A 72,089-nucleotide genomic window follows, 5' to 3' on the forward strand; every position below is an offset into this window, starting at 1 on the left:
ACACAGGGAACTAAATATCCTGCTGTGAGGGGGAAATGGTGCTTAAGAGGTAGGGGGAATAAGGGAGAAGCGTGCAAGAGAAAGAACGGGGCAACAGGTGTGCCTTCATTCTCAAAGCTTTTCCTTACACCCCTGGGCCCTTCTACCTGCCCAGTCCACATGACTGCCAGCATTTAATCAAAAGCTCACTACTACCGTCCTGGTCCTTCAGCAACAGGGGCTGAGCATCCAGGAAATATCGATCACTGTAATAGACGCCAAAGATGCAGCGGCACCTCCATCGGCTGGAGCTGCTGTCCTTGTGGAATTTACATACAATAAAGAAGCAAAGTGCTCTTGCAAACAAGATAAGTGGCTATCAAGATAAGTGCTACACAGCATAGGAAGACACTCCTACGTGTGGCACTTACCCCGCCAAGAGTTCTATTCTCCTTGGTGTGATCAGGGACAGACTGCCCAAGGAAGTGACACATGAGCTCATGCCGACAGCATACAAAGAATCTGGCCAACACCACAAGATGAGCAGGAAGAGCAGGCACTAAAGCTCACAAATCTAGAGTTCAAGGGCCCTGAGGCCAGGGCATCCTTTAAGGGCTGAGAATCAAAAGCCTGTGTGGCTAGACTGGAGGGGATGTCCAGCCAGGCTGGGTGGAGGGAAGGAGAGCAGCTGTCAGAAGGCCTCCGGCTCTGGAGCCATCCACAGAATGCATGCCGTCACCCGTGTGGTCTTGGGCAGCTGAGCTCCGCAGTGCTCCCCAACTGAGCTAGTGGCACCTGCTTCAAAGCTCCTGTCTCAAGGGTGATTATGAAGATTTCTGGAGCTGCAACGGTATTTGCAGACTGTGATACACCACACTGGGCACAGAGTCAGCGTTCCAGAAGCATTCACTGCTACTAGACTTTTCAAAAATCATGGCTTGGTTTTGAGTTGCGATGGGAATATTAAATCAACTTCTGCAGGCCTTTCTGAGCCAGCGTACCTGAGTTCCCTATGATGTCCAGCTACCAAATGCATTTATAAGTTCTGAAGAAGTTTTTAAAGTGCAATTATAAAGAAATTGCTCTCCCGGCAATTAATCACCAACATCAGGTTGCCAATACACATCATTGCAACGTTATGACACACGCTATCGTGCGATCCGAGTGCACGGTAGAGAGGGGCCCATGGTAGCTGACCTCACTCAAGTCAAATAAGCCGGATCAATTGGAAAACCATGGAGTTTTCCTGACTAAGGGTGAAGGCCAATTATTGAAAGGCATAATAAGACAAAGGGATGTTTCTAAAGATATTGTATCTTATCGCAATTTTTACAGTTCAAAGATATGTTGAGGGCGTGAGCGCCTCTGTAATTCAGGAGGCACATTGCTCGGAAAGATTTTCGATCTAGCCTGTTATTTGAAGAGAGGCCATCTGCATTTGTGAGAGCCTGAAGAACAAGGTAAATGGCGCATGCGAATGTAAAACTGAACTGTCGCTCACTCGGATTACCTACCACAGCCAAATGGCAGGAAATTACGGGGATGTGTTTTAGACCTCTGACTTCTCCATCTCGCAAAGCCACCCGTGTGCTTTGGAGATTCAACTTGCTTAAGCCTGTATCACACTTGTTTTTTAAAACAAACAAACAAAAAAAAAAAAACTTATTCTGGGGCTGGGGATGCAGCTCAGTGAGCAGAGTGCTTGCCTAGCACTCATGAGGCCTGGGTGCAAGCCCCAGTACCGCATGAACGATGCCTGTAACAACCAGTGCTGAGGAGACAGAGGCAGAAGGACCAGAAAGAAGTTCAAGGTCGGCCTCAGCTACATTCAGACTTTGAGACCAGCCTGGGATTCATGAGGCCCTGTCTCAAACAACAAATGTTACTCTGTGCATTTTAGAGCAAGCCCTGCCTGTAGATTGCTTGCAGGCTTTGTATTACCTGCAAGCCCACTTCCTTTAGCTCCCCTCCAAATGCCAGCAAGCAGCTAGGGGAAGGCGGACTATCTTTCCCCAGCCCCGCCCACATGGTCCTTCTGCCCAGTCTTCAGGCTGGCCATCACCTGCTGGCTCTCCCGACTCCAACAAAATCATTTGACTTTGAGAGCATCTTGACCAGAAGACTTTCATAAAAAGATTTGCTGAATACAACCCTCTCGGTTGTAATGCTGCCTCTATGTATCCTTTCAGGGCTGACCATTTTGGCACCGGCCAACCAACCAGTGTAACTCCCCCCTAGGGAGGACCGCCTCTCCTGCTCCCAGCTTTCCTCGGTTGCCTGTACTTCTCTGTGTATGGCTGAGGCCTCATGGGCTTCTCTCCGTCCAGCTTAGCATGTGCAATGCCCTTGTTCATCTCGTCTCACATTCTGGGCAGTCGTGTTGGTGAGACTTTAAGAGTGTAGCTTCTGACGTCACTAGGGGAACATAATCTCACAGCCAACTCCCTGATCCTCTGGCTCTTGCTGCTTCGTCTTCTGCAGTGTTCCCCAGCCTTAGATGTGGGAGTGCGCTATAGCTATATCCACTGGGACTGGGCTCCACAACTCTGCGTTTTGACTGGCTGCAGGTTTTCTGTAGTGGCCTCTGTCTATTGCAAAGAGAAGTTCTCTTGATGAGCAGTGACGAGCCCACTTGTCTTGTATGTAAGGACAAATGTTTATAGACTGTCGGTTAAGGATTATGCCGGCTCAGTAGATCGTAGATTCTCCTCTAGTATACGTGGCTTCATGAGCACTCAGTGGCCAGCTGGCTGTCCAGGACCCACCACGCTTTCCCTCTCGTTGAGTGGGTCCTTACGCCGTACACATATATGGATGCAGTAGCAATTAATAATAATAATGAGGCCATGGATTTGCAGACTATTGGGGAGGCAGAGATATAATGGAGACTTCGAAGGGAGGAAAAGCAAAGAAAAAAAATGTTGTAATTAAATTATAGTCTCAAATTTTTTAAATTATAAAAATAAATAAAATATTTCACATATTTAGCCTGGTAAGTAGATTTTTCAATTGAATGGGCAAAAATGCATGGTAGACCATTATTAAGTTAAGAATGGAAATCACATCTTTTTCTGCCCCCTGCCTTTCATCATGTCCTGCACTTACAAATTCTCCTGTAAATAAGCACTATGTAAATGTGAGGCTACCGGGAAGTTGAATTGCTCTGTCTAGACAGAGAGGATTGATTTGGTCCTTGTGAGTCAGGCTGACGAAGTTAAAGTCTAGAAGCTATGCTGGGTGGTAGTGGTGGTGGTGCCTGAGCAGAAGCCTGCCTCAAAGCCTGGTCCGTCATCTGCGGCCAGTTTTTAGCAGGCCGGGCGGGGGGGGGGGGGGGGGCTGGGGTATGGAGTTGGGTCTCTGCAATAAGAGGATCTTAGGAGAGTGCAAACTGGGAGCAGGATAGATTGTGTTCGGAGAGTCTCTGGCTTCAGTGGAGTTTATCAACCAGGAAAGACTTCCTAGTTGATAGAAAGGTGAGTAGCCCAGATCTCCAGGAAAAACGGAGCTTGAGGCAAAAGCTACTGTGACCAAACATCTTAGAGTACAGTCCCCAGGTAGCCAGGAAAAGAAAGGAGTGAGCCAGCGAGGAGAAGCTGCGGGAGACGGTGCAGCACTGAACTGGGCCTCACTGGGTCTAAACCCCGTTGTGCAGTCTAGCCTCCGGATGCCCTGCGGTCCGGATGTCGCAAGAACATTTATCCTCCGACTCCCATGCCTCCACAGGCGGGATTCTGTTTCATCAGATAGCTGTCCTTTGTCGTGGTTTATTTTACATGTCAGAATGTATGATTAAATCAGGGTTAGCTATCAGCCTACAGAGAGAAGCTGCACTACCGGCTGTCCTGGGTCCCAGGGAATTTCAAAGTGTCCCAGACCACAGATTTTGGCGTGCCATATTCCACTATATCCATTATATGCATATGAACATAAATGTAGTATGTATGTTTGTCCAAGTCATGTTTGCATATGTGATAGATATGTGTGTATATGGTGTGTATGTACATTAGTTTTACTGCTTTTTTTCTGCTATAATAGAAAATCTGAAGCTGGGTAATTTATAAAGAACAGAGAGTTATTTAGATCACAATCCTAAAAGCTGGGAAAAATTCTAAGAGTTCATTGTTGACCTCTGGCAAGGACCTCTGTGCTTTGTCACCCACGGCCTGGGGCACAACAACAAGAGAGGGTGAGCGTAAGAGACCAATGATTACAAAGCCATTCTTGAAATAACTAAGCAACTCCCATGATAATGACAATAATCCATTATTTCTTATTTGTCTCAACCTCCCAACACTGTTTCACTAAGAGTACGCTTCTAGCACATGAGGTTTGAAACATGTATTCAAGGCATAGCATCTAACTGGCTCTACACTTCCAACAGAACCTTGGTTGACACTCCCCATGCTTTCACACTGCTCATGCAGGCATTCTTTTTTTTTTTAATAAGTATTTATTATCATGTATACAGTGCTCTGCCTACATATACATCCACAGACCAGAAGAGGTCATGAGATCACATTATAGATGGTTTTGAGCCACCATGTGGTTGCTGGGAATTGAACTCAGGACCTCTGGAAGAGCAGTCAGTGCTCTTAACCACTGAGCCATCTCTCCAGCCTCCATGCAGGCATTCTTGTCCCCTCATCCATCGGCATCCACAGGGTGGCCATGGCCAGCCATGGGGCAGGCACTGTGAGGTTGCAAAACCCTAGCAGATAGCCATCCAGGGAAAGCCCGGATGGAGGAAGTAAGCAACCGCAGAATGCAGACACAATGGTCTGAGGTAAGGCCTAATATGGAGACAGACGCCAAGACCAGGTTCTAGGCCCTCCTACAACAGCCTCTGTGGATAACATGAAGGAAGGTGTGTGCTTATCTGCAATTAGCGAGGCGGAACACAGTCCTTGCTGAGTTCATGGCTTCCTGTTCTAACTAGAGGCAAGACGTCAGGAAAACCTGGCCAGCTCTCGGTTCGTTGATGTATGAAATGAGAGCGCTGGGTTAAATGTGCAAGATTTCTCTAAGCTCTGAGACTTCAGGGTATATACAAATCAAATTCACTAAACGTCAAGTTCAGAATTTTAAAATATTTTGTTCAGGTAAACAAGAGGCCAAAACGTATATGGTAAAATTTAGCAAAAGTGAAAAGATCAGCAGCGTATTTATATCCAGGCAGCTCTACAAGTGCAGACTAGGAGAATTTGGCTTGAGAGTCATTTGAGTTGAACACCACCGGCAAACCCTGGGGACTGCTGATGTCCTCAAAGTGATCGGAGAGAATCGATGACTGAGTAAGCAGTGCGTATTGGCGTTCCTTCACAGAAGAGAGATGTGGGAAAGCTGCTCAGGAGGCTTCTGAGGGCCTACGGAAGCCTGCAAGCTTCGGCCCTGTGCTCTCTGTCCATTGGTCTTTACTTTGGCCCAGTAACTACAAGTAGAACATGGCACAGGGCACATTTAATTTGAGGTCACGTGGTTTTATTAGACCTTAACGGGGGTCCCTGGATGGTACAAATGTTTCCTAAGAGCCTCGTGGCTTTGCCTTATTCCCACGCCACAAGAGGCAATTGTCCTGGGACACACACACACACACACACACACACACACACACACACACACACACACACATACACACTCTGCCTGCTGTACAAAGTCACCCAAACACAAAGCTCCAGCCAGAAGGCAGCTTCTGGAATTCTCTTAGCTTTTCAAGAGTTATGGGCATTAATCGGCGATCCCCTGGAGTACGCTGCCACTCTGCTGACTGGAACCAAATTCATCTTAAAGTTGGAAATACGCCCCAGTAGGGGACAGGCTGTGATTTAATGCCATCCGAGCACTACAGGGCACACTTCTTAAAGAAACCATTGTAAATTATTTGTGGCTAATTCTGCTGGTGGACGGAGGGCATAGTATGTTCCAAAGTACAAGAGCCCAGCTTGTATCTAATAATTGTTATATCTCCTCTGAAATTTACTGCCGATGTCTCAATTTTAACAATTTAAATAACAAGCTTAACCAAGTGGAACAAGGCTCCGGCAGGCTGGCGCTCGGGATGAAGGCAGGACAACTTATGTCTCAGCGAATTTTCACTTTGACATGTGCGGGTGACACACGGAGATGAAATCTGGTTAAAGCAGTAGCTTTAGCAACCCCATGACAGCTTCTTAGGCTCAGCAAAACAATTTCAGGAGAGTGCACACATATACTTGTTAACTTTACTTAAGAAGACTGATTAGAGACAACGCTTATGAATATGCTAATAAGAGGTGCGAGCTGGAAGGTACACCATAGAGCTGAGTAATTGGCATTGCTGTTTTCAGCCTCTTGAATGGATTCTTCGTCGTCTTAATCTTTGGCGGCATCTGTTGGTTTACGGACTGGAGGGGGTGCTTATATAGTCCAAGGATTAATGCCCACAGTGCCTTTTTGTTGCACCTGTGACTTGATGTGTACATGCTAAAGAGTTCTGAACTCCTTTAGAGTAACTTCCTTTCGGCTCTCTTTACTCTGTGTCCTGAAAAAGTCCTGCAGTAGGACAGAATGTCCTGTGCCCAAACTTACACAATACACGCAAGGGCAATTTTGGAAGATCTATGCCACTGGCAGCTGTAACTCATGGAAAACTGATACAGGACTAGTGGAATGTCTCTCCAACTGCAAAGCCGCGGAAGCAAAGAGAGAGGTGTGTGAGCTACAAACCTTGGGAAAGGTCACTTCCCAGGATCACTGCCTCCTCTTGAGCAAGGAGCTGAATATATGATGTCAAGGGCATCGAGCCCAGCTGTTTTATAATCTCCTGCTCTGACCTAAGAACACCTTAGACTGACTCGAATTCCCTTGCATTATCTTAATTAAATAATGAAAATCTTAATTGGATACATCCACTCTACCAGTTTGGCAATTTCTTAAACTGTTAAGCACGCATCTGCATATGACCTAAATGTTACCCAGAGAAAATGAATCCCAGAATCTGCTTGAGCTCTTGGGCACAAAGAGTCACATCAGCTTCGTTTCTAATAACCTCAAGCTCGAAATAGCCCAAAGAACCACCGATTTAAGAACAGATGGATGACGTGTGATCTCGGCGTACAAGAGTCGGTGCCCTTCACAGCACAAGAAAATCCCGTAATGCATATGGTGCGTGAAGGAAGCCAGACAAAGAGGATACATTGTACACTTCCTCTTACACAAGGCTTCACAAACAAACCAACCCCTAGCGATAGTCAGCAGGTGAGAGGTATAGCAGGATAGCCCTTGAGGTAGAGTAGGCATCAGGGGCAGGGAGGTTGCGGTGGGCACAAGGGTATTGGGCGTGTTCACTCTCCCACGGTGGCAATAGTCTCACTGAGGCACATCTATGCTAAAGCGTATCAGATGTTTAAAAATGGATACCCTAGCGTCCTCAACCACTGCACTGCTGATCTATGCATAATAACCAGAAATTGGGAACAACATATGTCTATCAATGGGTGAATAGAGAAAATGTGGTTCGTTTACACAATGGACTATATCAATCAGGTGTATAAGAAAATGAAATTATGGGATCTGCAGGTAAGTGGATAGAGCTAGAAAAAAATAATCCTGAGTGAGGTAACCCAGACCCCAAGAGGCAAATATGGTCTATATTCAGTTGTATGTGGATATTAGCTGTTAAATCCTTGATAAGCTACAATCCATATTACCTCAGAGGTTCCGTATAGAGTAAGGGTCTAGGGAAGGGAACTGGATCACCTTAGGAAGGGGAAATAGAATAGATGGTTATGGATGGATTGGGGGGCAGGAATGGGAGGATCAAATGGAGAGAGGGAAAGAAGAGGGAGGGAGGGGCAGCTAAAAAGAAGAGCAATTGGAGGAGTTAAAAACCTAACACAGCAGCAGCTTTCGACAATATATGTACGCATGAATAGAATCCGCAAATAACAGGGGAAACAGGGTCCCAGCTGAGTCTCTCTCATCACCAAATAAAACCTCCAGTACCAGGATGGGTCACATCTAATTGAGTTATTGATCAAAGGGGTCCTGTGGGGGCCCCAAACCATCAAGGCTATGGGTTAGTTTCCAAACTCTGATGGCAAGCCCCTGTTGCTGAAGACAGCACCTAGGCAACTCCCTGAAGATAAGAGAAATTGAGCTAGAGCCTTCCTTCGCCCCTACAGACTAGGTTCATGCTCCTGGAAGTTATTCTGCACAATACCCAACAGGAAACGTAAACGCCAAGCCAGCTCCACATCCTTCAATGTCCAAGGGTGACCTGCCTGCAAGATGAGCTAGCGCAGTGATGGCACAAAGCCTGTGGGAGTGACTAACCCGTATCTGACTGTATTTAAGGCCCACTGCATGATACGGAACCCAGGCCCGACACTGCGCGGGTGGCCATGAATCTGACACTAGATAGGCCAGGGACACACGGCAAAAGCGAATACTACTGTTTTGCTAAAGGAGCATAGCGATAAAATGACCCGTAACAACATTCCACCATACCCGTAGATCAGCAGCTTGCTCAGGCAGCATCAGAGAAGCTTCCTCCTGCAGCAGATGGGAATAAATACAGAGACCCACAGCTGGAAAATGTGCAGAGAGGGATAGAGTTCGGGACGTTCAGTCGTAAATGGGCTCAGGGAACCCTGTGGAAAAGGAGTGAGAGAGAAGCGTAAGAGCCAGAGAGCTTGAGGAACACCACGAAAACAAGGCCTTCTAAACCCAGCAGGATGAACTCACAGAGGTTACAGCAGCATGCGCAGGCCCTGCACAGGTCTGGGCCTGATGGGGTCTCAGCGCTGAAAGGGGTAATGGACAGGAGCCCCCATCCCTGACCAACTCAGCTGACAACTACTTGCAAATGAAAAGTTCGTTTTCTCCAAAGGAGTCTCACACTTAAGGCCAGGCCCCTTGTGTCTCAGTAGACAGCCAATGTAAAACAAACTCAATGGCATTGTGTGGGGGGGGGGTGCTTTGTAGAACAGAGCACACTGCTCAGCCCTCCTTGGAAAAGCATCTTTTTTTCAGCGGGTGGTGCTCAATGCAGAGAGCCAAGCTGGTTAACGTGCAGGCAGTAAGAGACTGTGGGCTGCTTAGCTCTGAATGGGACATCTATATCACATCGTCATCCCCAAAGTCTTAGGGACCATCTCTGAAAATGAGGCGGAAAGATTGTAAGAGCCAGAGGCAGTGGGTGTCCGCAGTGAGACGGTGTTTGCCTGACACAACAGTGCCGTTGAACATATAAATTCATAGCAGCTGTGACTTGCATGCACAAGACCAGCACAAGATCAAGCCAGCCGAAACCCCATCATGGGAGTAAGAGGGGATGGGGGAGGGAGATCTTGTAAGGGTCCAGCCAAAGCTGAGGAGCTCCTGGTGATTGCTGGCTGCTGGGAGGCTGAGGGAGTCAGTTTTCTTCAGGGATAAAGCCCCCTGCAGGCTCCTCGTGCTCCAGTAGATGGTCTTAACAGCTATGCACATACAGGCAGCACTAAACGAACTCAGTGGTTATTTTTATTTTTAAATGAAACATGAAGCTGGGAGGGGAAAGTGGTGGGAAAGCAGGAGAGGAATTGGAGGAGAAGGAGTCAGGGCCTAAGGGTGGATTTGATCAAAATGCATTATATTCATTATGAAAACCTCAAAGCATAAAGGAAATGGTTATTTTTTTCCACATGAGGGAAAGTGATTTTCTTTATGGAAAAACCAAGGTGGAAAACAATATTTACTGTATGATAAGACAATACCTTTTAAAGGTTTATGTTAGAGGCTGATAGTTGTGCCATGCCGTTGTTCCTGGGCGTTCTGAATGGAAGCGTACAATTTCAGCTAAGGTTTTCTCCACTCTGTCCTGAGTTTCCCCTTGCTGACATCACACTGCAGTCAACCCAGGTCTGGGCTGTGCCACTCTGGGGACCTGATCCTGTGTAGTTGTCTCTAGACAACCAGCAGGCTAGGCAGGGCTGTCTGACAAGCTGTAGTGTTAAATCCCTATTCTCACCCAATAGGTATTGTGATTCCCCCCTCCAACTCTTTTGATAACAGAGGAAAGCCCCACACACTTATTTCCTGATGTTGTTGGCTGATTCCCTAGCGCTGTCGGCTGATTGAGATCTGCCCTGGGAGCTGAGATGAAATCTCTAACCTTGAGAGTGGAAGAGGCTTTCTCCATCACATCAACATCCTTTCCAAGTAATTCCTTTCCAAGGAGTAGAAGCAGCACAGCCGTGTGGGTAACGGAATACGATGCCAGGAGGCAGACACACTGTGCACATCTTGCTCAAATCTGAGGAGACTTCTATGTAGTGAGAATTTTGAAATTTTTTTTTAAACACAGCAATATTATAAGAATATTTTAAGCCTATGTGTGGGGATGTGGGGCTGCTTTTCAACAGCTGACTATGATTTGCCTCATGCTCTAGTAGAAGCGTGGTTTTGCCAGCTGCAGATAGTTTCTGCGATTGTGTGACGTTTGGAACTCTGGGGACTTTTCGGAGGGTGTATAAATGCTAGGGCCCTGTATGTGTGTGGTTGTTGGCAGATTGTTGGTTGGTTCTTGGTTGCTGTTGTTTACAGCTTGTTAAATAGATGTGCCCAAAGGAAAAAAGCAAGAAAAAATAGGAGGAGGAAGAAGAGATTAGTATCCTGACAGCAAAGATCAAACTAGCCCCAAGGAGCTCGGCTCCCCCAATCGGCAGGAAGTAGTCTAATGATGACATCGCCTCTTATCCCCCTGTTCTTTTTTTCTCCCCTATCTAGTGTTAGGGGGTTTAAAGGCTGGAAGAAAGAGGAACCCACAAAGTAATAAAAGTCAGGTTACACTTTCATACTCAGGAAGTTATACAAAGAGGACTTAATGTGTAAGACAAGCAGCCGGGCACAGAAAAATGGGGGGAGGCTCAGTATAAGCCAGCCTCTAGCTTTAAAAATAACCTTTTATTTTTGAGATAATAGTACAATGATGTCATTTCCCCTTTCCCTTTTCTCCTTCTAAGCCCTCCCATATAGCCCTCCTTGCTATTTTTCAAATTCATGGCATTATTATTATTATTATTATTATTATTATTATTATTATTATTATTATTATCATCATTGTTTCTAACTTTTGTTGCATTAGTGTGTGTGTGTGTGTGTGTGTGTGTGTGTGTGTGTGTGTGTGTGTGTGTGTTTCTATAAGTAAATCTTCTCAGTCTCTGTAATATAACTTATATGCTTGTTTTCAGGGCTGACCATTTGGTATTGGGTGGCCAGTTGGTGGGATAGTCCTTGGGGAAGACTATTTCTCCTGTTTTTCACATTCCTTAGTTGCCTGCAGTTCTTCAGCACTAGGCTTGAGGTCTCCTGGATTTTTGCTTGCCCACTTGGGCATAGCTATTGTTGTTGTCTTTGTTTGGCTCGTGTTTAGGCTGTCATGTTAGTGAGACTTAATGGGTGTAGCTTCTGACATTCATGGAAGACACAAACTCTGGCCATTACAATCTTTCTGCTCCTTGTTCTACAATGATCTCTGAGCCATAAGTACAGGAGCTGTATTGTAGACTGGGCTCCATAACTCCGCATTTTGATTGGTTGTGGGTTTCTTCTTCCTCCTCCTCCTCCTCCTCCTCCTCCTTCTTCTTCTTCTTCCTCCTCTTCCTCCTCCTCCTTTTCCTTTTCTCTCTTTCTTTTTTCTTTTTGGTTTTTTGAGACAATGTTTCTCCGTGTAGCCCTGGCCATCCTGGAACTTTCTCTGTAGACCAGCTAGGAGGCTTTTTTACTGCAAAGAGAAGTTCCCTGGATACCAGACAGGGACTACATTTATCCGTGGGTCTAAGGACAAATATTTAGAGTGTATATGGGGATTATGCTAACTTAGTGAAATGGTGATGGTAGGTTCTCCTCCAAGATCCATGACCTCACTAGCCCTGGGCAGGTGGCTAGGTTTTCAGTACTAGGCATGATTTTCCTTTTGTTAAGTGGATCTTAGGTCCAATTGTAAAGCTGCTGGATGCAGCCAAGGTGTGCATGCCACTGCTGTCAGCCAAGGTGTGCATGCCACTGCTGTCAGCCAAGGTGTGCATGCCACTGCTGTGCTCTTCGGATCATCATGCAAGTATGGTCACTGTCATAGTCACGGATGTCACAGCTGGGTAGGACTGTCGGTTGCCTCCCTTCTTTGGAAGTGTGGATGGCGTCTTCTGTTTAAGATAGTGTGGGAAGTCTAAACTCAAACGCAAGGCTACCACTAGTGTTTGTTCACAAAGGGCTGAATCAGATTCAAACGTCAGCTGTCATACATTTGCTATCCAACAACGCTCGTGGGAGCAACCAACCAATATCTGATTTGACTTAAGGCTCAACCCTTGGGATGGAATCCATACCTTACAATGCTTGGGTGACCAAAAACCTGAGACTAGATACTCCGGGGACCCAGGAGAAAATCAAATACGACTGCTCTGCGAACATAATGCCCCCTAACCACAAGAAAGTGACTCCTAACTACATTCTGCTGTAGTCATGGGTCAGTGTATTGCTCAGGCGTCATCAGAGAAGCTTCCTCCCGCAGTCGCTGGGAACAAACACAGAGGCTCACAGCTGGAAAACATACAGAAAGTAAAAGACCTCGGAACACTCAGTCCTGAAGGAGATGTCTCCATCAAATCTCCCCACTCCGAGGCTCAGGGAACCCGCAAAAGAGGAGGCAGAAAGAGTGCACAAGCCAGAGAGTATAACTGAAGCCCTCTAAATCAACAGGATCAGCACACATACGAACCCAGAGACTGAGGCAGCACACGCGGGGCCTGCATGAGTCGGCGCCAGGTGGGGTCCTGGAGCTGGGCACAGGCCCCATCCTTAACCTCGAAGCTATCTCAGTTAGATAACCACTTGCAAATGCAAGTTTAGCTTTCTCCAAGGGAGTCTCACTGGGAAAACAAACTACTACTAAGGGCAGGCTGCCCGACAGCAGTGGATGCAAACAGAAAACTACCTCCACTCCACGGCATGTTTGGGGTTCCTTCTCTCAGAATGTCCTGTCAGAGCTTTCCCTTTTAAAAAGGAATCATGTTTTTTAATTTTACTTATATGTTTTTAATTTTTTTTTTCTCCTCTCTTTACCCTACAAGTCCTTTAGGTATATTTATGGCTTCCAGCTTAGCGTTTTTGTGAGATTCCTAAGTGTGCAAACGAGTAAGTCTCTTCATTTTTATCTGATTCTTCTGCCTTTTCTTGGGCTCTTTTCCTGCTGTCTGTTTTGTTCTATTACAATGTGTCAGTTTTGTTTTATCTTATTATAGTTTAGTTTATTATTACCCCTTAGAAGCCTGTTTTTGTTTGTTCATTTGTGTGTTTGTTTTTGTGTAGCTCAGTGGTAGAGCACTTTCCTAGCAAGCCCAAGGCCCTGGGTTCAGTCCTCTGGAAAAATAAAATTAAATAAATAGTAGAAAGGGAATGGCTCTGGATGGTGGGAAGACAGGGAGGAACTGTGAGGAGTAGAAAGAAGGGGAAACTATAATCATGAAATATTATGTGAGAAAAAAAATCTATTTTCAATAAAAGGAAAAACATCTGGCCAGCCTGTCTCTCCATGGCTTCTTACTGACAGTGGCTACTCACTGCCTGACTTCCACAAAAAACGTTTACATGAGAGGATTCACGCTCAGCCCCTTTGGCCAGGAGCTCCTGATGTTCATGTATGCCCCAGGTCAGTAATGTGAGCCTTCTCTCTCAGCTGGCTGCTTTCAAATGTGTGGCTCTTGCTGCGACCTTCAGGGAGGAGGGCAGGGGGTTGTGTGCATGCGTGCCTGCGTGTGGGTGTGCATGCTTGCTTGCATGTACATCTGCATACCACGCGTGTGCTGGTTGAGGCCAGGGAAAGGAGTCAGAGCGCCTAGACTTGAAGTTGAACAGCTTGAGCTACCATGTGTGTGCTGGGAACCCACACTGGGGTCATTGGGAAAGCACACAGTCTGGATCCCTTTGGTCAGGCACTGCGGAACCAAGAGCACTGAAGCTGGAATCAGGGTCCGAAGGGGCCGGAAATGCGTGGGACCTGAACTATGCCAGGAGCTAACAGCATCAGGGTTTCTCCAAGATCCTTTACATGGAAGAAGAATAAAAGATACATTTTGTGTCTTTGTTTGTTTGTTTTTGGTGTTTGAACTTGCTCTGTAGACCAGGCTGGCTTCTAACCCACCGAGATCTACCTGTCTCTGCCTCCCGCAGAGCTGGGATTAAAGGCCCCACCACCTTCTGGCAAGAGCCACATTTTGTACTTTGAGCTATGGCCAACGTGTCGGTTCGGAGATGCTCGTGGAGACTCACTGTAGAACCCCGGTAGATACCAACACCTTCAGGTGGTCATGTTCCCCTTGTAAAATGCTATCTTGTGTTTTCCTAGGGCCTGCACACATCCTTTCCTGGACTCTAAATCATCTCTGGAATACTACATCTGCTATAAGATAAATACTGCATAAACGTGCTGTTATTGTGGATTGTCGGGAAATAGCAATAAGAAAAGGTGTGTGCGTGTTTGGTACAGATGGTGAAGTAGATGGTTGGATCGAGGAGTGCGAACCTCGCCTACAAGCGGATCCAGGCAGAAGCATGTATGCGAACACGCCTAAGGCAGACTGGAGACTCAGTGGTCATTCACAGAAAGAGCAAATTCAAACACGACCCCAGTTACGAGTATCCCTGGTCACCCAGCGTGGTGCTCTCCAATGGTCCCTGTGCTGCACTGTTCCGGTTCATTTCTCTGATAAGTACCAAGTTACGCTCTGGGTGTGGCAGTGGGTGTCTGTAATCCCAGTTACTTGGAAGCTAGGGTCAGAGAGTCCATCTGAGGCCATCCTATACAACACACCGAGAACCTGTCTCCGAACACCAAACTGTAGGCCAGCAAGATGGATCACCGGGTGAAGACAGCTGCCACTAAGCCTGACCAGGAGTTAGATTCCCCTGAACCCACATGGGGGAAAGAACAAACTGACTCCCCAAAGTCATTCTCTGACCTCCACTTAAATGCATGGCGCTCAGGAACTCCTGTTCCTATCCCTACACACAAAATAAATAAATAAATGTGAAAAATAAGCATAAAAAAGTAGCCAGTTGCAAGCCACTAACAAGGCATGACAACATTAACAAATAGGAAACTAAGTTGGGTGTGGTGGCACACGCCTTTAATCCCAGCGCTCGGGAGGCAGAGGCAGGTGGGTCCCTGTGAGTTCAAGGCCAGCCTGGTCCGCAAAGGAGTCCAGACAGCCAAGGCTAACACAGAGAGACTTGTCTCGAAAAACAAAAAACAAACAAACAAACAAATAGGAAACTTCAGCTTGGAAATCTCTCAACCAGGCGCCCCTAATTACTGTGTTCTGAAAGGACTTGTGTGCACAAGCTGGCACAAGTAATTGGAAATTATTGAAACTTGTCAAGTAGGACAGAGACTCGGAGACATTGGGGACAAGCAGGCAAGCACTAGGCTGTAACCAGGCCAGGGAGAGGAGGACCATCGGTCGGTCAAGTGGGGTGATGCTGTCCCAGAGCAGTGCAGACCTCAATGCTGCCTGCAGTGTGTGGGCTCTGCTCCCTGGGTACGGAGCTATGTCCTGGCCTTGGCTCCAGGGCATACCCTATCTCACTATCCCTTTTCATTCTTCAGACCCAGGAAGACTTGGCAGCGGAGTCCAAGTCCACGGGCAATCATTTAGCCCACCCACTTCCCTCTCCGTCGGAAGGGAAGCGGGAGAGACGGGGGTTGTTTAAGTAGCTGTGAAAATCATGGAGTAACTTGGTAAATGAAAAATCCACTCAGATCCTCAAAGAGCACAAAAGTGAGGAATTAAACAACTTTGGTAAATAAAGGGATCATTACTCTCGAGGCATTAACACACACTTAAGACCTATTGAAAACTCCCTCTTCTCGAGATAAACGAGGAACATCAGCGGCTCATTTCCAAAGGCTGCATGCGCACGCAGAGCGCTGGAGGCCTGGGGGCGGCCGGAGCTGGCTCGGGTGGCATGCCTGGGGACTCAAGAAGGGGCCGAGGGCTGTTTCTGCTTTTGTCAAGACTGGAGTCTCTCAGCTCTCAACTATTAGCACAGGGAGGTAGGTGCACAGGGCACACCTGATGATGGTGGGAGGAAAGTTCTACGCCACTGCACTTAACCCGCTCCAAGCTCCCTCATCCTTCACCAAATAAGCGTAATTGCCCCATGGTTAAGAAGTGCTGGGACCAGAGGCACCACTGGTAATTGCCTAATGGGCAGGAGAAATGAGGTGTGCCGCACATCGGCGTGGAAAAGGCACTAGCCACGAGTTTATTAACATTGAAAATTAAAATAAGCTTGGCCCCAGCCAGGCATTCTTGGCTGAAATGAATCCCATTATGCCTCTAATAACTGTGTGGGGCTCAATTTGACGCCGCCCAGGGGGTAGAGAGGCCTCAATACGGGTGACCTCCCTGCCAGCTGTGGGATGAGGAAGATTTCGCCGTACCAGCAACTCTCCTGGAGGAAATAGCCACTCCCAGCCTGCCTTGCGGGCCTTCAACTCGATTCAATCCGAGCAGTAATTGAAGCGTGGCAGAGGGGAGGCCGGAGACAATCACAGGTTGGTCTGACCTGGGTACACTTCGTAAATAATCGCTTACTGGAATTTGCAAATGTGCATCGCCACGACCATAGAAAGGAAGTTGGGATGCTGCCTGAGGCTAACCTACTAGTCCTGCCTCCTTTGGGGACCTTGATCAAGGTGATCATGGCATGTCTTGTGCTTCCATGTGTTAAAGGAGAGCTATGCCTGGCCTCAAACTCATCCACCATCAGCAGGGAACGAGTTCTCCTTGGAAAGTACTCAGAAAACAGCCCGGTGTGCAGTGTCTGCCCTGCCTGGAGCAGCGGTTCTCCACCTTCCAAATGCCGCGACCCTTAGTACAGGTCCTCGCGTTGTGGTGAACTCCAACCATACAGTTATTCCACTGCTACTTCGTCACGGTAAATTTGCTACTGTTTTGAGTCCTTTCATCTACACATTGAGAAACACTGGCCGTGGAGCATCATGGAGAGGCAGAAAGGGGCAGGCTGGGGGTGTCGGGGGAGGAGAGGAAGGCGAGCTGCTTAGGCAAAGGAGTAGCTTCATCTCAGACTGACTTCAGCAGGTGCTGGTTGGCGCCGGAAGCTCAGGCAGGAGGAGGGGCAGGGCGTCTGCAGAGGGACCAGCGGACAGTTGGCTGGGACGTCCAGGGTCAGCAACTCTGGGAACCATGGCTGCAGTTTGAATTCTAGCTTAAGGGAATCCTTGGAGGATTTGAAAAAGAAGGTACACGCCATTAAAAAAAAATTTAAAGATGTATTTATTTATTATTATGTATACAGTGTTCTGCCTGCATGTATATATATCTGCAGGCCAGAAGAGGGCATCAGATCACATTACAGATGGTTGTGAACCACCATGTGGTTGCTGAGACTTGAACTCAGGACCTCTGGAAGAACAGGCAGCGCTCTTAACCACTGAGCCCTCTCTCGAGCCATTAAAAATTTTAATCTCTTTACATTCAGTTCGCTTCGTGTTTGACCACATGTTAGGAGGAGGGTAAAGGGGAACAGCAGGATGAAAGTGATTATGTAGGGCAAATGGGAAAGGGGACCGAGAGATGTTTCTGATTTTATAAAGACTGGGGTCTTCACACTTGGTAAATACTGGAGCCTTCGCGTTTAAACTCACTTCACATTTCATTTGCTTCCTACTCACTGCCATTCACTTGAGTTGGGCTCCCACCCCAGGCCCGTCCACTTGCTCCCTTGGCTTCAGACGGCGCTCACGCCCACGTTTCTCTCTCAGACTTCAGGCTTCTGTCCCACTCTGTTCTCAGCAGCTGTCCTCGCCCCCTGACCTTCTTCCCTTTTCCTGGCCCCGCCCACCTCCACTTCCCACCTTCTGCACATGCGCTCACCGCCCTCCACTGGCTCTCGGACCTCTGACCTGCCTGCCTATTTGCCAAGCCAGTTCTTGCCTCTTACTCCTGAAGCAACATGCTTAAGGTTTTTCCTCTCCCTCACTCAGTTCCACAAGCACAGAAACTTGTAGAACGTTCCCTCCTGTTAAAAAGAAAAGAAAATCCTTTCTTGGGCCCACATTTTTTGGCTCTGTTTGCTTTAGCCCTTGCCCCATTTTCTTGCTGGGAATCACACTAGCCAGACGAGCAACCTGCCCCTGACCTGCATTCCCGGTTCTCCTTGCTCTTCTTTGTACAGAAAAAGCTCTGTCTACACTGCACTGGCTGACTCCACTGCCTCTCATCCCCTCTTACTTGTACTTAGTCGGGCTTTAGCCGCCCACTCCCAACAAAACTGCTGCCAATGCCTGTGGCGCTGAGTGTGATAAAAAAGAAAAAAGAAAAGAAAAAAAGAAAAAGAAAAAAGAAAGAAAGAGAACTCCATTCTCACTGGGCTGCCTCTCTCGAAGCTTCCATCTTGGGACCCAGGGATTCTGTTCCTTCTGAAGCTGTAACTGGTTGCTTCCCCCATTTCAACCTCTTTTAAAGCGTCCCTGGATGAGTCTTGGACTTCTCCCCTCTCTCTAAACTGTATCTCAGCTGATCTCAAATTCCCACGGCTGTAAACTGTATTTGCTTAAAAAAAAAAATAAAATAAAATAAAGTCCCAAAGTTAAACCCCCAGCCTACAACTCCCCTAGAGCCTGGGAGACCTCTGCAGGGTTGCCAAGGCAAATCAAACTTAATAGCCTCGGAGATGCCCACCGTTCTTCCTATCCCCATCTACACACCAAGTATCCAGCTGGTAGCCTTCTCAATCGCTGTCGTCTTCTCCCCGCCTTCCCTCAGAAGTGGCCTTAGTCGTACTGATGCCTGTCATATAGTCACAGCCCAGCCCCGTTAACTCTATTTCCAGCTGTGTCTAGTTGCAGATCCCATCTTCCCGCCTTCCAGGCCGGCTGCAACAGGCTCCTCGCTGGTCTCGTGCCTTCGCCCTTGCTCTAATACAGGCTCCTCTCAACATAGTAGCCAGAGCAACCCTTTCTAAATAAAGCCAGGCGATGCCACCTCTGTTCAAGACCTAAACTTCCCAGCTACTGCAGAACTAAACCCGCTATCTAAGCTAGTGTGGTGGTGTGCGGGAGGCTGACGCAAGAAGATCAAGTTTGAAGGCAGCCTAGATCACATGGCAAGATCCAGCAGCCTTCTTGTGTCCCCCCATAACACGCCATCGTGATGGCCTGGAGCACCCTATGTTCCTCGGCCCTGCCTACCTCTTTGACCCATGTCCTATAGTGTTCTCCCTCCTCTCAGCCACACCAGCCCCTTGTTGTGTCTCAAACACATTATGCACACTGCCTAGTGATCTGTGCCCACTGTTCTTCCTGTGGGGAGCCCCGAGTTACTCCTTCAGCATCCCCAAGCCCAGCTCCATGTCACCTAACTCACCAGGCCTTTCTTATCCATTTTATGTGAACACACACACACACACACACACACACACACACACACACACACGTACACGCCAGCCAACTCACCTCCCCCACCTCGTTACTGCCTGTTAAACCAAGTGTTTAAGCGTTAAGGTTGTCTGCTGTCTCTCCACTGGACCAGAGACCCATTTAAGGAAGGGATTTTTGTCCTGCTCACTCCTATGTCAATACCCAAGTAAAACAAGAGCTCGAGAAATATTTGACAAGTAAACAGTATTTATTTGGATCTACTTTTAAAGTATCTGCCATCTGTGAGGGACCTCAGAGCCTATCTCTGCTCCAGCTGTCCACAGTTAAGCGGCTCATGCCAGGCTTTGACTGCTCCCAAGGATGCTGTGAAACCCACTCTGAACACACAGTGTTGCTGGCATCTACCTTTCCTCCACCTCAAGCCCCTCAGGACCACCAAGATGAGGTTATTTCTGCCCTCTCATCCCTTGCCTAGGAAAGGCATCTTCTGATGCCAGCTGCTGCCTCATTGCCTCCCTCCAAAACAAAACTAATGGACCATAACCCACAGTCACCATCCATCAAGCTGAGAGAGGGCAGTGGCTGGGACATCAGATCTCGGCTCTTCTATGTATTTACTGTGTGATTTTAGCCAAGGTTTTAAACCTCTCTAAAGTGTGTGTGTGTGTGTGTGTGCGCATTCACGCTGAGTGGATTCCTATATGTTTGCACGTGTGCATCTAACAGCGTGTGTACCTGTGTTTTCACGCATGCAGATACTGTAGTCAATGTTGGTCGTCTTCCTCAGTTGTTCCCACTTTGTTTCTTGGAGACAAGGTCTCTCACTGAGCCTGGAGTTCACCAAATGGCTAGACTGGCTGGCCAGCCACTTCCAGAGACTTGCCTGTTTGCATTTCCCTGTACTTCCGAGGTTACAGAGGCACAGTGTTGTGCCCAGATCTTAGGTGGGTGCCGAGGATCTGAACTCTTGCTTGTATGACAAGCACTTTACCAACTGACCCATTTCATCACCGCCTAAGTTTGGTTGTTGCCATTGTTGGCTTGGGAACAGGCTCATCGTGCAGAACGTATAGTGCTTGGCAGAGACCCTGTTTACTAAACATCATCCCTTTCTCCTCCTATCAGAAGATGACCCTAGCATCACTCTGAAATGACCTTTAACTTGACAGTTGGTGATGGTCCCGAAGTCCATGGTCAGGAATGAGCGGGGATAAGGCCCTGTTTTTGTTTGAAGCTGTTTAGGCTCCTCTGTTTTCCTCTCCCTCCTCTTCCCTGACCTAAACCCACAGAGAGACAGGCTGCCCTTGGCGCGTGCACATGCGCACACACACATACACACACACACACACACACACACACACACACACACACACACACACAGCAAAGGTGGCGAACTGAACTCAGAAAAATGACAAGTTGTTACAAATACACTGCATGCTGAAACGCCAAAGGTCGTGACTTGGGAGCGACTTTAAATGGTAGGGGTAGGGCGTCACAGGGCAGAACGCTCGTGTGATGCTTTGATCACAGGTTTTAAACATGCGCGTGCCTCTGTAGCATCTGTATGTGTGGATGCTGGCAGGGATCCTTAAGTGGTTTGCTCTCATATTACTCCCCATTACTCGGTGCTCTATTGATTTGGGTTCATGTCTAACGGACGGCTCAGATGTGGAGAACACTCAGGCCAGGTCTCCACTGAGAAGAGTGGCAGGGAGAGCTGGTAATTATCTAGCAAAATTCCAGGAATTATGCAATGCTTGAGGAATGCGAGTGTTTCCTGGAATGTTCTGTCCAGCAGCATCCTGTGAACTGTCCAGGGCATGGCGGGGTAGGAGGGTAGAGAAAGGGAAGTCCAGTGAGGCTGTTTGTCTGTCTGCCTCTTCTCCACATGCAATTCCCAGTAGTTCTACCACCTTCCCCTTCTAAGATTAAGAAAAAAAAGAAGGGGCTGGAGAGATAGCTCAGAGGTTAAGAGCGCTGACTGCTCTTCCAGAGGTCCTGAGTTCAATTCCCAGCAACCACGTGGTGGTTCACAACCATCTGTAACGTGATATGATGCTCTCTTCTGGCCTGTAGGTGTACATGCAGGCAGAGCACTGCAAGATAAAAATAAATAAATAAATAAATCTTTTTTTTAAAAAAAAAAAAGAAAGAAAAGAAGGAAGAGAGAGAGAGAGAGAGAGAGAGAGAGAGACTACAAAAAAAACCAAACAAACAAAAACAAAAACAAACCCAAATTGGCTACATCTCTAGGTGCTCTGGAAAGCTCGGCTTGAATCTGCTGTGTACTGCTCTCCAAACAGGATGGCTAAGGTCACGGGCCTCCCAATAAACTGGGAGATAAGAGGGTCTTGCTGCAGTTCATCTTGATTCTGTTCCTGGGTGCTTCTCACCCTCAGCACAGGTAGGAAAGGCCAACGCCTGCCCCGCCTTTCCCTAAGCTGGGGTGGCTCTAGCTATGCCCAGGATCCTACAGACCAACTGTGGATGTGCTGATTCTGCAGAGGCAGAAGGATCTCTGTGAGTTCAAGGCCAGCGTGGTCTACAAAGAGAGTCCAGGACAGGCTAGGCTACACAGAGAAACCCTATCTTGAAAAACAATAATAAATAAATAAATAATAAAAATGAAGACTCTATTTACCTAGCTACTTCATAGGACTAAGCAGATGTGTTGGCAGGCCCCAGAAATCATAGAATACAATGGAAAGATAAATGCCTCATTTCATACTCAAAATCATTGAAAGCAAGGCCTTGAACAGGTAAGTGTTCATAGCACCCCTGTCATAGCAATACCAGTCACCAGAGCTGAAACGACAAAGCGGCCTCAGTGTCTCTCAGGAGACAGATAAACAATGTGCAGGGCGCACTCACCACTGACCAGTGTGCAGTTTTCAGAAAGAACAGAGTTCAGCACACTTTGAAGACATCCAGCTGATGAAATACACCAGTGGCAAAGGCATACGGATTCTGTGATGTCACTCAGAGTCCATTCCCACACTCATACAGTCCCAGAGACAGAAGGAAGAACATTAGTTACCGGTAGGATGGTAAAAAGCTATGGTAAGAGGGCTGATGCCTACACAAAGCTCCAGTTCAGACCGTTGAAAATGCCCTGTCTTCAATGGTGGCACACACCTGAAATCACAAAACTCTTGGTCAGCCAGGAGGTAGGTAAAGATTTCCAGAATAAGACTATCTCAAAAATAAATGATGAAAAAGATGGATAATAACGCTGATCACACACAATGTAGATATACATAATGCCACTAAGCTATGCATTAAAGAGAAGTGGAAGAAGCCGTGGCTGCAGCTTTCCCTGGAGGAGCTCTTTTGCCTATGTCAGTCTGGCACGGTCCCACTGTCTGGGTCTTGAGTTCCTTGTCAAGTACCCAGCACAGTGGGAACTGGCCCTGCTCTTCATGGGCCAGGCTGGACTGGGCAGGAACCCGGCATGTGGGGAAAGCCACTCCCTAGATCAGCCTAAGTCAGTGCCATCTCCTGTGAGCTTCCCGTTGGCAAGTGTTCCTGCAAGGTATCAGGCTACCCTGAAGGCTGTCAGGGAATGCTCAGTGAAGGCAGGGGAAACAATTTAAGTGGCACAATAAGAGAAGGCATGCTCTTCCCTGTGGGACTTGAAATCTCGAAATCTGTCCTATGTCTACCGCTTGCATCACTGGAGGACGCTCTGAAGGTGCATCTTCAGAAGGCCCAAAATGGGCCACAGTAGCTGTCACTCTCCTGGTTTGGGCAGGTCCTTCAGTCCATCTTTCCACCGTGGCAAACAGTGTTCCTCCCTTTTGATCGGAACCCTCTGTCTTTAGATTTGCTGTCATGGTGCTCAAGCTAGTGGCATTTGAGTGTGTGGTCTGGGGAACCCCTTCCAGATGATTCTCAGACCTATTTTCCACTGAAGGTTCGGTTCTTGAAGAAGAAGAATGCTGTCCCTCTTCATCAAGCTTTAAGGCGCAGACACTTCCTGAAGTCATCCAAAACTTACAACTGCTGCCCTCCATCATTTCTGGGTTCTTAGCACATGCACAGTTGGGGAAAAGCTACAAGCTCTTTCTCTTTTCCAAGCCCTGAGCTGCCTGTACAAACCAGAGGCCCCCTCCCCCGTGATGGATACAGAGATGATGTGAGCAAAGCCCCCTCTCTCTTCTTTTACCCCCACGTGCTAGTAATTGCCCCAGCATCCATGACAAATCTCAGGTAAATCCCAGGCTGAAAGCTCAAATGGACTTTGGATATTCCTCTTCCTGTCAGGCTCTTGTGGAATGAAGGATTGCTAACAGTGAGGACGTCTCCACAGAAAGCCACCTGGCAGAGGTCAGGCGTGAAGACCCAGGGTGAAGTTTCCCTTAAACAGGTCAGATCGACAGATAAACAGAAGGAGCCGTGCTTTTGAACCTGGTTGGTTTCTTAATCCTTTGCAAACACACACATCACTTACTGCAAATTCTTGGCCTAAGCTGGAATTCACCGGAAGAAATCAATTTATGGAGGCATCGGCTCCTTTTCTTGTGTGCCTTCTATTAAGGAAGCATATTGTACAACTAGCAAGATTGATGGTGGTAATATAAAGTCCATGGTAATCCAAATTAATTCCATCAAGACCTGGAAAGACAGGCTGGAGGAGATTAAGGTAGAGCCGTGGGACTCGGGAGCCTTTCAGTGTGGTTGCTACAAGGAGCCTTCAATGCGAGGCATGTGGACTTGGGAGACAACCCAGGCTGTGATCAAATCCTAGCCCTTTTGTCATGTCATCCTGAGTCTGAGTTAGCCATTTCGTAAGTCATAAAATGGCATAATAAGGTTTGATGGGGATGGGGGGGCAGGATTAAATGAGGGGCCGTGCATCAAAGCTGCGGCAGGGCACTTGGCACATAGGAAGCTAACCAACTACCAAGGCCCCATCTCTTCCTTACATCCACAGACTAAGCATAGATTGCTTTGCAGGATTATATAAAGTAATCTCAACCCTGGGTCCTTAGATGGCTCTTGCAAAGCCACGCCTTTCTAGGCATAACCTAAAATCATACTGCAAGGTGAGTAACTGAAAAGCACACCTTCATTTCCATGGTCTCCATGCATATCACAGGGTCACAGGATGGTCCCACAGCAAATCCCGCATTCACTGCCCCTGAGAACAGAGCTATGTAGAGTCAACCCCTCAAAGTAGTGGCACAGGAAAGATGTTGTGTGTCAGGCATTTCAGGGGAACAGAGGTTACTCTCGTGTGTCCTTGACCTCCAGCAGGATGGCTCGTCCCTTTTAACAGCATAACATGAGGACTTTTGAGAGGTGAGGTGTGGCCCAGCTGCAGCAGAGCAGGTTTCTTAGGGAAGGGACGTATTATGGGGTATCCTTCCCCCTCCCCTGTCATTTCTTCCACATCCTGTGAGACTACAGCCCTCCCGGGTACCGATCGGCTCCCCTTTTGAGTTGCTCTCCCATTTGAAACCGCCCCCCATAAAGACAGCAATAGAGAGGTTCCCAATTACACTTCGCAGGTGCTGAGATGCAGGGAGTCATTCGAGCCCCCTCAGGCCAGCGGGTTCACTCCATCTGCACTTGCAGTTCAGCTGAGACCAGGCTTTTCTAATGCACCGTTGTTTCCCCAAAACGTCTTTCTCCTTTTTTTAATACCAAGGAAGAAGGAGGAGGAGGAGGAGGCGGCGGGGGTTGGGGAGGGACACCCAGGGTTTCTATCACATTATTAGGACCAAAAATAGCTCTTTTAATCCCTAGCCCATATCAGTGCCACATTACAAATACATTTTGCTCATCAACCTTAAAGGTTGTTGTGTTTCCCCTTGCTTTATCTGCTTTCATTATACAAGATTTCCAGTTATTCCGTATTTTGTTCTCATTAGAACACTGCGTGTCACATGCTCTCACCAGAGACATTCATCAGCAAGGTCAAAGGGTGAATATGGTGATCTATTACGCTTAGAGGAATCTAATGAAAAGCCACATAATTATCCAATTTAAAGAGAAGCATGTAAAAAAAAAAAAAGAAGAAGAAGAAGAAGAAGGGGAGCGCTTGCCATAATTTAAATTGTTTTGTTTCCCTGAAGCAAAATTCAGCACCTGATTGACAGGACCTAATGATAATTCTTATTGATATGGTGATGTTAATTGTGGGGAGATATTTAATAAGCCCCGTATTCGGGAGGGAAGTGTGCGCTCTTAACCTGCACCTGAACCTGCTTCTGCCGCAGCGCGGGGATGAGGTGCAGATCCAGTTAAGTGAGCACAGTGCATTTTCAGTCTTGTGTGGCAGGATGGAAATTGGAATCTTCAGAATCTATTAGGAGAACAATTCCACAGTTGCTCACACTTTTATAAATTATACTGTATATTACAGAGAGACACAAAGTCGGGAGGGGGTGTGGGAAGGAGGGATTAATGTGACTTTGCAGAGAAGTTCCTGGGTGAGGGTCACAGTGCTGACACTTTGAGCCAAACACACCCCCACACACATACAGAGAGAGAGAGAGAGAGAGAGAGAGAGAGAGAGAGAGAGAGAGAGAATGTGGTCTGCATTCATTGTGAAACAAAACACACAGATGAAATCTATGTCCTGAGTCAGCCCTCACCCACTGCCCATCCCTGGGTAAAGTTGACCTTGTTAAAAAAAAAAAAAGACAAAAAAAAAAGGGCAGGGGTCAATTTTTTTATACTGTGAACAAAACAATTTGAGGCTTTTTCATGGGTCTAAATTCCCAAAGGAGCTAGTTCTCCTCACCCTTAGATCTCGGGGCTTCTGAGGGCAGCCACCGGGGCTGTAGCAAGGCCTCGGCCAATGCTGAATTTCTCAGAGGCCAGCAGACCTGATTATGCATGGCTCCGCTCTGTAAGCTGAGACCTTTCACTACTGAGAAACTGCAAGTCCTCCTGTTTTCACTGTGTGCTGACAAAGTCTTAAATACTGGATCTTTGAGGTAGGGAAGAGTATATGTATGTGTGCATGTTTGTGTGTGTGTGTGTGTGTGTGTGTGTGTGTGTGTGTGTGTGCTAGTGAGGATAGAGTGCATGTGTGTGTGCATGTTTGTGTGTGTGTGTGCTAGTGAGGATAGAGTATGTGTGTGTGTGCATGTTTGTGTGTGTGTGTGTGTATGTGCTAGTGAGGATAGAGTACATGTGTGTGTGCATGTTTGTGTGTGTGTGTGTGCTAGTGAGGATAGAGTATGTGTGTGTGTGTGCATGTTTGTGTGTGTGTGTGTGTGTGTATGTGCTAGTGAGGATAGAGTACATGTATGTGTGCATGTTTGTGTGTGTGTGTGTGTGTGCTAGTGAGGATAGAGTGTGTGTGTGTGCATGTTTGTGTGTGTGTGTATGTGTGCTGGTGGGGGAGAGTACATGTGTGTGCGTGTTTGTGTGTGTGCATGCTAGTGGGGGGGAAACTGCATGTATATGTGTATGTTTGTATATGTGCATGCTGGTGAAGAGAGTGTACATGTGTGTGTGTGTGTGTGTGTGCATGTTTGTGTGTGTGTGCATGCTGGTGGGTGGGTGCATGTACTCCTGTGTACAAATGTGCATGGAGGCGATCAGGCAACATTGGGTGTCTTCCTCAATTGTTCTCCATACTTTGGGGGGGTTGGGTTTCGAGACATAGTTTCTCTGTGTAGCCTTGACTGTCCTGTACTCTCTCTGCAGACTAAGATGGCTTTGAACTCACAGCAATCTGCCTGCCTCTGCCTCCTGAGTGCTGGGAGTGCCACCCAGCCCGGCCCTCCATTTTATTTATTTTTTAATACGATCCCTCATTTATTTGGTTAGCCTGTCTAGCCAGCAAGCCCGAGGGATGCTCTTGTCCCTGGCTGCCCAGCTCTGGGACTGAAGGCATGACCTGAACCATGTTTTATGTGGGTGCTGGGGCTCCAAATGCAGCTCCACACACTTGTGTGGCAGACACTGTACCAGCTGAGCCATCTCCCCAGCTCCAAATGTTGGGCTTTACAGCTGCCCATGCTGTCTTGGTTGAGATCCTTCGGACAAATAATACAAAGTGGAAAGTGAAATTGTTCTAAAGACCAGCTGAATGTCAAGGCCAACCAGGCTTAAATCTCAGGGAAAGATTGTGTTATAAAGCTGAGGTCAAGCTAATTTTTTATTTTTATTATTTATCTGTTTGTCTGTTTGTTTGTTTTGGGTTTTGGTTTTGAGACAGGAGCTCACTATGTGGACCAGGTTGGCCTCAAGTTCATAGCCCCCCTGACTCGGCCTCCCATTGCCGTACCAAGACAGCCCACCACACCTAACTAGGTCAGGTTGTTTTTTGAACTGCAAGTCAATTCCCCATGTTTACTGAGGAAAATAATAATAATAATAATAATAATAATAATAATAATAATAATAATAATAATAAGAAGAAGAAGAAGAAGAAGAAGAAGAAGAAGAAGAAGAAGGAAGAGGAGGAGGAGGAGAGGAAGAGGAAGAAGAAGAAGAGTGGTCAGTGTAGTCATTCTTGCCAAAGCATGTGAACTCAAAATAATCAAGTCAGAGAAAATAACAACAGTTAGTGTCACAGGAAATAAGAATTGTGTCTAATGAACAAAATTTGCAAATATTCACAACAATCCAAGTAAGAGTCTCCTTGAGCTGAGGATTTTGATGCATTGTGGGTACTGGGAAATGAGCAAAAATCGAGAATTTTTTTTCCTCCTGAACTATTTTATTTTTGCTTTTAGTTTACACACGCGTACAGATATACCTTAGACTACTCCAGATTTAAATTTGTTGACTTTTAGCCAAGCACTTACCTTAACTGAAAATAAAATTAAGCTAATTGGAGATGGCTAAATTGATGGCAGGTTATAATACCCATGGCAGCTCAAACTGCAGCTGTGATTTCCAACTTCCTAGGCCAAAGCATTACATCATGCACAGGAGATTATAATTTCTCTGAAGAACACTTCTGAGTATCTCGCCACTCGAAAAGCGATATGCCAGCAAATTGAAAAGAGTTCAGAGAAAAGCAATAAAAATAATTAAGGAGGCCTTCAGATTGACTTATGGAAAGAGATGAAAAGAATTAAGTGTGGGTGCCTGGCCTGGCGATGACCTTCATGGTTCTAGGAATGAGACACAGGGTATCTGCAGGGGCGCGATTCCCGTCTGAGGCAGGCATCAGCCCACAAAGAATAACACTGCGGTCATAGACACAACGGACCTGTGGTTGCTTCAGGCCAGAAGCCGGAGCCATGCCTGCCCTGGACAGCTAGGGCCCACTGCACACTTCTGCGTCTCTGCTGGTCCGGCATGCAGAGCGGCAGGAGTGTTGCCAAGTGCCCTGTCTCCCCTTTCGGTGCCATCCAGCCCTACACTCATCCTATGCCAGGCACCCGGGTCCTTGAGATGCCCTACAACACAAAAGAGAAAAAGAAAGAACCGAGTCACATCACGGCTCACGTGCAAGCCCAACACTTCCCAGGAGGGTAGCCTGAGATGTGAGAACAGCGTCCTCTCCCAGCGTGGGTGAATAAGCCCGTTCACAGGCTTGCCGTACGCCCAAAGGTAAGGCAAACGTCAAGGCTCAACCATGCTCTGACCCTCCTGAAGTAGGTTTCAGTCCCTAGAATGTTCCACTATCCCTAAGCCAGTGCCTCGGCAGATCTCACAAAACTGCTCTGCCCACAAACTTGCCGGTTTCCTTTATAGCCCCTCTAGACTGCGGAGCAAATGTTTAAGCTTGCCCAAGGCAGTCTGGGGCTTATGCCAGCTGTCACAGGTAAACCTGCCCAGTGCCCCTTTCTTTCCTCCAGGCCACGGGTAAGATAGTGACTTGAGATGGTACACCGGTTACGGGAGATCTCAAAATTTTATTTTCTAACCCTTTCCCACCCTGTACCACCTTAGGGTGATGACTTTTCAAGTAGGCTGGCATTCTTGTGGAGGAAACAAAACTTAACCACCTGACCACTTTTCCTACCTCGGGGTCTGATGAATGGACCCACGTTCACCAGGGCAGTAGGTCATCTATACTTTGATAGGCTCTGGCCCAAGAACCTAGACTATAAGGCTTCTCTATCCCCATTTTCAGGGTGGTTGGTGGGTTTTTTTTTTCATATGCCAATCTATATGATTTTATTTTACTTTTATATGTACAGATGTTTTGCCTGCATGTGCGTCGGTGCACCACACGCATGCAGTGCACCCACAGAGGCTGGAAGAAGACACTGGATCTCCCTGGGCCTGGAGCTACAGACAGCTGTGAGTTGCTATGTGGATGCTGAAAATCAAACCCAGGTCCTCTGGAAGAGCAGCCAGTGCTCTTAACCACTAAACCATCTCTCAGACTCTGCTTGGGGGGGCGGGGAGGTGGAGGAGTTGTTTTGTGTTGTTTTTCTCGACTTACTGGACTGGCCAAGACCAGCTTTAAATGCAGGGGTGCTTTAAGAAGCACAACTGAGCCAGGCAGTGGTAGCGCACACCTTTAATTCCAGCACTTGGGAGGCAAAGGCAGGTGGATTTCTGTGAGTTCAAGGCCAGCCTGGTCTACAGACAGGAGAGAATTGTTGTGTCAAAAAAACAAAAACAAAACAAAACAAACAAACAAACCAAAAACAAAGGAGCACAGCTGAACACACCTTGGCCTTTTTAAGGCAAATGAGACCATCCCTCTTTTATGCCAGTTGTGAAAAATCCACAATACAGTTGCTTCTGTCACACGCCACTAAGATGGGATGGAAGAACCATGGAAAACAAAAGGAAGCCCTGGGGCTCACGGACACCCACTCCAGGAAGAAGATCATAAAACCCACCTGACAAAACCGCCTGCCTTAGCTTTTCTTGTGCCTGTGAGTGATTTCCTTTTTCAGGAGCTTACTGCGTGGTCAGGCTGGCTCTGAACCCGTGATCCTCCTGCTTCAGCATCCCACCTGCTGGGACTTACTGACAAGTGCCACCACACTCACTGGAGCCGACCTTATCTTTGAGACATGCGCCCTTAGCAACTGACTTTAAAAAAAAGAAAAGCCACTCCTAACTAGGACCTTAAGACTGAATTTACTGTAGTAACTGCCTCCATTCACCAGACACAGATCAAGCAATTAAAGGGCCAGTGAAGTTTTTTTTTTTGGAAGCAGTTCCCCTTAGTTCTCTCACATGGCCTCCATGCGTGGTGTCCCAGATTGCAGGTTCATTCCCAAAGAAAGGCTCCTGCATTGCACAGCCACCTCTATCTTTCTGTTGGTCGTTGACACACTGGGGTCAGGGGAGCTGGATGTAAGCATGGGCCCCACCCTTTACTGCCAACGTGAACTTACACAGCTCAGCCTCCTAACCCTTGCGTTCCTTGTCTCTAGAGTGACAGCAAACACAGAGTCACGTCAAGACCGTACACCTACTTCTCCCATCCGACCGGCATGATTCATTTTCTTGCCATGTTCCTCCAGCCGAGAGCTCCTGTAGGGCATGGATTCAACTAGGGACACTGGACATGCTCTGCTCCCTTTGTATTTTTGTGTGAGGATGGTTCAAGATATTTGTAGTAAACACGCCACCTGCCAGGTTCTCCCAGATGTCTCCTCAGGCTGGAGGACCGCCCACTCTGTTGGTTGTAGTCAGACTACTGAGTTTGCCACACCCGTTTTCCTCACCTCGCTAAGGTGGCCACGTTCTTGTCCCTGCCTCGAGTGATCAAATACTCTGGGGGAAAAAAACAGATTAGGGGAGAAAGTGTTTCTTCTGCTCAAGAGCTCTGTGCATCATGGCAAGGCAAAGCAGGGGAGCTTGAAATCTCTTGCCAACTTGCATCCACAGTCAGGATGCAGAGAGAGAAAACGGATGCTTTCTGCTCAATTCACCTTCTCTGTGAGCTCAGGGTTCACCATTGTCCACCCGCATTGTCCCACAAGTCTTCTTTTGACTCTAACAGCACTTTCCTTGCAAATACACTGAGTCGTTCTTATTTAGAAACCGTCTTCCACTTTCCTAACAACTGGAATAGATTCGAAACTTTTTTTTTCACAATGCATTGTAATACAGCACATAGTAGGACATAGAAAATGTAGATTTAATATATCCATAAAGATTCAGTTACTCTCTGAGAAGATTAAAGTCTAGTAAACTTTCTCAATTTTGACAGCCCCCTAACTCATATATCCCTTGAGAAGTCCTGCATATTCTTGTATTCATTTCCTCAGCAAGTTCCTATTGAGCATCTTCGAAGAGCCAGCTACTGGGTGCTAGTCTAAGTACCAAAGAGACAACATGGAACAAGACGGACAGGGCCCAGCCTTGAGCATCCTGTGCAGACAAGGAGACGGAGACACACAGAGCAGACAGAGGGGCCCTGCCTAGATCTATTTTAGCACCGCAGCACCCTTTCCCCAAGCACTAATGACTCTGTTGAAAATGATGCTTCTGGGAGGGGATGGCATTAGCTAAATGGTTGCATCGTCTTTCTTTAAATATAGTAGAGTTTAAAAATACCCCAAACCGGAGGGGGGAGAAAAACGTTCACTGAGAAAAAGAGGGTACAATTCTCCCATGACGATTAAAGCCATAACTGGCCATTCTCAGGGGACCCACTCTCCTAACTCATATACTCCCTCAAGAGTTCAATAACCAAAACTGCCCGTCGAGGAGCTCAGATTCAAGAACATCCATCTGGCATTGAAAGTTCAGGTATGAAATGTCACAGACATTTATTTTGGGGGTAAGTACTATCACATGGGTGGAACTCTCTGCTCCGACAGGGGTCAAAGGCTGCCACTGTCTGCGAGATGGAATTCAGTCTCACACAGATATTCCATAACATAGCCACCTAGGCTCTTCTTGACATGAGGAGCGTCCCTCACTTGCTGCATGGGCCATGGCGTTCTTTCTGGTTTGCTTTCTTTTTGGTGGCAGGAAGAAAAAAAAAATCTGTCATTGCTACAGTGAAACATTGCAAGCCTCAAGGGAGCTTTGAGGCAGGAGAAACGAAGAGAGCCCACCGGCATGGGAACATCTGTGGCAGGTGCACAGTGGTGGAGGCTACCTCCTCTCTTGTCCCAGTGCTAGCAGGAGGACCAGGTAAAAAGGTCAAGTGCCATTGTCACTAACAACAACCAGGCTGAAAGCTAAACCAGATAACCCAAAGACCACCAAGTAGAGTGGCTGGGGGAAGCACGGGTTTATTCTGTGCACACAGTCGGGCCCCATCCATGCCCTGCCAGTCCCCAGAGAAAGCCTTTATCTACGCAGTCAGGTTGATCACGGGTCTCACTGTGCTCTTGGCATCAGCCAAGAAGAGTAAGTTATGAATCCTTTCTGAGCAAATGCTGCAGAATTAGACGTATCTATTCTTCTCATACTCCACAAGTGGGGACTTCATCACCCAGAAATGGAGCCTTAAAGGAAGCCGAGAAGTGTGGTCTATCTGGATCCCTGACAGTGCAACCAGACAAGATCAGAGCCTGTCATCCTGCTGGGCTCTGACCCCTGTGGTGCTTGCACCTGCGGAGTTCTCCGTCTAATAGGGAAGAAAACAGTTAAGTCAGGAAGCAATAACCAAATGCAGAGGCCCAGGGAAGAGTGAAGATGATGATGCTGTAATAAAGAAATAAAGATGCTGTGATAAATAAGGCAGGGAGACAGTGCAGATTTGTGGGGACCAGTAACGATAGGACAGTTAAGTGATACTCAAGCTGAGACCTAATTGGGTGGGAGGTGGGGCGGTAGAGGGGGAGTCCAGCTCCGGAAAGAAAAAGTTAAGTGTACTAGACAAAGGAAGCTAGTGTTCCAAGCCACAGAAGAGAAAGTCAGGTGTTTAGGAAGGCAATCTAAACAGCGGTTCTCAACCTGCAGGCCTCAACCCCTTTGGTGTCAAACTGCCCTTTCGCCTGGGGTCACATATCAGATTCATGAGAGTAGCAGAATTACAGTTAGGAAGTAGCGACAAAGTAATTCTATGGTTGGGGGTCACCACAACATAAAGAACTGTATTAAAGGGTCGCAGCATTAGGAAGGTTGAGAAGCACGGGTCTGAAGAGCAGAGCTGGAGCAAAAGGGGTGGGGAGAGCTTTGGTCCAGAGAGGAAGAGGGAACCACGATCCTACGGGCCTTTCAGACCATGGTGAAAGTCGTATGCCTGGACTAGAAAGGCAGGAGGTAAGAAGTCACGTACCCATTTAAAGATGGCTGCGGCTGCCGTGGGGATGACCACATCATGAAATAACTCACCTGCATTTCTAGGAAGTCTAGGAGCAAAGAAGTGAACATTTAAGTATCCGCTATAAGTAACTGGGGGCTGGGGAGAAGGTCCCATCTGCAAAGTACCTGTCACACAAGCATGAAGACCTGAGTCCCCATCCTGGTTTGGGGGGAGATAGAACACTCCAAGGACCCAACCTTTAAAAATAAGGTGAGAAGGCACTGAGGAAGAGTCCTCGTGTCAGCCTCTGGCCTCCACGTGCCTGTCAGCATCTGCACACTCACTTTCACACACGTGCCGAGGCATGTAGCTGAGTTATAGAGTGCTTGCTCAGCATGCGTGAGGTCACGGGGTCAATCCCCACCCATGAGAGGAGGGGAGAAAAACTTACGATGAGCATGACTGCCCCACCGCCACTGAAGCCACAGCCACAGCCAGGAAGATTCAAAGCAGCTTTTGCAGAATAAGATGGGACAGGAAGTGGACTGCGGACGGGATGGTGGGAGGTTTCACATTGACACCACAGCTCGCCACCAGCGGAGGGCTCCTCACACTGTCAGCTTGCAAGGCTCTTTAGCTGACTGGAGAATGCAGGCAGCTAGGAAACGAATTGGTTTTCCTGAGGACATAGAAAGGTCTGGAATGTTGAAAAAAAATTCTCCCTGGTTTTTTGGTTTTGTTTTGTGAGCCAGGGTCCTAATATGTAGCCGAGGCAGCCTGGAGCCCGTGATCCTTCCGTCTTAACCTCTTAAATCTTGGGGTTGCAGGTGTAAGTCAGCACACCTAGCTGTCTGTGTTTTATGGAAAATAATTTTAAAATTTTATCTGTGACAGTAACAGTATGAAAATACATCTAATTTGTCTATATTTCTTAAAAATACCTCTTGTATGTAAGTTCCACACAGACAGCAATAGAACCTCAGGGTAATACCTAGTTCTCCAGTTCAAAACTCATGACCCACCTCACCTTCTGCAGATTCTTGGCTGAGCTGAATTTTTCATGAATGAAACTTGAATAGAATTTTTCATGAATTTCTCTTAGTAAATAGTTGAGCTCATTTGACCAATTCAATTTGTAAAAACAAACAAACAAACAAAACCCAATAGTGTTATGTCAATTTGACATAAGCCAGAGTCATCTTGGGAGAGAGACTCTCAGCTGAGAGAATCCTCCATAAGATTTGCCTGTAGGCAACTCTGTAGTGTATTTTCTTGATTAGTGGTTGACGAGGGAGGGCCCAGCACCATTGTGGGTGGTGCTACCCCTGGGCTGGTGGTCCTGTGTGCTATAAGAAAGCAGTCTGAGCACACCATGGGGAGCAAGCCAGTAAGCAATGCTCCTCCATGGTCTCTGTTAGGCTTCCTGCCCCCAGGTTCCCACTATGAGTCCCTGCCCTGATTCCCTCAGTGACTTGAGGGTTGGGAGATGAAATAAACCCTTTCCTCCCCAAATTGCCTTTAGTCATGGTGTTTTCTCACAGCAAGAGAAACCCTGCCTAAGACGAGAAGTATGTGTCAACTCCCCATCATTATGAAATCCCTAACACGCAGCACTTAAAAGGTAAAGTTTATTTCATGCAGTTTGGTGGTTCAAAGCCCAAGATCTGGCAGCCCTATTGGTTTAGCCTTTGGTGACTGTGACAGATGGTGGCAAACCATGACAGGATTGCCTGGAAGGCAGGGAACAAGAGAAAGCGGTCCCTCCCCTTCAACGCTATGCCCTCAATGATCTTGGTACCCTCCACTGGGCCTCACTCCACAAAGGCTCTACCACCCGTCAATAGGGCCAGGATTTCAGTTACGGTGGGCTTAGGGGGAAAACACGATTAAACCACATCTAAACCGCAGTGGCCTTGATTCGGGCATCAAAAGCATTTAAATCTTCAGAAATAGTAGGCAGGCTCTGGTGTCCCAAGGGGGGGGGTCTTGATTTCTTGAGTCCTTGGCTTATAAAATGATGAAGATGCTGGATGAAATGCTGCACGTTGTAAATGACCCTAACGCACTGGAGGGAAAAGACCAGTTCAGAGCTAAGACGTGAGCCCATGAACTCCACTCTCAGTTAGTCTCAGTGGGTGCCAACCATCTCGAGCGTTGGCACCTGGCCTTGGCAGCCAATTAAAGGAGAAGCATTTAGGCAGAGTCATTGAGGTATTACCCTCAAAGTGAGTTGGCTAACCCTACAAACAGTTTCCTAAGGGAGGCAGTGAGAGTATCAGTAGCTTCTAATTCTAAGTAAATAATAAAATAATAAAATAATACCTATGGATCATAGCAATCAGCCTAGTGCCGGAGCATGAATCATGCTTTTCCTACTTCATTCTCATTGTAACTAAAATCCCCTCATAGTGTTCAACAAATAAATGTAAAATAGAAATGTGTCTCCGATTCATCCTCCACAGGAGAGCTAGCATTGCTGTCCTGGTACAGGGGTGCCCATGGGTGTTCTGGGTGTCCAAACTCAAACACCCACACCAGGCACAGCAGAAGGCTCTCTAGGTAATTAGGGATGTACCAACACCTAAGTGTGAGACGAGCAATGCAAGAAAGAGAAATGACAACAAAGAAGACGGAAAGCCTACAGAGAGCACCGCCTACTGACCACTCCTGACGTGCCACCCTGCTCACTCTTTCTATGGAGGGACCGCCAGGCATCTAGACCCTTGTCCACTGATGCATACGACCAGTCTGCTGTGGGCAGGGTGATAAGAGCTTAGGTTGGGTTTTTTTGTTTGTTTGTTTTGTTTTATTTTGTTTTGTTGTTGCTAGGACCAAATACTGAGAATTCAACTTAAGCGAGGAAGGATATGTTGGCTTCCGAGGTGTAAGCCATTGTGGTGGTGGGCAGAGAAAAGCAGTCTGCTGCACATCATCCAGGAAGCTCCCAGGCTCTCTCTCTCCATTAGGACTGGTCTGGCAGGACACCACTGTCCGCGTTTGCAGCAAGTCTCTCCCTTCAGTTAGCCCTCCCTGGAGACACTCTCACAGGCACACCCAGCGGAGGACTTTACTAGTCTCCCAATCAATCAAGTCGACTCAAAATTGAGATTAACAATCACAGAGCTTTTAGACAGGCACCTGGCAAATACAGAGAGAGGGCAGGAGAGAAGGCATTTCATTGCGAGTTTGTGCACGTGTACACAGTAGGTATCAGCCGGCCCATGAAGGATGCTGTGGTCTCTCAAACAGCAAAGTGGGGGACACAGGGCTGCTGGGAGCCCTGGGGGAGATAAAGCTGGAGAGGGAGCTAAAGGAACCCAAAGAGTCTAGGCGGCTGGCAGCTTGGGCTGGATTCTGAAGCCAATGAACCCAGTGGCCCTTAAATCAGAATAGGGCCAGGATTGAGCACAGGCCTTGGAGAGGCCAACAGCATGATACTCGAATGAATCTCACACTTGACCCAGGGACACAGGCTGACATGAAGCGTCTCCTCCTTCACTCATGATTGAGTTCTGCACCAGGAATTTCCAGTCTCTTGATATCTTATTCACTAATGAAACAAGAGTACGAAAGTAGCAAAGTAACTCTTTAAAAAAAAAAAAAAACTGTAGCACAGGGCAGATACACTATCAAGAGTGGTGACAGCAAGGCCAGGAGAATGAAAGTTCCCAAGGGCCCAGGTTATTGCCTGAGGCTTCTTTTATGGACTTTAAATGGAAAAGTTTGGTTACTAGGGACCTAGTTTGGGTGATCCTCTGATTTGATTGGCAGGCTCATGTTATATAACTTTTCTATGCATATTTGTTCCCATAATGCATCTGATTTTAATCATATGCACAACATATACATATGCAAAAGATGGTAAGTAGAGAATTCTTCCTAATGTTCACTTAAAGGATATGGTTTGCCTTACTATGAGTGCACCCAAAACTAGTTCAGCATTCTTGTACTCAGACATAACTAGTACAATTGAATACAATCTGTCTATGTTTGGTAAGCATTAAGCAAGGAGAAACTTACTCCATTGTTCACAGTTAGTGTGTATGTAGCTCCATGCAGGTAGAGGTCCTAGGATGCCAATGTGCTGCTAAATGTACTGTTCAGAGAGGGTGTGTGTGTACAGTACATGCAAGCCAGGGTCTCAGACTCCTAAGTGCATTGTTAAAAGAGGGATGTCCCATAGGCCAAGCCAAATGGAATCCTATTCACGTAATTGTTCCATAGGCATGCCTGCCTGACCAGGACATCTAGGGTCATCATAAAGAGTCGTTTTCTGTTCTACATCAGTAACTTCATCCCAGAATGCAACAGCACCTCATGTTCACAGAGATCAAGTTGGGAACACTGAGGGTAACTTGTCCAGGCTTCTGCCCTAGATGGCCCAAAACCCGAGTGATCATGACCAACCATCTAGAGTACCATCTAGGGTCTGGCTTGGGATAGCACAAAGTCCAGGACAGCTACATGGAACTTCTCCAGGCGATGTACTTGGAACTGGAGGCCAATGCCAGTCACAAGGAGTCAAAAGGGAAGCAGCTGGATGCTAGGTGTCTTTCATAGCACGTGGCTGGAGAAGGAAACCTCTCTCAGAATTCTTTGCTGCTCTGTGTTTACCTTTTGGTTTTACTTCTTACTGCAGGGTGTAGGCCTGACTGCCATGAGAATGTCAGCAAGCTACGGCTTATTTATCCCTTTTCAGCCCCAGTGTCCCCCACATAACCCAAGCCTACAGTACGTGGCAACCTGGGGCTGCTGTTGTCCTAGTTTGCTTTCTGTTGATAGTAAAGACCATGCCCAAGAGTCACCTGGGGGAGGAAATGGTCTATTCGTCTTTACGCTCCCACATCATGGAGGGAAACTAGCATAGGGATTCAAGGCGGGAATGCAGAGCCAGGAACAAAGTGAGCCTGGAAGAACGAACACTGGCCTGCTGCTCCTGGCTTCCTCTGTTTGCTTTCTCCTACAAGCCAGGACCGCCTTCCCCAGTGTAAGCTGGATCTTCCCACATCAATCAGTAATCAAGAAAATGCCTGTGGACTCACTCGCAGGGGCGATCTGACGGTCCTCAAGTGAGATTTCCTCTTCCCCTCATGACTCTAGCTTGTGTCAAATTGACGAAAAACTAACGAGAACAATTGACCCCTTGTCAACTTGACACACAAACACATCACTATTAAACCATAACTAAAGCCACCACGTGACCTGGATATCTAACCCAGAGATCTTAAGTATACAGATCTTAAACAAAAACTTGCCCAGGGAGCTTCTTAACAGTCAACATAGAAAGACAACACAAATGCCCATCGGTGGATGATGAAAGAAAGAAAACGTGGGATATTCTCCACAAAAATAACGGCATACTGACACATCATGAGCGTGCAAGAACCTAAGCCTTGCAGCAGGCCAAAGGATGCAGACATTTAAAAATCACATGGCGTATGATTGCATTTATAGAAAACATCCAAAATGAGAAAATTAAATAAAAACGTAATACAGGCTGATGGCTGCTAGGGGCCGGTGGGGGGATGGTGAATGGTTGCTGTCTAGGCGCAGTTCCCTGTTGGGATGATGAGAACATGTCAGAACTAGGTGGAAGTTGTAGCGAGACAGCATTCTAAATGGCCTGTTAAATTCCACCACCTAAGGTGGTCACATCTGTTGCATAAACTTAACTGAACAAATGGAAAAAACTAAGGTGGGGGTCTCTTCATGGTCACTGTCCCTGATGCTCCTAGCCACTGGCCTTCTGGATCCCAGCTCTCAGAGCCATCTTAGGTCCACGGGAGGCAGATGGGACACTTCCCAGTGGCTCACTAGTGAGGGACATCGCAACTATTTAGTTAACAGCACAAGCCAGCAAAGACCTTGGTGCCTTCTATGCCTTCCCCATAATCCCCACAACCACCCCACAAAGCGTGTGCCTTTTTATGGGGAGCAAGGGAAGCCCTGAATGTGTGACCATCTGGATGAACGTGTATTGCTAACACTAGATGGCCATAACCCACGCAAGGCCTCCCCGACCCAAGGGTGAGGCTCAGACCGCTGGTCTGTGTGCTGGCATTGATAATGGATGCAGAAAATGTCCACCATTGCTTTCTCTTGCCCTGCCCCCTCCCCCCCCCCACCAGCCAATGTTTACAGCCAGGAGACTGTTCCTCTACAGACACTGCTCCTACTGAGACTGGCTAACCCTCTCACTTTGGTCAGCTCAATACCATAGACCCTGCCTCCTTGTTTATCTGTATATAATAATCCTGCCTCCTTGTTTAACTATCTAATAATCACCCAAACTCCCGGATAATTTTGCCAGTTGGCCAGCTGGTGAGTATCTATAGATCTATTATCTTTTTACAGGGAGTTATTCAAACCAGGACCCAAACACGTTCCGAACATTAAATTGTGTCCATACCCTTAAAGCTTGCAACAGCTGAGTGTGGTGTCACATTCCCACAATCCCAGCCACCAGGAGGTGGCATAGAAGGGCCGAGAGTTTGGCATGAGCTTGTTCCACCTAGGGAAACCCTGTCTCAAATATAAATATATAAAATCTGGTTGTAGTTGTAATAGTTTATTCACACACATCGTTAAATGTCATTTGTAAACACAAAGGAGCACATTTTAAGGCCCCTGTCGACTCTGACCCCATATAAAGACAAAAGGAACCTTACAAACATCTGAAACGTCAGGATCTACCAAACCATGTTAGGTTCTCAGAGGCCACGTGGTAAAATATCCATCTAACCCACTCACAACAAACATGTATGACGCTGTCCTTGAAGAGAGTCAGAGCTGAGACCCTTCAGATGGACCATTCCAAAACTATTCTTTTCTAAGAAGAGGGGCCCCATAGTATGTGTATTCATGTCCCTAGCTTCTGGGATATGTGCCATCCTGAGCCCAGAAATTTCAGGGATGGTATATCCTGTCATGCCATGACAGTGGCCCATGTTGTTGGCAAAGGCATTTGATCTGTACTTCCAAAAAAGGGGTGACTGTCACCTTGGGTTTAAGCCTGAGCCTTTGGCATGATGGCTGACGTGCTACCAACCAGGTATGGCATTCCAGTAAGACCAGCTCCACGGCCAGACAACTAACGCTGTGTTACTACAAGATGGAAGAGGACGCCGCAACCCGAGAGATGAAAGATAGAGGAAGGGTCCAACGGGAAGACCGAAGAGAGAGGGTAGGAAGCATGCTTCTGTCTACCAGCTCTCACAAAGGCAGACAGGGTTGGACAAAGAGAAGGCTGGAGTGAGGTGGGAAAGCACAAGGTGTGGGCAGGTGCGCCATCTTTTCAGGCATAATAACCAGTTTCCTGGAGACCACCCACCCGGAAACCAAGCCACTCTAAAAGCAAGTCCCAGAGGAGCTGCCACCTCCCCGTGGTGACTTCACTTCCCAGCCAGCTGTGTGGGTCACCCATGGTGTGTTCAGCCTTTGTTCCGTTCTCCCAGAGCAGGCAACAGAGTTGTTGGTTTCACCGGGAATCCAAGTCCCAGCAGCTTCACCAAGGAGAATGTGGAGAGGGCAGCGAAGAGAGCAGAAGGCAGTGCCGGCTGATGTGCCAAATAAGGGATGTGCTTGGAGTGACTTTCGCATGGTGACGTAATCGGGGCATGTAAATGAACAAAAGCAATTGAGACCCTCTCCCATCGCTCACAAAAGATGCTCAAGGCCGGCGCCTTTGAATGCTGTTTTAGTAGTGGTCTCATACAATACATCTTAAGGCACATTTATACTGTGTTCACTGTGCATTCAACTGTGGCCACTTCAAAGGTTTAGCCAAGTATTTTATGGCCATGGTAAAGGGTTCTTATTGATTTAAATTACAAGCTTGGCTCCCGTCAGCTCCACTTGAGGGCAAAAATGCAATAAAATATCCCCCAGCACAAGAGACAGACATATCGCATTGAAAATCTTCTGAGACCCCTCTCGCCATAATCACTCTCGATGATATTTATTTATTATGGGCAAGGTTATCAGAGAGATTTGTCTGCAGTCTCTAAGCTAGGGGGAGGGGAGGGCAGTTGGTTCGGGTTTGGGCTGTGTTTGCTTTTAAAGAAATCCGGTTCTGACCCCAGCCAAGGAAAGGTCATAAGTATGCTGGGCCTCTGAGCTTAGAAGCTTCTACCTCTTCCTGACTCCTGATAGAGTGGCTTGTTCCAAGCGCGGTGACATTGACATACTGGCCATCACAGTTGAGGGATTATGGTTTTCAGCCCTCTGATCATTTGCATACCCAGCAGGGCCAGATTCAGATGAATGAGAGGTGTCAAGGCATGAATGACAAGCCTCTCAGGGCGATGGAAGGCTGTCTCCAGATTAACTGTCAGGGAGACAAACTTCACTCTGGAGACCCCCAGCAAGAACAAGCATTCCACTGGAAGACTGCGGAAACTGAGAAGACCCTGAAAGCTGTCAATACGCATGCACGCACGCACGCACGGTTCTTTATGCCACTCTAAACCCGGGAAGGAACAGCACAAAAGAAGCAGCCTGGTCCTGAGACAAAACGCCGAGAGCCAAGGCCGAGCTATTCTGGTCTGGTTCGTTCCTGGTTCCTTTGTAATAATTTGCCTGAAACCTACCCAAGATGGAGCTAACCCCATGAACATACACAGAAAATAGCAAATGACTATTATGTATCTGACATTTGAAATAACTTGTTTCTGGAGGGTTGGCATTACAAGAGTCATTTCACTTCAAAATGTTATTCCTAATGTAATTTTTTAAAATTCATAAGAGGCACTTGCTAGAATTCAGTGCAGCACTAAAGTCACTCAAAAGACAGAGGTCAAATTCATTTCATTTCTTTTATGTTTTCTTCTCTCTGCTAGATGAAATAAATGATTAAGCCTAGAACACTTGGCAGCTCCGCGAATGTGCTCCGTGGCGCCATTACAAGATCGATTTTCCCAATACAGGAGTCTTTCTAGGGTGCACATTGCTTAGCTGACATCTGTCGCCGTTGTCATGGCAGCGCACTCTCCAGCACAGTGAGAGGTCAGGCCTGACAGGGAAGGCCTCGCCAGCTCTACCCCAGTCACTTCAAGGTTAACAGCCAATGGACCAAAGAAATAGGCAATTATCGTACAGTCAATTCCGGTTAAGGAAATATCTGAGAAGTAAATATGTCTGATAAGTGGATGGAAATGAAACAGCCAATGCTATTGATGCAATCCCATAATAATATCAATACTGTTTCATGGTGGTGTTTGGTTATTCCTTGGGAATTTTCTACACCCAAAGAAATCTAGCAAGAGAGAAGATGAGAAAATGTTTCATTGTGTTGCCATTAGCCTCTGTGCCTGAGGAGCAGAATTCCCACGAAGGGAAAAAAAAATGAACAGAAGAACAAAGCTTCTTCAAGGGACCAGTGAAAAGAAACCCGGGTCCCCAGCTCTATTGTTTTAGTCCCTGATAGCTCAGCGGCATGTGGAAGCATGCCAAAGAAACTCACCTCAGTGTTTCTAATTGCTGCTTCCTATTTATTAAATTTATCATTTAATTTTTTAAAAATCCTTCCTACAGTTTCAATAACCTTTTTTAAAAATACCAATTTTTTATAATTAAAAAAAAACCAAATCATCAATATGCAAGAATTAATGCTTTCCTATATGCATCCCCACTAAAGCATAACTTTTGGTAGGCAGAGAAAAGATATTATTTTAATAGCCATTTGTTAGATAGAATTAGAAAGGTAAAATGTGTAGCTTTTCAATTACAAGTTGCATAGCCAGGGGGTCTGCTGCTGGCCACATCTGCAGCAGGTGAGCTCTGAGATTCTTTGTGGCATACATTCATATTACCCACTCCTGATTAAATCCTACAGTTAGCACGAGCACACCTTTAAATCTCAGCAGATGCCTGGGAGAGCTGATGACCTTGCCTATGAGTGTGCTAAGAATGAGAAACGGTGAGCAGCCGTTTATATTCGTACACATGCGCATACACAATCACTGTGCTGACTCAGCTCACATTTTTGTTAACGCTTCTCAGCTACACTAAGCGTTGGCCTAAGTGCTCCACCTTTGACCACATCAAGGGGCACCGTTTGTCTGTCACTTATCAACCAAAGTTGATGTCCTCCTGGCACCTCACTGGGCTGGGCTGCTTTAGCTACCAAGTGGTGACAGGACAACTTTCACCGCTGGTCTCCTCAGAACCAGTGGCTTCGTTAGAAGACTTAGCGACCCTCCAAAATTATTATGTATGTGTATGTGGGAACTGATAGCCGCCCCTCACCCCCACACACACACCAGATTAGCCTAAGTGGAAAGGATTTGACTGTAAAGACACAGCACATGGCCCATTCAGAGCTGGAAATGTAGGCAGTAAAACAGTCATATGCAGGCAAACAGGGGCGGGGCCTGCAGCTGCAGTACCAGGGCCCAGGACAGTTCTCGCCCCCCCCCCCCCCAGTGTCTTGCTGGCCATGAGTGTCTTCCCTCTTCCTGTCCCTTCCGAGCAGCTTCCTCCACTTCCAGCACAGCTGAGCTTAGCGTGCCCTTCGGTTCTGGCACCAGCCTCACCCTGCATCTTGTTCAGCCTCTTGATATACTGACTCCAATGTCGCCAAAGAGGGCGTTGAATCAGCTTAGTCCCGACAAGTTGGTCCCCTCAAGGTCAAGCGTCCAGTTGGATTTAATAAGTTGAGTTATAGGTAAGAACAAATAAGGAGCCGAGCCAGGTTATATAGTTTTTTTGGTTTTGATTTGGGGTGTGTGTGTGTGTGTGTGTGTGTGTGTGTGTGTGTGTGTGTGTGTGTGTGTGTGCGCGCGCGCACACATGCTGGGAATCAAGCCCAGGTCATCTTAACTGCTGACTCATCTCTCCAGCTCCTAGGTCATGTAGTTTAAACAAGACTGTGTAGGCCCGCCCTTGAGCAAGGTCAGGCACATACTAAAATGCCTACTATGTTTTCTACAAGAAGCAAAATGAGGGCTGGAGAGATGGCTCAGAGGTTAAGAGCACTGACTGCTTTTCAAGAGGTCCTGAGTTCAATTCCCAGCAACCACATGGTGGCTTACAACCATCTATAATGTGATCTGATGCCCCCTTCTGGCCTGCAGGTGTATGTGCAGGTACAGCACTATATACATAATAATAAAACATAAATCTTTAAAAAAAAAAAAAAGGAAGGAAGGAAGGAAGGAAGAAAGGAAGGAAGGAAGGAAGGAAGAAAATGATATATAAATTCAGAATTCCCTACAGGATCAAAGGTGTGGGAAGGGACATCCAACAGAATAGTCACGAGGAAGCATTGTGTTACTTTGGCAATTGACTTCTACAAAGACCACACCTACACAAAACTGCAGGACCCCCTCCTTCCAATCACAGGTAGGAGAGGAGTGAACACAGGACAAGAAACATGCCTGGCCTCCACAGTGGCCCGGGGCCTGCCCTTGCCCTCTCTGTTGTGCTGTGCTAATGCTGACCACGGCTAGTTCCTGTTTCCTGTTCCCTATGTGAGCCCCGCCCTTTCCTTTCCCCATGTTTTCTCCTCACATGGCCTCTGGCAATGGGGGGTGTTTACCATTTGTTTCTCTACTACAGCAGCCGTGAGAACTTGTGGGGCCTGGCAATGACAGGTCTTCCACGCCCATCTGAGACAAGGTGCACCAGAGTTAAGCTCCGTCATTCAGGGGACCACAGGGGCCAGGGGAGCCAGGCCACATCTGAGTGCTGGAGCTAAAATAGCACCGTTAGGGGAGCTGTTAGTCTAATCGCCCAGCATATTCTTACACTAGTATTTGGATGACGAGCAAACTAAAGGCCCAGGGCACCACGGTCATCATTGTGACTCGGCTTACACATGGCACTCCAGGTCCCGCAAAGTCTGACAACAGGGACAGCAGGTTCTCACTTCACAGGGACCCCGTGGCATTAACTGGATGTCGCCTGCGCCATTCTGAGATGACTATGTAGCTCGGCTTTCAAAAAGCTGAATGCTCTCTACAGCTGGCAAATTAGGTGTCTTCAGTGTGTACTTGGCCAAGGCCGGACACCCCAGGTTTGCTAGGCGTGACACAGACCTACAGCTTCAGGGAGATCTTCTGAGTGAGGCTGCCCACCGTGTATTACAGTAAGAGTCCAACTACTTTCTATGCTCGATCACAGGGAAAAGAAGAACCGTAGACACTCTATTAGAGGCCTTTCTGCATACTAACTATCTCCAATCAAAACGGAAAGTTTTCGCCACGGTTTGAACTTAGAATGCCTTGCCGCTGCCGCTGTGCGCCCATGCGCATGCTCGTGCATCTGAATACTTGACTCCCAGATGATGGCGCTATTTTGAGAGGTTACGAAACCTTTAATGGTGGCGATAGAACCTAGCTGGAAGGAGTGGGTCTCCGGACGGGGCGAGGTTGGGAGGAGGGGTCCTTATGGGCTACTATTCTAGTTCTGGTTCCAGCTTTCTGCTTCCTGTCTGGTACCATGGAACAAACAGCTGCCGACGCCTAGGTGGCCCTGGAGCCCCTGGCGACCGTGCCTTCCTGGCCGTGGTAGACGGGAGACTGTGAAGCCGAATGAGATCTCTTCCCTTGTGTCGTTTCTGTCAGCTTTTTGGTGAGACGTGAGAGTAACTAGCTGAGTACTACAGCAGAGATGGAGCTTAAAGCTTCCCGCCCTTTGTCTCAGTCATCCTCGGAGTATTTTTACAGGATAGTGTAGTAGCCTCTCTCCCCATCCCCCGGCCCCATCTTTTATCCAATATGTAAGACAATGAAAGGGACAGGTATTTAAATAGTTAATGCCATGGAGTAAACTCTGAGAGCAAGGTGTGTGTTAAAGGAGAACACCTTCATCCTCACCCAGAAGGTCGCCTGTCATGGGCAGGAAAATTTTTATTGCACTTATTTATAACTAATTGGCGTCACTTAAGTTCGTCTGTGTCGCAAGTTACTCCAAATTACACATAAACTTAGTGAACTCTTCCCTAGCAGTTTCTATGGGTCAGGAATTCAGAGTTTCTCCCTAGGTTGCAAACTAATAGCTCATGTGGTTTTGGGCAGAAGGCCTCAGTAAATCTGCTTCTCCATAGACCCACTTGAGCATTGTCATACAGAGGAAGGGGACGTAGGCTGTCTGGATGAGACCTGATAGGCTGTGGTCATATGGTGGGGGAGGAGGTCCCCTTCTGTCAGAGGTCTAGGGGAGGGGAATAGGGCAGAAGAGGGAGGGAGGGTGGGAACAGGAAGATACAAGTAAAGGGTAACAATCTGGATACAATCTGAATTATAATAAAAAGAAAAGAACAGCTCAGCTAGCTCTCTCCAGCAAGAGAGACAAGACAGGGAGTAGGAAGGAGAGGGAGAGAACACCAATGTCTTTCATGTCTTAATTTGGGAGATGCTGTTCTATCATTTACTGCCTAGTCTACTCATTAAAACTTGCCAGGAACTGGGCCTGACAGCACAGGATGCCAAGGCAGAAGGATCATAAGTTCAATGCCAGCCTATATTTCACAGTGACTCAAAGCCACTTAGTGAGACTCTGTCTCAAAAAAAAAAACAAAATGTAAAATCACAGGTTGGGGTGTAGCTCAATGGTACCGCATTGACCTGGCATGCACAAAGCTGTGGGTTCAATGCCCTTGGCAAAAACAGAAACAAACAAACAAACAAAAGTTACTGGGTACTGGGGACACTTAATAGGATATAGCAATTACCAGGGCTAGGCGAGGTCACTCCACAAGTGCTTATCACACAAGCACGAGGACCTGAGTTCAAAGCCCGAGCACCCATGAAAAAGTCAGACGCATTGGCTCTAGCCTGAGAGCTGGGGAAGTGGAAACAGGTGGATCCCCTAGAGCTTCCGGTCAGCTAGCCTAGGCAAGCTGGCGAGCTCCAGGTTCACTGAGAGAACTTAGCTTAAAAAATAAGGTCGAGAACAATTAAGAAAGACACCCAACACCAACCTCTGGCTTCCACCGTGTTTTAGTTACTTTTTTACTGCTATGCTGAGGCATCATGACCAAAACAACTTACAGAAGAAAGAGTTTATTGGGGAGTTCCAGTCCCAGGGGTTTGAGTCCGTGGCCATGGTGACAGGAAGCATGGCAGCAGGCAGGCATGGCACCAGAGCAGTAACTGAGAGCTCACATCTTGAGACACAACCACAAGACAGAAAGAGAAGAGAAAGGAAGGGGCGGGGGGAGGGAGGAGGGAAGGAGTGAGGAGAGAGGGGGGGAGAGGGAGAACTGGGAATGGCTTGGGCCTTTAAAACCTCAAAGCCCACATCCAATGACATACCCCCTTCGCCCAGGCCACACCCCCTAATCCTTCTCAAACTGCTCCATCAACTGGGGACCAATTATTTAAACATATGAGCCTATGAGGTCCACCTCATTCAAACTACTACACACAGGCATGTTCTCTCTCTCTCTCTCTCTCTCTCTGTCTCTCTCTCTCTCTGTGTGTGTGTGTGTGTGTGTGTGTGTGTGTGTGTGTCTGTCTGTCTGTCTGTCTCTCTCTCTCTCTCTCTCTCTCTCACACACACACACACACACACACACACACACACACACACACACCAAACTATAAAAAACTGTACAGAACAGAAAGGCTAGGGAGATGTCTCAGAAGTTAAGAGCACTGACTGCTTTTCCAGAGAACCAAGGTTTGGCTTCCAGCATCCCAGGGCAGCTCTGAAAGAACCACCTGTAACTACAGTTTCAGAGGGATCCAATGCCCTCTTCTAAGCTCTGTGGGCATCGGGTACACACATGGTACACACACACACGTAAATATACAGATATATACATACATTTATATATACACAAAATAGCCATACACTTAAAATAATAAGTAAACAAGTCTCTCCTTACATGGTCTACATTCCACCATTGCCTCAATCCCTCACCTCCCAATCTTATTCTTTTTACCCAAGTTCAGAATTCTAAACCTGCAACAAAGCTCACTACTTACTGCCCAAAATGAAACCATAAGAATAAACCAACTCATATACATGTGCAAATGATACATCATTTACCATTGACTAAAACAATTGCAGTGCCAGAGCGTGTGCATGTGTGTGCATGTGTGTGTGTGTGTGTGTGTGTGTTCCAATGCATGCAGGTGTGAGAGTCTAAGTGTGTGTAGAGGTCAGAGGTCAACCTTAGGTGCCTTCCTCAGGAGCTGTCCATCTTGAGTTTTCCTGAGGCAGAACTTCTCACTGGAGACTGGGGTCATGGATTCGTCCAGGCTGTCTCACCACAACTAAGGTTATAAGTGTGCACCACCACTCCCAACTTATTTTTTATGCAGGTCCGGGGAATTGAACTCATGTCTTCCGCTTACCCAACTGAACTATCTCCCCAGCTCAACATTTACAATGTTGGATAGCTGTCTCATAGGCCATCACCCCTCCCACTGGTGAAAGTTAGATGGTAAACTTTTAATAAAATTTTGGTCTGCAATGTTTCCAGAGAAGGGTCCCTTACCTTCGGAAGCCTGCCGGGTCCGCTCACTCTATGGATGGGCTGACTGCATCACTTCTGCTTCCTCTCACTCTGTGGACGCGCTGACTGCATCACTTCCGGTATTCTCTTTTCCCCTCCTTGCTTCCTAGAGAACCGGACTCACAGGAAGGTATACTCTGGATTATGGTTTATATTTACTATGGGTTGTATGAAAGTGCTGTTTCCCACTTTTGGAATTTACTCCATAGGCCAAATCTTTAAGGACTTTTTTTTTTTTTTGTCTTTTGACATTAAAAATGACGTTCTTCAGCGTGAAATGCGTCTGCCTTGACTTAGAATTTAGCAGTTTGGCTCTCATATTGGGTTTTCATATGAACGGCCCTATTTTATACAAATAAACAGTTATCTAAAGAATATTGCTATTGATCATCCCTGACATTATGTTTACTTTTAAAAACATTATAAAGAAAGAAAGACTCCAATTACTCAGTTTTACCAATAGCCAATTTTCCATCCTGATTAAGTATATGTCTGCACAGACAAAACGAAAAAGAAAAGTTGAGATTCAGAAATGCCATGTAAGTGATTGACCAGTACAGCTTGGACCCCAAAACATAATATTGATCCTGAAGTGTGAATATGTGTCTGATTCTTCACTTCTGCTGATGCCTTTGTAAGCACACCAATAATGGCAGCATGTCACGACAGTGCTCCTGTGTCGTAATTAGTAGCTTTGAACAGCCTTTTAGATAGTTGAAATGTTTCCCCAGTGCTGGGAAGACCAGAGCAGCCGCCTCGAGGAACGTTTATTTCTCTCTCAGTCTTGACAAATACCAATAGCAGCATTGATTTCACAGATTATAGTAAGTTCAAATTCAGGATGCCTTAATCCAAGCACTGTTTCTCATGCTGTTTTCTTTGCATTAACAAAAAGAGTTGTCCAAGATCCTTGCTACCCAAGAAGGAATGTTCTTAATGACAAAATTTCTAAATAAAACCAAAATTCTCTGAGAGCTGTGATGAGATGGGATAGGAGCGGTGGGCTTGATACCGAGCGGGATGAGGAAGTTCTGCCTTCCAGCGGCAGGATGGCCAGTCACCCATGGCTGTCCTTATTACTGCTGCATTTAGGCATGAGGTTTATAGCAATAGCTCAAACTCCAGGATCTACATTTACCAGCCAAGATCTTGACAGGTCACTTACCCTCTGTGGGCTTTTATAGAGACCTGTAATCCCAGCACTTGGGAAGTAGAGGCAGGAGAATCAGGAGTTCAAGGGTCATCCTTCGCTATAGCAAGGTCAAGGCAATCTTAGCTACAGGAGATCCTCAAGGTGGTGGTGGTGGTGGTGTCAGTGGGAGGCCAGTCTAGGACAACCTGGGCTACATAGTACAACCTTATCTCCACAAACTAACTAAATGAACAACAGCGAGAGAAAGCTACCCTGTAAATCATGATCACCTACACCTTTGGAATGACAACTGGAGTCTAGGACAGTAATGGTATATTTCTCAGTTTGGGCAGGTGGATGCATAAACATTTCATTACAACATTTTACAGCTCATGCGCCTTATAACATTGCACTCAAAACTGTTCAGTGGAGAAAAGGCTGGGGAGCCCCTCCCCCACACCGTGTGTAAAGCTGAAGCCCATTCATCTCGGGTGCTCCCTCCAGCCCCGCCCCTTATCCCATGAGCTAGGCTTTTTCCTGTAGGCACTTCTCTTCCTCGGAGCACAGTAGTCAGAGCGAGGGGTGCTCAGCCTCTACTGGCACTTGTGTGTATTTCCCAAATATAAGTGTGCAATGTCTCCTCAGCATGATATGGCTGCCTCTCCTCAGGAGCCGTCCCTATGTGCCAACCAGGGAGTAGGAGGAGAGACCACTTTCCCAGCTCCACAAAGAAACTATTGCTGTTCACTCGGATGCCTGAGACACACGCACACACCCTGCAGGGAGCTTCTCTTGTTTTTTTTTTTTTTCCTCCAGGGTCCCTCGTGCCGTGCCTTGATGTCCCCCAATCCATCTGCAAGTTCTTCTGCAGACCAGAGAGCTCTCCACTTGATTGGGAGAATGCAATGGGTGCCTCGTACCACAAGGATTAAGACCCAGTGCTGTTGACCGCAGGGCTAGTGATGGGGCGGTGCCTCCTCGGCCTTTAACTCTGTGAGCACTGTTTACAGTGTCCCAGTACTAACCCAGAGAGGGTTGAAGCCCAGCTCCAGGCCAGCTCTCACATGCTAGGAGCCCACCCCAACACAGGCCAGACCCCAACTTCCCCCCCAGCCACTCACAGCTTTTCTTTGCTTTATCTATCTATCTATCTATCTATCTATCTATCTATCTATCTATCTATAAGACTTGGTGGGGGTGGTGAGGAGAGGAAAGAGAGGAAGAAGGGGGAAGTAATTTTTCTTCTTAATAGGTTTTCTCTGCTTGCTCTAGGCGGGATCAATGCTAGTGGGCTTGACCTCACTCCCTTGGATCCCTTCTCTCCAAGCTGCTTCCTCCCATCATAAATAATGCAGGCAAAATAAAATAATCATGTGCTGGTAATTACCACTGCCCCCTCTCCCCCAAAACATGCAATTCCTGAAATGCTATAGATTCCCCCCTAGAGGCCTTGGGAGCCATCATGTTCCCCCCCCCCCCCATGGCAATGGCGATGATGGCCAGTTGAGGCTGGGCTGGGTGCAGGGAAGGGTGGGACAGCTGTTCTGTGATCATTCCTGAACAGAACGGTGAGGAGATGAGTTCCTGTGCTCCCATGGACATGGCCAGTACTCTGCTCGGGGGCCTGAACACAGTGGACACTGCAAATTGCTTTTATGTGCTGTATAAGGAACTTCTCTCGCCACTAGTTGGATCTTCCCAACTCGATGCACAGGAATAGAGCGCTTGTATGCCCAGTGTAAAGCAGGCTGGCACACCACGCCTCCATCCTCAGCTCTTTGTACAATTTCTTTTAGTTGTTTCATTTTTTTCATCTACATACCTTGCCTCATCTGCAAGAGCGAGGGAACAGGTGCCATGCAATTCAGGGTGCTGTGCAATTCAGGGTGCCATGAAACACAGGGTGCCATGCAATATGGGGTGCCATGCAATACAGGGTACCGTGCAATATGGGATGCCATGCAATACAGGGTACCGTGCAATATGGGATGCCATGCAATACGGGATGCCATGCAATACAAATGAGCGAGATGCACAAGAATGGGCATTCTCAGTTCTAGAGCAGAAAGGGTCAAGCTTCTCTCTCGCTCTCTTTCTCCGTCTCTGTCTCTGTCTCTCTGTCTGTCTCTGTCTCTCTGTCTCTCTGTCTCTCTCTCTCTCTCTCTCTCTCTCTCTCTCTCTCTCTCTCTGTCACACACACACACACACACACACACACACACGCATAGCATAGCATACTCAAATGGGCATGGCAGCACTCGCCTTTAGTCCCAGCACTCGAGAGACAGAGGCAGGCAGATCGCTGTGAGTTCGAGGCCAGCCTGGTCTACAAAGTGAGTCCAGGACAGCTAAGGCTACACAGAGAGACCTTGTCTTGAAAAAAACAAACAACAAAAAGAAAAAAGAAAAAAACAAGAATCAACAATAATTCTGAGATGAACATAGGCCAAACTGTTACGAATCCAGCTCGTCATCAAAACCTAGTGTGTGGCTTTTAAATAAGAAGATGAAAAGGAAGGTACTGAACTGGCAAACAGCAAGACTGAAGCTGGCCCCACCTTTTCGCTCTCAGTCACCCCTTTGAAGGGAGCTGCGGGAGGAGGCCCTCGAAAGCAGAGAGACTGCCTTCAAAGCCCAGGCCTTCTCCAGCTGCCCCGGCAACCTTAACTCAAGGTCAGAGGCGCTGAATCTGTAGCCACCATCGATATGTGTGTGGTTTAAATAAGTAAACCTTATTTTAAATACAATAAATTCAGTTCCTCCAACACACTGGCCCACCTCTCGGGTTCACAGCAGCCACATTCAGATAATGGCTGCCACACTGGATGGCGCGGGCCTGGGGCATGTCCATCATTTTAGACAGTCTTGTTGGGGAGGCTGTTGTAATGCTGACACCTGGAAAAGCCTGGCAGCTGTGTGGGCCTGACTGAAAGGGACAGGGACGTGTGGGGAAGGAGAAGAAATAAAGGAATCCATCCTAAGTCAGCTCCATCTTCAAAAGTAGAATTTTTTTTCACAGCAATTCCAATAAGCAAAATATCCATGGAAAATAGGCACAGCATAGCACCTGTTTGCACAGTTAGTGACCTTTAAGATACAGACGCAAGGGCAGCTCATAATCTTTTTGTTGTTGTTTTTCTCCTAATGAGAATGGATTTATTTTTGTATATAATATATTCTGATTATGAGTTCCCTTCCTCTCCCCCTCCTAGTTGCTCTCCACCTGCCCTCCCAGCTAAATCCATCCCCTTTATGACCCTTATTAGAAAACAAACAGGCCTTAAGGGATAATAATATAATAAATATATTATCAGACAAAAACAAATCAAAATAAAACAAAACAAGCAGACAGAAGGAAAAGAGCCTCCAAAAGACACAAGAAACATATAGACACAGAGACAGATTCATTCACACATTCAGGAATCCCATTAAAAAAATAATATATTTTTTTACCAGAAACCATAATATATATTCGAAACCTGTAGAGTAAAAAAATCAATCAATCAATCAAGGAACCTTCAAAGATGCCTTTGAGTTGGTTTTCTGTTGGCATCCACTGCTGGCTATGGGTCCTACTCTTAAAAGTAGTTTCTTTCCCCCGTTGAGACTCCCTTGAAGAAAAGGCATGGTATTTTCTTGTTCCTTCCATTTACCTGCAATGAGTTTATGAGGTTGTGTTTTGTTTTGTTTCCAGTTTCTGGCTATTATGAGTAGAGCAGCAATGATCACTGTTGAGCAAGTCTCTGTGGGGGGGGGGGGAGTGAAGCATCCTTTGGGAGTATGCCCAATAGTGGCATAGCTGGGTTGTGAGGTAGATCAATTCCCATCTTCCTGAGGAACCCCCACACTGATTTCCACAGTGAATGTACAAGTTTGCACTCCCACCAGCAAAGGATGAATGTTCCCTTACTCCACATTCTTGTCAGCATGAGCTGCCGTTTGTCTTATTGATCTTGGCCATTCTGACAGGTATAAGATAAAAATCTCAGAGTAGTTTTGATTTGCATTTCCCTAATGGCTAGGGGTGTTGAATATTTCTTTAAGTGCTTCTCAGCCATTTGATGGTTTTTCTTTTGAGAAGTCTCTGTTTTAAATCTGTATTCCATTTTTACATGGGGGCGGGGGTTGCTTTCTTGATATCCAGTTTTTTGAGTTCTTTATATATTTGGATATTAGCCCTGTGTAGAATGTGTAGTTGGTAAACATTTTTTCCCATTCCGTAGGCTGCCACTTTGTCAACATGATGATGTCTTTTGTAGTGCAGAAGTTTGCTGGTTTCATGGGTCCCATTTTTCAGTTGTTGATCTTGATGCCTTTGCTAATGGTGTTCTGTTCAGAAATTCTTTTCATGCACCCATGAGTTCAATGCTATTTCACACTGTCTGTTCTATCAGGCTTAGTGTATCTGATTTTATGTTGAGGTCTTTGATCCATTTGGAGTTGAGTTTTGTGCAGATGCTGTCTCTCTTTCTTTCATTCTTTTTTCAAAGATTCATTTATTTATTATGTATGCAGTGCTCTGCCTGCATGAATGCCTGCATGCCAGAAAAGGGAACCAGATCACATTGTAGGTGGTTGTGGGCCACCATATGATTGCTGGGAATTAAACTCAGGATCTTTGGAAGAGCAGCCAGCGCTCTTAACCTCTGAGCCATCTCTCCAACCTTCTTTCTTTCTTTTTAATAGCATGTTTTCTGTCTTTTTTTATCAAAACTCAGGTGTCCATAAGTATGTGGATTTGTGTTTAGGTCTTCAGTTTGATTCCACTGATCAACATGTCTGTATTTGTGTAAAAATCATGCAGTTTTTATTACTATATCTCTGTAATACAATTTAAGGTCTGGGATAGTGATATCTGGAGGGATATTTTTTATTATTCAGGATTGTTTTAGCTATCCTGTTTGTTTGTTTGTTTGTTTGTTTCCATGGAAACCTGAAATTTGAAAGCTTTCAAGATCTGTGAAGAATTGTGTTAGAATTTTGATAGGGACTGCACTGAATCTGTATATTGCTTTTGGTAGAATGGCCATTTTTACTATATTAATCCTATTGGTCCCTGAGCATGGGATTCACCTTCTGATAGCTTCTTCTGTTTCTTAGAGTTTTCATCCAACAACTATTTCACTTGCTTGTTTAGAGTTAGCCCCAAGGTATTTTATATTTTTTGAAGCTATTGTGAAGGACATTGTTTCCCTGATTTTTTTTTTTTTTTACCTCATTCCATTTGTCATTTGTAGGAGGGCTACCGATTTTTGTGAGTTATTTTTGTATCCAGCTACTTTGCTGTAGCAGTTTCCCAGTGGACTTTTTAGGGTCATTTATGTATTCTATCATTTTATCTACAAATACAGAGACTTCTGGTTATGCTTTCCAATTTGTATCCTCTTGATCTCCTCCAGTTGTCTTATTGCTCTAGTTAAGACTTCAAGTACTATATTGAATAGATATGGAAAGACTGGACAACCTTGTCTTATTCCCGACTTCAGTGGAAAAGCTCTAAGTTTCTCTCCATTTAAGTTGATGTTGGCTACAGGCTTGCTATTAATTGTCTTTATTATGTTTAGGTATGTCCCTTGTATCCCTAATCTCTCCAGGACTTTTACCATAAAAGTGGGTTGAATTTGTCCAAGGCCTTTTCTGCATCTAATGAAATGATCATGTGGGGTTTTTTTTCTTTCAATTTGCTTATATGGTAATTACACTTATTGATTTATATATTTTGAACCATCCCTGCAGTTTTGGGATGAAGCCTACTTGATCATGGTGGATGATCTTTTTGGTGTGTTCTTGGATTTGGCTTGCAAGTATTTTATTGAGAACTTTTGCATCTATGTTGATAAGAGAAAGTGGTCTGTAACTCTAGTTTTTGTTGGGTTTTTATGTGATTTAGGTATCAGGATAACTATGTTCTCATAGAAAGAACTGGGCAATGCTCCTGTTATTTGTATTTTTGTGGAATAGTTGGAAGAGCACTGGCATTAGCTCTTCTTTGAAATTCTGGTAGCATTCTACCTGATGCCCAAACCATCTGGCCCAAGACTGCTTTTGATTGGACACTTTAAGTTGTTGTTTCTATTTCACTAGGGGTTACAAGTTTAAGTTGCTTGTCTGGTCTTGATTTAACTTTGGCATGTGGTATGTATTGAGAAAATCATCCATTTCTTTCAGGTTTTCCAATTTGTTGGAGTACAGGTTTTTAAACGATGTCCTTAGAATTCTCCTGACTCCCCCAGTGTCTGTTGTTATGTGCCCCTTCTCTGATTTTGCTAATTTGGATTCTCTCTCTCTCTCTCTCTCTCTCTCTCTCTCTCTCTCTCTCTGTGCCTTTTAGTTAATTTGAATAAAGGTTTGTCGATTTTTCTGCTTCTCAAAGAACCAACTCTCTGTCTCATCAATTCTTTGTATTGCTTTTTATTTGTTTGTTTGTTTGCTTGTTTGTATTTTATTGATTTCAGTCCTGAGCTTAACTATTTCTTGCCAGATTTCTCCTTTTTGTTCTAGATCTTTCATGTGTACTGTTAAGTTGTTAGTATGAAATCTCTCCAATTTCTTTATGTATAGGCACTTAGTGCTGTGAATTTGCCTCTTGGAACTGCCTTCATCTTATCCCACAAATTTTTATATGCTATGCTTCCATTTTCGTTCAACTTGAAAATATTTTAATTTTTCTTAATTTCTGTATTAATTATTGATTTTTCTTAATTTTTCATTCAGTCGTGAATTGTTCTGTTTCCATCAGTTTGTAAGCCTTCTGTCATTTCTGTTGTTGTTGATACCCAGCTTTAATATGTAGAACTCAGATAGGATTAGGGAATTATTTCAACTTTCTTGTATTTGTTGAAACTTGTTTTGTGTCCAAATATGTGGTCAATTTTGGAGAAAGTTCCATAAGCTTCTAAAAAGTATATTCGTTTGCACTTGGGTGAAATGCTCTGTAGTTATCTGTGAGGTCCGTTTGGATTTTGGTGTCAGTCAGCTCCAGCATTTCTGTTTAGTGTTTGTCTGAATGACCTGTCTATTGGTAACAGTAGGGTACTGAGGTCACCACCATCAGTGTGTTAGGATCAATATGTGATTTATGCTATAGTACTATTTCTTTTACAAATTTGGGTGCCCTTGTGACTGGGGCAGAGATGTAAAGAATTGATATGTCTTCTTGGTGGACTTTTCCTTTGTATGAGTACATAGTGTCTTTCCCTATCTCTCCTGATTAGTTTTGGTTTGAAGTCTATTTTGTTAGATATTAAAATGCTACGTCAGCTTGCTTCTTCAGACTGTTTACTTGGAATATCTTTTTCCAGTTCTTTACCCTGAGGTAGTATCTATCCTTGATGTTGAGATATGTTTCTTGAATACAGCAGAAGGATGGGTCCTGCTTTTGCATCCATTCTGTTAGTTTTTATTGGGGAATTGAGACCACTGATATTGGGAGATATCAATGACAATATTTGCTGCTTTCTGACATTTTGCTCTTGTGGTGTGCTCCCTGCCTGCCCCTTTTGATTGGTTAGTCTGGAATTATTTATTCCTTGTGTTTTCTTGGGTGTAGTTAACTTCTGTAGATGGAAGTTTTCCTCCCATTGCCTTCTGTAGGGCTGGGTTTGTAGATAGATACTGCTTTTGTCTTGGAATGCCTTTCTTTCTCCATCTGTTGTGACTGCAAGTTTTGCTGGGTATAACAGTCTGGGCCAGCATCTTCAGTCTCTAAGAATTTGTAGAACATCTGTTCAGGCCCTTCTGGATTTTAGAGTCCCCATGGAGAAGTCAGGTGCTATTCTAATAGATCTTCCTTTATATGTTATTTGGTCTTTTTCCCTTGAAGTTTTTAATATTCTTTCTTTGTTCTGTACATTTAATGTTTTGATTATTATGTGCCAAGAGGACTTTCTTTATGGTCTAGTATGCTTCTTGTACCTTGATAGGCATCTCCTTCTTTAAGTTGGGAAACTTCACTTCTTTGATTTTGTTGAAAACATTTTGATGCCCTTGGTCTGGGTTTCTTCTCCTTTCTCTATTCCTATTAGTCATAGACTTGATCTTTTCATAGTTTCCCAAATTTCCTGGATGTTTTGTGCCTGGAGTTTTTTTAGATTTAACACTTTCTTTGACTGATATATCCATTTCTTCCACCTTGTCTTCAATGCTTGTGAGTCTCTTCTTCATCTCTTGTATTCTGTTGGTGAGGCTTGCCTCCAGGGTTCCTGTTTAAGGCCCTAATTCCCCTCAGTGTGGGTTTCCACTTTCAGGTCCTGACCTGTTTTATTCGTTCCTTTCCACAGATTGCATTTTCATGGGTTTCTTTAAGGGATTTGCTCGTTTACTCTTTACGGACCACTATCATATTCAAGAAGACTCTGTTAAGGCCCTTGTCTTGTGCTTCCGCTATGTTGGGCTTCTCACCGCTTCCTGCACTAGGGTTGCTGGGCTCTGGTGGGATCATATTGTTCTGGTTGTTTTGATTGTATTTTACATTGGTGTCTAAGCATCTGAGTCAGTTGTAACTCTGGATGCTGACACCTGGTCTTGTCCATGTTGCACGGGTGTTTGTTCCTTGGTTTCTGACGCCCTGGGTGGTTCTTAGGAGTGTGGTGGCTGTGTGTTGTCTAATAAGGAATGCTTCTGAAATCCTACCAAGCGTGGCCACTAGGGGTTCTGGGTGTAATGTGTTCCTGGGTATTGTGAATGATATGTAAGAACAGCAATGGGCTAGAAGGCAGGCGGGGTACTAAGGGGAGACAGAGGAGAGAGGAAAGCAAGGTGTTCCACCAGAATCCGCTTAGTCCCCTGGGAATGGAGGCAGAAAGGAAGGGAGGCCACAGCAAGTCATGTGTTACTGAGGTGGGTGTGAGACTGGGGGTTGGATTTGAAGGAGAGAAGGGAGAGGTCAAGACCTGCAGTCAGCCTGCCTGCTTCCCTGGCCTGTGTCAGGCAGAGCCTTTCTAAATGCTTGGTAACGTAGCTGCCAATTTGGTGAGTTGGCGTATCTACTCACTGCTACTAGCTGCTAACATGTCGACATTTTTGGAGAACTGGAAAAGAGCATATCCTAATGGATGGGTGTTTTTCTTTTTCTTATTTTGAAAGATGATTCCAATGATAATATTTCACAAAATCCTGCAGTTTGGCTTATACGAAATAAGTTCTAAAACATCAGCGCTTTGTGGAAACTTCACATGCCGTGCCTGTCTCTCATTCTTTCCAAAGGGGCAGTGCACCCCTGTCTTTCCCTCATCTCCATCAGGTGCCAGGGATATCAGCTGGCCCTGGGAGGGACTAACTACACAGATGAAAAGTCAACCTCGCTCTTCAGCTGGGAGTGGGGAGTAAAGAGATAGAGTGTGCGGGAACACCCCTAAACAGGAAGCAGGGGCTCGCCAAAGGGCAGTGAGGTGCTGGCTGCATACCCAGAATTCCAGCACTCATGGCCAGCTTGAGCTACAGAACAAGACCCTGCCCCGATAACCCAAGGATGGGATTATAGTTCAATGGGAGAGCGTTTGCCTGAACTACTGAGTTCAATCTCCAGCATCAAAATTAGCTAGTTAGTTAGTTAGTTGGTTGGTTGGTTGGTTGGTTAGTTAGTAGTTAAAGCCCACACCTTTAAGTTCCACACTTAAAATAATACAGAAATCAAGGTATTGAAATTTTTCAAAGTAGTCTGGCACATGGAATATGGGCTTATTAAACTTAATATTACCATCCATAGAAGAGAGGGGCATTTATATTCCTTATTCTTATGCTTTTGAATAGGACCATAAATTTCAAAAGCCTTCTTCAGGCACGCAGTGTGCCGCACACTGGTTGCAGTGTGGTAACACGACAGTGCCTTTCAAGGATCTGGAGTGACTTGTTTGTGTTCATACTGATTTTCACCTCAGTATCCCAGGCATTTCTTTCCTTGCTTTCCCCCCTCCCTCCCCTCTTTTTAATGCTTTCTTTAATTCTATGTTCACCTGCATATGTTCTATCTTTCCAATTAAAATAGGCAGTCTTCTCCTTCTCTGTGAGGCGCTCAGGTGAGGCTGTGGTGGCTAAAGAGGGACATCAAAGCCTCCTGGCCAGCAGACTAGGTAAGAGGCTCTTCCCCCCGCCCCAGTAGGATTTATGCTGAGGGCCAGGCAGCAGGAGAGTGCAATAAGCCTTCTCAGGACATTTCAGTCTCCAGGAGAGCATGGTAAAGGCAGCACCTGGCACGGCCTGGAAGGGAGGAACTGGCGGCAGATTCAGAAACCATGGAGCCCAGGTCCAGCAGGAGACTCAAGCAGCTTCACAGAGTAGATGGGGGACATCCCAGAGCTGTGGCAAGGGGAGACCTAAAAGGGGAACTGCGCTTGGAGAACCTTAGCTTTCACAATCTCCCTGGATCCTAAACTGGGTGAAGGAAGAAAGGAAAATCACACCACAGGACAGAGCACCTACCAGCGAGTGAGGAGGCACCTGCAGCCTGGAAGACTAGATTCTCACATTTCATATGGTGCCGGAAAGAGTGGGGAACCCACCACCCAGGACCCAGGCTAATGAAGGAAGGCCGCTTTACTCATCCTAGTAAATGCTTCTGCACCTCTCTTTACCACCACTTCCTGATCGGTGCTTCCTGCTGTGGGAAGGAATTATGTCATCAGTAATAACGGCAGCTGCCGGCACACCAAGATCTACCTACTTTCCAACTTCAGCCCTGTCCTGATTGTTCAAGTCCTCTTCCAAACAATCTTTCCTGAAAACTGTGGTCAGCCTGGGACGAGGAGGGCAGGATCCATCCTTAACCACATAGAGATTTGCAGAGTGACGGTGTGTAGAGCTCTGGCTTTGATGGCCAGAACGCGTTGTTAGTCCCGGCTCTGTCCTGCAGTGGTCAAAACAGTGGGCAAATGTTATGTACCCCCAGAACCACCATTTCTCACCTTTCTACAGACTAAAGATAATGAATGACGTGCATTCTCACTAAGCTAGTCAAAACCCTGGAACACAGAAACTAGCATTTCATTCAAATGACAGTTTGGAATAGTTGCTGTTGCTCTGTCATCTGAGGCATCAAACCAGAATAACTATTTCTTTATGAATAATGTCCTTTTGCTCCTCAAGGTGAACCCATTATCTTTCATATATATAAAGTTACTACTCCTTTGGAAGACCTTGTATACACTTTTGTAGCCAGCACTTGGGAACTGCTTTCCTGGGAAATGGAGTCTTCACTTGGGGACCACAGGAACACCAAAAGCAGGACAGAGCCCTGGCGCCCCTGCCTCCTCTTTGTGTTTGTCTGCTTTAGTCTGAGTCAGAAGCCTTCTAATCTCTGCGCAGGTACAACAATCGCTATCGAGCCTGTCTGCCTTACTAGTCTCATCCTCTTGCTGAACTGAAGGCACAAAGGTAAGTCCCTGTCCTAACCCAAGGTCACTCTGCATTTCAGGAGAAACAAATGCTCACAGGCGGACTGTGCCAGGATGCAAACAATTACCAATGCTGGAGACGCTCCACTCCGGAGGACGACATCTTATCAGAACCGGATTGGTGCCCTCGGGTGATGACAGCAATTAACAGATTAATAATTTATCAGACCTCTTGCAGAACCAGAGCTGAGACAATGGCGTGCAGGGCCATACCTTACTAGCACTGATTAATTATACATACTTTCTCCTTCTTGACACGGGATCTCAGTGTGTAACTCTGGCTGGCCTGAAATTCACTGTGCAGACAGGGATGGCCTCAAACTCACCAGAGATCCACCTGCTTCTGCCTTAGTGCTGAGATTAACTGTGTGCACCACTGGCCTGCCTTTGCATAGCACTTGACACCTGACCCAGCTCATCCTCTGTTTAAAACTAAAGCTCCTCCTATTGGTGGCTCTTAAGATGAACTCAGGGTCTCAGACCCCTTGATTTGTTTGCTCCTCTGCCCAATGGCATGGATTGACCTCATTTCTCACCCATGTCTGCGCCTTTGATTGGCACGCTGGAGCAGGTGGCTAAAGCTTACCTGTTTCTGGTGCTTGTGACCGGAAACTCTGGCTACGCTTTGGCATGACTTCGTTTTGCCCTGTTCTGATTTGGCTGTTTGCTTTGATGTGGTATTTTCTAAGACAATACTTGTGAAGCCCAGACCGACCTCAAATTCCCTATGTAGCTGATCATGACCCTGAACTCCTTAACCTCCTGTTTCTGCCTGCCGAATACTGTAATGGCAGATCTGTGTCACCACACCTGCCTCTTGATTCTTTCTTTCCTTAGTGAAATGCTTTGTTGTTGTTGTTGTTGTTGTTGCTTTCTCTTTGCTATCAGGAATATGTACCGACTTTTCCCATAAATTCTTATATAGAGTCACCACAATGCTATGCAATTTACCCATGTGCCATAAATATTTATGGGTACCTAGGTAGATTAAGAACCTGATTAAGAAAGGTTGGGGTACGCAGGGCAGACTGAGCTGGAAAAAATATTATTTTCTAATACTTGTCCATAATATGTGTTGTTTTTCCTTGTTGCAAATATCTACTTTTGACTTTGTGTGTGTGTGTGTGTGTGTGTGTGTGTGTGTGTGTGTGTGTGTGTACGTACATGCATTTCGGGGAGGCGGGGAGGCTGGGAGGCTAAAGGCTAACATTGATATCTTCTCCAATCACTAGCCACCTTATTTTTCGAGACAAGGTCTCTCACTGTCTGGGAGCTGGAACTCACCACTTTGGCTAGCCTAACTGTCCAGCAAGCCCCAGGGGCCCTCTTGCCTCCACCGCCCCCCACAGTGAGATTATAGACAGTCATCATTGGCTCAACACAAAACTCAGTGTAGACTCAGACTTGCAGAATGAGAGGTAGAACCAAGCCAGCCAGCCAGGCTGTACATCCACAGCAGTAAGCAGCACGATGTGACCTCACCCATAGCATCAAAGTCACCCAAAGCAGGGATCCAACATCCCATAAATGTGCTCATGCATCAGTGAGCACGTTCACTACCCATCGGGAAAGTGTGGCCCCCGGTAAGAAGCAGAGAGCAAGGGCTGCTCTTGAAGAGCGTCATTTTGTTCCTATTGAAAGCAGTGGTGGAACAGCTAACAAACCATAGTAGAAACACAGTTTAAAGAAAAGACGTCAGAACAAAGCAACTGTTGACTCTTGCTTTAGCCAAAGAAAACAGAACAGGAAATGAAATGTCAAACTGTATCACAAAGGCTTCTAGAGTGATTGCATTATTTTTTTCAGCGCATCTTTGGCTTTTTTGGTTTTTTTTTAAACTTATTTTGAAATTATTTTATACTTTTAAAAAACCATTAAATAGATGCTTCCCATATCCCCTTCACTCAGCTTGCCCTAATACTACATAAACTTACATAATTTTGTCATCCAGATGAGGGCGTTCGTTTGGAAGGACATTCCTGACTGTGCTTTAGGCTTGGTGCTTAAGCGGTTCCCCGCTCTGTGTCCTGCCTGAGTTCTAGGAACCCTAGACCCCCTCTCCTCCTTGTATCTGTGCTTTTCTTCCCATCTTGACTTTTTTTTACTTTGGCATTTTTAAAGACCACTAATGACTTCTTTTATAAAATTGCTTTATCTGACATGTCCCCTCTGGGGTGCTGGGGACACTGTCATGTTGCTAGTGACATCGGCTTTGACTACTTGCTTGAAGAGTATCTGCAGGAACTCTCCATCATCCGGTTAATGGCTTCTTGTTGTTGTTGTTGTTGTTGTTGTTGTCTGTTTGGAGGTCTGTGTTGTTTGTTGTTTATTTGTTTGTTTTGAAGTTAGTAACCACCTTAGGAAAGAGACCACAAACAGCATATTTCTCCTCACGCTCTCCTTGACTGAATTTAACCTCCAGCAGCCAACCTTGCCTGTGACAATCATAACTGCTGTGCACAGCAGCTTGCACACTTAAAGCCAGAGGGAGCCACTAATGAACCGTCCCTTCAAATCCATCTCCTGCCCCCCCCCACCCAAACCAATAGATGTGAACTAAGTGTGCAAAGCAGTAAGGTCCTCCCTTGGACTGGTGCCTCTCAGCCACATTTCTGGGCTGCTTTGCAGTCAAGCAATCAGCCCTTCACAGGCCTTGCAGATGTCCGTGACAGGAACAGCAGGGAAGACGCCAGCTTCTGTGTAATCAGTGGCGCAAGTCCAGTCGAGGAGTAGAACAGAAAACCACAGGACCCTGGGTAGCACAACCAGGGGCTCCACTTATTCAGTCAGCAGCCTTACTTCCTGCTTGTTATTACGGCAACAAAGAACCGGCTTCCTCTCCAGGCGTGAGCAGAGCCCCCAGACAACATCCTCATTTTCAATAACTCTTCCTCTTTATCTCACTCCACCTGATGCCTAATAAGCTGATTGCTATTTACTTTGGTCCAACAGCTAATCTGTTAATGATTGATTTTAAATTTTTACAGTCATTTGTCTCTGGCAGGACCTGAGACTGCAGAAGGCACTTCTTTCCTACCTAATGAATTGGCTTTTTCTTTGGGGGGGCAGAAACCAAAAAGAAAGAAAGATTTAAGTCCAGAGTCTTCACGGTTCCGTTCTGCTGACGCGCGGTTGACACCCAAGTGAGAAATCTCAGTGCAAAAGCCGAAATGGTGACTCTTCCTGTGAAATCAGCTGCCTTGAAATTGTCGGCAAACAACATAAGTGGGCATTTTGCTAATGGTGCCACGGGGTAAAGACCCTCTTCAGTATGAAGTAAATTGTAATTGTACTATAAATTTAAAGAGCCTGAAATTCTTAATTAACAAAATTGATGCTCATTGCCTGGCTAGAATGAACTAGCTAAACCAAAGCCATTACAGTCCCTTAAAACAATCTAAATCGAATAGCACACGATGTATGGATTTTGGTAGAAAATATGCAGAAATATGCAGAAGAGTGGAGTTGGCTTTCCACTTTAAAATGAGATGGCTGTTGGCTAGACAATTGTTGTTTTAATTGGCATCAGCCAGCAGCACTCTGCAATTTAATCATGGCCTCTGAAAACAGATCCGTGGACAACTACTGTGTTCTGAAAAGGGGAGGGGCCACCTGGAGCTGGTGCCGCGCATGCTCAGGAGGCCTGCTTCTTCCGGAAGTTAAGCTCTCCTCTGAGATACCCATCTCTAATTTTGTAAATAAGAATGACACCCCCCCCAAGGCCAGCATCTCCATCAAATATTTATTAAAACGCACCCCAAGACACCTCATCTCAAAATGGAATTAAGTGCATCCAAGTGTCCCTGAAAGATGAGAGTGGTTTAAAATGTGAACCAGCCCACCCATGAAATGAGGAGGAAGGACACTGGGGGAAGTGGGGTTCGGGTTTCTGGAAGTGGGGGCAGATCTTCCTGGAGAGCCAGTGTCATTCATTAATAGACAAGCCTCTTTATAGAGCCTCTAAAAGGAAAGGCTAAACTGTTTGAAGGATAAAAGCCTTATCTTATTAATATTTTAAATCCCACAAGACACTGAGGCTCCATCTGCCATCAGCAATACCTGAGAAAGGATGGCAGCAGCGGTGCGGGGTGAGGGGGACCACTGCCTCCCCCTCCTCTGCTGACCTTCTAGAGAGGCAGATACCGGGTGACAGCAAGTGCCTGTCTCAGCAGACACATTGGGAACAGGAGAAAGTGTTAAATATAACCAGGTAGACAGTGATGAATTGACACGCTGAAAAATCGAACGCTTCAGTAATCGGCCTAAGGATCTGATATCAACAACATTTTTCAGTTTTGTCCAAATTCATTGAAAGGTGTGCTTTAGCAAGTTCACTTCCCATTGGTGAGACCTTTCATCTTTACTCTGCTTTCCTGATTGGATTCGGTGTCACTGTCGCTTTGGGTGGCTGTGTGCACCAGCCACTGACAGTTTACTTGTGAGCAGAGGCAGAGGAAGATGAGCACAAGTACAAATGAGTTTTACTCTACCATTAATTAAAAAACGATTAAATATCTATCAACATGGTTATTTAAAAAGAATTATGAAAGCCGTGCTATATAAAAATGCATCAGGTGCTAAGACCAGCAGCACCGGGAACCCGAGATGCTGAAATATGGGCCTCTGTTTTGCAGGAAGAAGCTTCTATAACTATAATTCTAATTACAGGAGTCTAATTAATGTCAACAAGGCTCCCGATAACTTCATTAAATCGTTGGAATATTTGTATTATCTTAAGACAATCTCTATCCATTAGAATGAAGAAATCCTTTAAAATAACTTTTTCTGAAGACTGCGGCTGCATTTTTCTTCTTAGGAGTCATAAAATTTACTCTAACATTTCATTCATCTCCAGAGCGGTATTCCAAAAGTTCTCCAGCGCAAACACGTTTCTATCCACCCCCACCACCCCGCCCCCGCCCCCGCCCCCGGAACAGATGTAACATGGCTGTCAACTACGATCTCTCTCTCCCTTAGGCTTAAATAAAAACTGGCTGCAGCTCCAACCCACATCCTGTGGGAAGGCCAGCATCTTCCCCCTACGTGCCTGAGAATGGGTGGGAGTTGACGTTCTCAGGGTCACTTGTCTCTCTCTCCAATGGCTCCTCCCAGCTCAGTTCTTGATCTCACTTGTGTCTCATCCCCTGTGGCCGAGTAAGAATCTAGACTTTGTACACAACCCTTTTCGCTTTATTTCTGTCCCTGACAAGGGCTCTGAGTGCCCGTGGGAAGCCGACTTCCCCTTCCCAGAAGTTCCTGTCTCTTGCCATCTTGCCTTCATCCCATCTCTCCCCAACCCCCACCTCATCTTCTTTCTTCTCTGTCCTTCCATTTCCACATTCCTGTAAACTCCTTCCCCCAGAGCGTGTGCTATCTCTTCATGGAGCTCCAGCCTGTCCAGGCAATCTCCTGAGGGCTTTATCTTCATGGCCAAATGCCTCCATTAAGGTAGCAGACAGTCTCCTCCCTGAAAGGAATGCCTGGCCGGCCAGCTCTTAAAATAACATTTTTCTCCGGGCTGCCCATATATTGTGAGAATATGTCTGACTCATTTCTTCAAATGTTCAGGAAAAGGAAACACAGGGGACAGCTAATTTCACGACAAGCACCATAGGAAAGCAGGGGAGGTGTGCAACAGATAGGAACGTAAAATCAATATTTGGAGGGACTATAACTTAGGGGTAGGGCCTCTGATTTCAAATTCACCCTGCAAAGGTTCACAAATGGACAAGTTTGTAAAACAACCTGAGGGCTATGTTAAACTGATAATGATCCTCCATCATTAGCTTTTGAGGTCTCCCGACTCCTGGGAGATTCTTAAATGGTGGTGTGTGTGAGAGAGAGAGAGACTAACTGATTTCCCATTGCAGACTAAGCCAGAGCCTAAGAGGAGAAGATGTCCTCATGCTTGGAAAGATACAAAGAATCCCAGAAACAGGCAAGAGGTCAGACGTTTTCCCTGTTCTCTCAGAATATAGGAGACAAAATGTCTTTCTGCTCCCTCCCACACAGAGTCAGGCCACTGGTCAGTGTAAGGACAATAGCACTGGGTACAACTCACAGGCCCGTGGTACAACAAAGTGTCAAAGTCTCAGACCTAGGAAGGCAAAGAATGTCCATTCGCTGCCAAAGTCAGACACACCCTAACCTCCAGCAGGACAATTCATGAAAAAGAAAGTTAAGGTATCTAAACAGTGCAGGGGTTTTTTTCTGTCTGATGTGGCAAAGTTCTAACGGTTTCTAAACAAATGGTATAATGTAAGTCAATTAAATTCAAGTCGTGTTTACTCAAAGCTGGAAGCGCATTTTCAGTCCACTATCGTTAACTTGGTAGGCAACAGAGGTTAAAAATGCCCATCAGAGTACTCGTGGTCAAGTCATTACAAACTTCTTTAGAGAAGGGGTTGAGCAGGTTGGTTGGTTGGTTGGTTGGTTGGTTTTTCAAGTCAGGGTTTCTCTGTGTAGCTTTGCCTGTCCTGGAACTCACTCTGTAGACTAGGTTGCCTTCGAACTCAGAGATCCACCTGCTTCTGCCTCCCAAGTGCTGTGATAAAGGCATGTGCCATCACTGCCTGAGCACTTTGTTGATAACAGAATTTATTAAACTATTGTAACTCATCAAACATTTACCCTTGTTGTACGGTGTCTGCTTGGAGACGTGGGGCAAACTCGACTATTGGCTGTTTACCAGGGGAAGTGTCACATTTCAAGAGACATGAAAAGAAAGTGGCTTCCTAGACACTTACTATAATTGATCAAAATTTTGTTCTTTGAATCAGACTACATGTGATTCAATCAATTCAGGCTGACTTGTGTGTTTGAAATATGATATAAATAGCAAACGGTTTAATAACACTGAGCCAGGCACTGTTATCAAAAAAAAGCTTTCTATAATTTTTTACTAATTTATATAACCTTTATGTTAGCTCACATGCAGAAATGTTAGTCTGCTAGCCCAATCTGATCTACCTCTAGGTTTCTTAGCAACCTCTGACATCATCACCTATCTGCCACCAGGTATGTGTCAAACTATTAAAAAAAAAAAAAACCAACACCCATCTCTCTCTCTCTCTCTCTCCCTCCCCATCTTTACCCTAATGGCCCACTCAGGCCCTAACTTCTGTCACCTATTTCCCCACATTTCTATAATAAATCTCCATATCAGATCTGTTGGGTGTCATTCTATTTATTTTCAGTCCTAACACTTTACAACACTAGAAGGCAGTGCCTACCAACATTTCCATCTTAAAGATGTGGACCTCAGGGGCACAGATGTAGTAAAAAAAAAAAAAAAAAAAAAAAAACCTTACTTGAGCTCTCACCAATAACACACATCCAAGTTGGGGATGACACCAGGAATGTGACCACCCAGGCTTCACACTCAGATGCCATGCTGCCACATGGGACCCTAGTCCGGCCTCAACCGTGGTATTGTCGCCAACTGAAGCATCCTGACATCTGAGGACTCCAGAAAACCAGATTCAAACTAGCTGCAGGGAGGCTAGTGACTGAATTAAAGGAGCTTCATTGCTAAGTATTTTAAGACATACCACTTTGGATAATTCTGCCAAGTTATCCAAATTTGGTAATAGCTGGTGCCTTCAGCTACAAGTCATTAATGTGTCAAGTATAGGCTCAGGGGTCTTGTTTAGATAATAAGGCAAATATTATCTGTTTGTGATTATTTCAGATGCCAGAGTATTAAGTCAACATAGTCTCTGTCCTCCTACCTGGAAGTCACGTCTTTTGCGTACAATTTCTCTCTTTAACACTTAGGTAAACGCTTGCCTGAGCAAATGAACCAGTGCATGCTCTGAACTAATGAAGGAGGTACCCATAAGATTAGACTGCCACTGTCTTAGTGTGTCTGACTCTCTAACCTAATGAAGGAGACACAGCAGCAGTGCACAATGCGACTCACCCAGCAGTGCCTGGCACTGAGGCACCCCTTCAACACAACTGGATGGCAGCACTGCACCTTAGTTGGGGTAGCTGAGGAGGGTACAATCTTCCAATCTGCCTCAAAATGAAATTCTTCCATTAATGTTGGCCATTAATATATACTGAACCAATTCATGTACACAGTCACGTTTCCTGCTGACCTTTTTTTTTTTTACATAGTTTCAACTCTAAGCAACAGAAAAGCCTGACTCCATTCACTGCCCAGTGAGAGCATCTCTGCTTCCACAGAACCACAACTTTATCACTCGTCATCAGTAGCCCTCTGTTTGCATATAGCAGACATTTCCTTTTCGTGGACTTGCTCAAGTTACTGTTGCTTCATCGCTGTCTCTTTCCCCCTGTGAGGAGATGTATGCACCAATCTCTGCGGCCTTTTACATCATCCTTTTGAGAAAAGACCTGAGTGCCTACCCTGTCCATACACAACTCAGGGATAATTCTGACAGGTCCAAGCTGGTGACTGATTTAGACAAGGGCAAGAGAACGGAAGGCAGCTAGTGATCTCTGTAGGCGTTGCCACTCTGGAACAGACTCAAGACAGGAGAAGGGGCCGCACTGTTTGTTTCATGTGCTCTCACTTTGTCCAGACAGGATGCCTGCAACTACAGCAGTTGATTATGGCAATGAGGGCACCTAACCAGGGCAGAAAGAGGAGAAAGTGCTGAGATGGGGATGACCTTACTCAGCTGTCATCATACATGATCACCACGCTGTGCTTCCAAACTTCTACACGCATGAGGTGTCTCACTGTGGACTCAGCTCTGCCAGCGTGTAAGGAGGTAGCAGGTGATGTGACTGTGGGCTTCACCTTTATTTGTTTTGTCACTTAATTATCCATTGTCTCTTATGTTGTTATGGAGCCTGGACACAGAACAAGAAATAAAATAGGCAGGCCCCTGACAATAGAGACTGTGTTCTAGTAAAGTCACTGTGTGCGCACCTGTGTGTTCAGGGCGCCAAAGTGAGAGAAAGAAGGTACCCAAAGCTGGAAGAGTGAGAATGAAATAGCATTTGCATTTACTGTGCTTAAAAGCATCTCTCTCTCTCTCTCTCTCTCTCTCTCTCTCTCTCTCTCTCTCTCTCTCTCTCTCTCTGTGTGTGTGTGTGTGTGTGTGTGTGTGTGTGTGTGTGTGTGTGTGTGTGTGTTTGAGACAGGGTTTCTCTAGCTGCCTTGAAACTCACTGTGTAGACCAGGCTGGTCTCGAACTCACATAGATCCACCTTTCTCTGCCTCCCTAGTTCTGGGAGTAAAGGCATGTGCCACCGCACCAGGCTTAAGAATGCGTCTCAAAGGCTGCCTCACTCTATCACCACAGTCACATGGTAAGTTTTCTGTTAAGGTCCCCATTATTTTACATTGAGACTCAGAGACCATCAGCACCACAGTCAGGTCAGAAGCCAGATCCCAACTTCGTCTCTTTCAATCCTTTGAGCCCGTCAGGCCAGCAGCATAGGAAATAGGCCTGAGGTCGGATCACAGCAAAGCAAAACACGCAGATGTCAGCATGCCAGATATGGGCATGTCACAGACACCCATCTCTTACCTCATCTCGGGCCACTGTGTTCACATGATAACTGTAAACAGGACAAGACAGTAAAAGTCAGGACAATCCAAAATGGATGGCCTCTGGCAGGGATGAGATAAACACTCAGTGTTTGATAAGCTGAAGGCTGGGAAGAGAGGAGCAAGGCTAGGGCCTCTGAAGGGTGTGTGATTTCCTGGCCTGTCAGGCCTGGTCCAAGTTGCCCTGAAAAGGATGGGGCCCTGACTCATAAAAGACAAACACTAATAGTTTCTAGGCCACAGATAGGCTGATTAAAAATAAAAATAAAAAGTGTCACTTCACTTGAAAGCTGTGTATTTCGCAGCTATAACTGGTAAAAGAAAGCTTCTAGAACATTCGGCTGTGCTTTCACTGCATGCCAGGGCCTATGCTAAGTGCCTTTACCTGTTTTCATGTGTAGAGTCAAGAGAGTTTTAAAAAATACAGCAAAGGATCTCTAAATAAGCATAAGACATAGGTGGAGTTTCAACTTAAACTGCTCTACCCCTCCCTCTGAGGGCTAGTGGAATCTCATCGCCCTTGTGCCTGCATTCTCTGCACTGAACAGCAGTGTGCTTCTCTGCCTACCCACAGGGAGGAATAGTTTGTTTGTCTGCTTAGTCCCTTTCCCGTAGCCTATTGCAGAGTTCTAATAGGCTTGCCACATAAGGCTCATAATCCAACCTCCCTATAGCCTACAAACCCACCTGTGACCACTCCTTAGACCGTACAAGGAAAGCCGATGAGTCCGAAGAATGCCGAAGCTCCTCTTGGTTTCTGTATTTGCCTCACTGTGGACCAGTACACTGTGTAGAGAGGCACTAGTAGAGACTGCAGTGCACAGCACTGACTTGGGACAGATAACTTGTGGGCTCTGAGCCCGGAGAGGCCACAAGTGTGCTTGTCTGTGACGCCTGTTTGCAGGTGCTAGTATGTCTCCAAGAAAGTCCAGCATCCGAAAGTCCAAATCGGGCTTATGAGTCTGGTTCAGTCACAAAGTGTGAGCTTAGCAGCGTATGTGAGACCCTTGGATTCAATTCGCAACACTGGAGAGGGAGAACTAAGGAGAAAGAAGATAGGATGGAAGGAGAAGGAAGGAAGGAGCAAAGAAAT

The sequence above is a fragment of the Acomys minous genome (genome assembly GCF_964271855.1).
Source record: "Acomys minous genome assembly, chromosome: 6".
Taxonomy (NCBI): Eukaryota; Metazoa; Chordata; class Mammalia; order Rodentia; family Muridae; genus Acomys; species Acomys minous.